This window comes from Patagioenas fasciata, chromosome 4, assembly GCF_037038585.1.
Source record: "Patagioenas fasciata isolate bPatFas1 chromosome 4, bPatFas1.hap1, whole genome shotgun sequence".
Taxonomy (NCBI): Eukaryota; Metazoa; Chordata; class Aves; order Columbiformes; family Columbidae; genus Patagioenas; species Patagioenas fasciata.
The window spans coordinates 21,920,477-21,992,565 of record NC_092523.1 but is presented as its reverse complement, the minus strand read 5'-3'; positions in this window follow the sequence as shown (position 1 = coordinate 21,992,565).

Sequence of the window (72,089 nt, the reverse complement as noted above, 5' to 3'; positions counted from 1 at the left end):
CACAACCCGTGTGCAGGACCCTGTACTTTGCCTTGTCGAACTTCATGAGGTTTGCATGGGCCCACTTCTCAAGCCTGTCAAGGTCCTTCTGAATGGCTGTTACCTGAAAGTAAAGTGCAGAGTCAGAGTCCTGTTTGGACATCTGTCTATAGATTTTCTATTCCTTTCAAAATACTGACAGTATTGAGAAAATGATGCCTTTGTTTCTTACCACAAGTACAGTAGTAGATGGAGCACTGGTGAGAAATACATGGGTTTGAATTTTCTTAGTTCAAGGAAAGCCTCAAATACTCTTAATGGAGTTTTCCAATAACTGTTTTATCAAATAAATAGCAATAACAGTGTCACCAAAGCACTAGTTAGGTTCCTCAAGTAACAGGAAACCCACTTCACATAATTTGTAGTTTGATATTGAAGTTCTTTCTGAATCACACTCTGTGTAAATGAATCCCTAATTTCTTTTATGTATCTAGGTCAATTTTTCAAAAATGCAATACTGATTACAGCATGTATACCCACATTTCTTTGCTAAGTTTTACACACTCTTTGGGCACACTCTTAAATCATGTAATATGAACATTTATAAAATTTTAAAAATATATATTTCAATAAAGAATATGCAATTATGTGATGCATTTGATTTTAGTGTGTAACACACTGTGCACTTCTACTTCTTACAATCAATTATACTGCTAAGAGTATTTTTCATAAATTATATTTATTAAATTATATGGTCAATACATGTTACAGTCTCCCTGTTTTGTATTTAAAATTCATATAAATTATACCAGCTACAGCAAACATCTTCAAATAACAGCTGAACGACTGATACTAAGTTTTTGTATATGAACTGATCATCAGTTGCATAGATTCTTTACTCATGAGAGAGAGGGCTAGTTAATTTGTAAGACTAATTCTTCTGTCTTTGGACTGGGAGAGTTAATCTCTTCACTGAACCTTCAAATGTTGTTAACACTGTTATATGAAATAAAATTTAGCAATTAGTACATGGTGAGAGGTAAGAAGTCCATATCATTATATATTTCTATATGAGAAGAAACAGACAATGTCTCTGAATTAATCAAATGAGATAACAAATTACTATGGATAATTACAGGCATCAAGAGATGTGAGACTGCTAGCAACCAGACACTTGCAATACTAAGAGCATAATTACATCTTATGGTTTGCCTTGGAAAGAACTAAAAAATATTCTACAAACTGTAGCACTTCGAATTATTTTACTGCTTATTAATGATCATTTTGGGAGAAAGGGAAATGAAATGTTTCACTAGTCTTTCTAAAAGACTACAATTATTTTCTAACAAGGTATCACTTCATGAATATGAAAAAGAAATTAAACAATGAAATATAAAAGCAAAACTGGGCGTTCGTCATTAGCTGCAGCTTAAATACTAAACTGCCCATAGAGGGCTTGTAATAAAAAGGGATGGTCTAGAACCAAAATAGATTAAGAGACAATCATGTGATGTTGTATCTGGATAAACTGCCGATATAGTAAATTCCAGATTTGGTAACAGTGCTAGAAGGGTATCTATTTAACCAACCATTCTAGACTGATCAAGAAAATATTTTCTTTGAGCAATAGGTGGCTGGTGCCAACAACTGATTCTAGTTGTTCTGAATGAATCTGAGATCAAAGTTCTGACTCAATCATGAGGCTTGCCTACCCCATTCACAACTTCCTTACCTGCTTGTTTGGAGGGCCCTCATCATTCATAGTTCAAAGCTTCTTTGCCAGGTTGGCCAGTCTGTTGGCAAAAATACTTTTTCCCTGCTTAGTCAGGTGAATCCCATATCTTCCAAACAGCTGTTGACCTTCATAGAGAGTCCCATGGTCATCAAAATGGAAATTCTGCTGCCAATAACAGCTGTGCAACCAATTGTGGATATGTAGGATCCAAGGCCATCCTCAGGCCTTTCCTTCTCACCTGTAGAATGAAGGAGGATGAAAAGGAAGAAGAAGAGAAGGAAGTGCTGCAGGAACAAGTGAAGGTATTTGCTCTGCAGCCCATGGAGGACCTATAGCAGAGTAGAGGAAAAGTGTGAGAAGAAGCAACAGAGAGAAACCACTGTGTACTGACTGTAAGCCTTCCTTCTACTTTTGTGCTGTTCAGCCTTTGCAGGGCTGAAGGGACTGAGGCAACCTCTAGCAAAAACATGGAAAGGAGAGAGAGGAGTCTGGAATGAAGGAGTAAAGTTGAGCCTGGGGAAGTGGGGAGGAAAAGTGGTTTCCCCATCTGTTCTAATGTTTGTCTTTTTGCTTCCAAATACACAAATCAGCAATTAAGTCCCCACATATGTTTTAACTGGCAATAAATCAAGTTACTTTTCCCAAGTTCTGTCTCTTTTGCCAATGGCAGTAACTGATAAACAATCTCCTTGTCTTTATCTTGACCAATGAGCTTTCTTGATTCTGTTCTTCCTAGTTTTTCCTCTCATCTCATCGACTGGTGAAAATGAGTGAGCAGCTGGAAGGAAATTTGACTGTTAGCCAATGCTAACCCACCACATCAATAAAGGAGAAAGGCACCAAAAAGTGGTGTCTAAAACTACTGACTTCCTAGGGAGTCTTTCCCATCTTAGATGATTTTTAGACTATAGAATACGATGAGCCTGGTTTAATTCTCTTGTCTCAAAAATAATTTTGTGACTTTGAACAGTGAATGGAAAGATGTGCCACCCTACTCTTTGAACAATGACTTTTTTTTTTTCATTTGTCTTCTCATTTTATATGTAATAAATCAGGCAGTTTCTAAACAGCATATACGAATGCTGTTCTCCAAAGAAACCGTACATCAAAACTGACTGCCTAACTCAGAGCAAAGGATTGTACCAGGTAATGGTGCATGGAAGAGTCAAACACCGCAATGTTTCATTCCTTTACCCATTCATGTCCTTTGGAGCATTACTATAATGCCCTCTGTGAAGTCAATGTGTGCTGACATATTAAGGCAATCGATGGTGCAGATGTTCCTTTGTTTAAATCCTCTGAATGGCTCAGTGCAGGACATATTCTTATACATGTCTGATATCAGAAGGAATTAACTGGAAAAGTATACTTGTGACTATTATCTGCAAAAATATACTTTAAGAGACTATTTTATAATCTAGTTCTCTGAAACTGCCTTATTACATAGTAGCCGGATAGACAGAAAACTGTCTCAGAATATGCTAGTGTCAGAGCACTGACCTTTCAGAGAGATTCAGAGATTCAGAAATCCAGATTCACTTTCATCCCCAATTTAATGCTTTAATCAATAGTCCGTAGTCTGGGACAATTCTGAAAAGAAAGAAGGGAGAGAAATATGAAAAGGAGGGTTCTGTCTATCCCTCCTGTTTAATCTGTCATTATATAGTTAACAATACAAAATTCATGGCAAAAGAATGAGAGGGTGAGATAAAGTGAGAAAAAGAGAAAACAGAAGTAAGGAAGTATGATTGTATAAACTAGTGGCTGTAACTTTTTGGTAATAGGGAGACCTAGGTTTTTCTCGCTGTTGCTAGGATCCTTTCAGAATTTTATTTAATGACATCTATAAAAAAATTAGGAAAAAAAATTTGCACTAAATTCTGAGTTAAATACTTAAGTTTTGGAATCAACTGGAGTTCCATTTACCTTTTTCTACATAACATGGATGGCTTCATATGCTGCCTTCACATTAATGTGAGACACCTCTATCTGTGAGCAATTTGGACACTTTTTTCTAAATCAACATATTTTGAATCAACATGTTTTCCTGAATGCTATTTGCAGAATTTTACACAGTATTCAAAATGTAGGAGAATATTGGATTTGTACAGTGGAAAAAAAAAGACATTTTCCATTATTTTTTTTACTAACTTCTAATATCCTGATTTGGTTTTATGACCACTACTGAATACTGAGCTAATGCTTTTTATGATACCTGGTTTTGTAGCCCAAAACCATGCTGCTGAGGGGTTGATTGTCAGCTCAGAACTGATCATTTTTTTAATAAGAAGTTAGAATGGTTTATTAGATTTCTTATTAGAATTATAAAGACAACTATTATTGTCTTTAATCTTATGTTTATGCATATGGAACTTAATTTGTCATTTTAGTACTTAGTTTCTGTGAGATCCTCCTGCAACTAATCACAATCAACCTTGATCCTCACTATCTGGAATAAACTTCTGTCACCAGCAAACTTTGTCACTTTGCTTCTTGCTGATTTGCTAAGCCTTATATGAATATTTTCACGCGTCATGTCAGTGTAACTCATCACCACCAGCTAAGTGCAGGCCACCAGTAGCTGACCTCTCCTTCTTATGAGAACTGACTTTTCCTACCTTCATTTCCTGTATTTTGTAAATAACCTTGCAAAGGTCTTTCATGTCATTGCTGCTCAGTTACTTTAAAAGCATTTGGCAAGAAACTTTTCAAAGCCTTTGGAAACCCAAGAAAAGTTTATTCATTAGATTGCCTTTATCTTAAAGGATCTTTGAACAAGCAATTTTATTTTCATTGAAGTTCATCAAAAGCCACAAGGTACTCATTAAATTTTCTGATAGAAAATTGAAAGTTATCATCAATACAGAAGAAGTTCAGAATATCTGCTATGAAGAATTAGATGACCTTATGTCACAGATGGGTGCACCTTAAAGATGTGATGAAATATAGGTCATCATCCATTTATGTATTAATGAAAATAATTTATGTTATAAACTCAGATTTATTTTACTCAGAAATATCCAAAGTGGAGGAAATGAACATTCTAAGCAATTACAGAATTACTAGTTTCCAAGATGGAAAGGGGACAGATAGGACACATCAGAGACTCTATCAAAAAAGTTATTTCCATTATAGAAAAGGAAGTAGTAATGACATTTTACAAGGCATTGATAACATCCTATGTAGAATCTTTTGCACAGTTCTGGACATCTTTTTTAAAATCAGGTGTGCAGAAATGTTATTAAGATGACCAGAAGGATGGAAATTTTATTTTATGGAAGGAAACTCAATGAGCATAGTCCATTTGATAAAGCGAAGCTTGGGAAAGAATATATTTGCTTTCTAGAAATAAATACTAGAGAAAAGGATGACTTAAGCTAAAAGACAATGTTTGTACAAGAACAAACAGGTATAAACTGTCTGTGAATACTCCCCCTTTTTTTTTCTTTGTCATAAAGTTTTGCTTATATTTGCTTAGGGTTTTACTTTTGGTTATGTGAAGCACAGTCAATGATAAAGAAACCTGGGGTGGTCAATATTGTGATTCACCTTTGGATTATGTTCTAGAACTAGAAAACACAGTTACTGAGATGCCCTAATGTGGCAAGAGAAAATGAGGAAGAAAGAAGCTTGGCAGACAAACAACATGTGAAGGTAACTATCTAGCAATGGAGAACCTCCTATATTATGTGATAATTCATTCTCAATAATATTATGAACAAATTTTGAATTAGGCTATGGAAAAAATAGAAAACTGAAACACTAAAGAAACAGGAAATACAAATGTATGCATAAACAGAAAGAGAATATAAACCACCAGGAATAGCCTAAGTAAAGCTTATTTAAAATGAGGAAGTCAGAATATTGTTGATCAGAAACAAGTCTTTTCTTTCAGTTGCTCAAATGAATTTAGACATAGTGTAATTGAAGAAGAATTTTGACTTAGGGATAGGTTGTATAACAGTTGCCAGTTATAATATAGTCACTAGAACATCAAAATCTTGAACTTTTTCCAAATAACACTTTACTTCAGCCTTTGCATTCAGCTTACTGTATTTGTTCACTTATGTTGCTTTTTACACATTACTGAGGATAACACTTAGCTGTCATTCAGAGCAAACATTTAATTCAAACTTGTGGTTTGTGTGGACAAAGAGGCTAAGTGGCATTTTGCTACTTATGAAGAATACAGAGGACAAAAGGAAGGTTAATCACATGAAGAAACAACAAGGGAAGAGCCTTTGATCTTGTACCCTCTGCCGTAAGTGGAGAAAAGAAAATACGTGAGTTGAAGAATTACTTTTCTCATCATTGCCCTTCACATCATCTCTTTCTTGTAAACTTTCTTTTTTTAACATTTTTCCAAGGAGATTGTGTTGCAGGGACTTTCCAGAACTTTACGGTCAACAGCAGAAACCTAAATAAAAAGCCGAATCTTTTTCCAGCTACTTCCTCTACTAGCTTGAAGGCTGTTAGTCGTGCTCTGCCTTTCAATGAGGAGCATCATGCAGAACAAAAATGTAATGATGTACTCTGACTGCCTCTGTTCAACATGCTGTGCTGAGCATTCTTAGCCATTTTAATGTATGTCCTCCATTTTTTGTTAGAATGTTTACATTTTTAATTAGAAAAGTACTTATATCCATTTTTCCACACTAAGATTTTCATTTCAAGGATGTGTTGCTTATGGGTATCCAACAGATGTATAATGTTCCTAAAATCCTTTAAAATTACTGAAACATTAAGTAACACCACTGAACTTGAGAAAATATTTTACACAGAATGATGATTGCTAAAGCAGTAAAGGAAATAAATAATTTAATAAAATTTAAAAAAGAAGGTGAAAGACAAGTATCCATGACCCTGCCTTTTCTTAGCTGATGCATACAATTACAAGATTCAGGACACACCTACCTTTTATTAATCTTAGAAAGGATTTGCAAAGAAGGGGAGAGGTGAATGCTACTACACATAAGAGAAGTGTTGCCTGAGATCCAGCTAAGGGTGAATTCTTGCTATAGTACGCATATTAATACTTATGGTAACATCATAAAAAGATGCCAGCTATGTAAGAAAGATATAGTATAAACAGAGGGAAAAATCAGTCCCAGATTGGAACCTATAAATAAGATACAAAAAAAATGGGGTTTTCTATAGGGTACCAGATAAAGGGAAAACATTCAAAGATGTGCATAGTCTAATTAAAGGGGTCATAATTTGAATCAGAAATAACAAAATTTTAAACTAAGTATCAGAAAGGAAAATATCCTAAATGTGAGATATAGCAACATAGTACTCCTCAGTTAGAACGCATACAAAGGTAACTATTATAGAAATGGAAATTACTTTGCATAGTAGGAAACCTATGACCATCCTGCATAGATGAAGCAGTGAAGATGGCAAACCTTTCTCATGCGCCAGTGTTGCTGCAGTATGCAATGAGAAGAAACTACAGTGACTGCACAGATCAGTTAGAAGTCACAGTTACTCTACTCCTGCCCCCAATGAACAGTCTGTGTGCCTGCAAACTTCATGCACCTTCTGCAAGACATCACCATTGTTCTGAAAATTATCATTATCAGGCCCACAATAAACACATTGTGTTTGGAAATTCCACCTCAGACTTTATTCTTCACATCTCTATTTAAATATTGGTTGCTTTTCCAATATGTGTGTTTTTTGGGTGGTTGTCCTGGAAATAACTCCTTAGCAGCTGGAAGTTATACCGTTTTACACCAGCAGAAAGAACTAAGCAACTTTTACAACTTTGTTAGGTATCCAGTTCGGATGAGTCTTCTTCCCTGCTTTCTCAGCTATAGAAATGTTTTGTTCAGTAAAAACATATTTTAAATAAATTGATTGTGGAGTTATTCTAACATTTAAAAATAGGTTTATCTTAAAAGGGAGGAAAACAGTGGTGTTGCACTCTCTTTCTCTTTAATTTGTTCCTATTATTTCCTATATTAGAGACTGGACTTGATTGTATGGCATTTTTAAGGTGTTTTTAGCAAGATTGTCCCTTTGTAGTTTATGCAACTGGACTGCAGTATGTTTCCTATTACAGTAAGTTGCATTAGGAAATACTAAGAACATTTGTAGTCAATTTCATTTCCAGATAGAAACCAACCTGTTACACAGCCCACAAATCTTTACTAGCTCAGCAAAGGTCTAAGTATTTTCACTAGTTGTTACGTAGCTGTGGGGACAATATTTGAATACTGAGCACATATATAGTCTAATTCAATCAACTGTCTTGCTTTCTTGCGACATAATTGACAGAGGGCTGTGAGGAGGAAAATTTTTGTATGAACGTTGTTACAACTTAATGAACCTTGTGAGTTTGTGCTGAAGCTGAAAAAGGGTATAGTTGAATGTGAAGAAATTGGAAATAAAGTATGAGGTTTTGAGATTTTCTGAGCTGTCTCGGCAAAAGGTAACAGTGTGCCATGAAATAAGTGTTTCTTCAGGCAAATGGTGAAGGGGGCTATCTCAAGCCTAAGTGGAAAAAAAAATCTCTTTTCTCCAGTCTTTTATTTTTGTGGAGTATTTTTGTGAGACAAAGACTATGGTGGACCCTTTCTAAGTGTTCAAGTTCCTATACTTGCTTCATTGAAAAATAGTTCATTCTACAGAAAAGGCTTCTGTGACTTATTTCTTGTCCATATTGTTGTCTGACAAACTCTGATCAACCTGATGCCCATATATGACAAGGTAACCTTAGTGCATGACAGGAAGTCTGTGGATGTTGTATACCTAGACTTGTCAGAGTTAGGTTAATGATTGGACTTCATGATCTTGAGGATCTCTTCCAATCAAAATGATTCTATGATTCTATGATATTTTTAAGGGAAATTGGCCTGTTTCACGTCTATTTCTTGTCTACTGCTTTGGAAAATAATAATAGAAATATCAAATAGTATGTTTCATGTAGGGATTGAAATACAAGAACTGTAATCCATATTTATAACAACACTTGTATCAAAATGACAGTTCATTCCAAGAAGATAGGTTCCTTTTATTGCAACTCTGACAAAATGAACAGCTTCAAACATCCACCAGCCCTTACTTCCTAAGCTACCAACAAAGACTACCGAGGAGATCAGCAAAGTAGCTAGGTAATATGGGCTCCTAGATGCAGAAAAAATGATCATTTTACCATGATATTTGTGTGTGCCTATCCTCTTTCAATGCTGCTTATGTTCATTTGTAGGGTAGGATGCTCTCTTCTACAGCCAGTGGGGTTTAGAAAATTCAGTCACAAATCTTTTCCTGATCCCTGGAGCTCATGGCACACAGAAGGAGTAATCTGAAAATCTTATTCCAACCAAAATTCATTTAAGTGAAAAATACTCAACAGCTTGTGGGATCATGACTTTTATATAATGTATTGTCAACAGTAGCTTGAATGGGGATGTAGCACATTTTCACATCTAATTTCTGTCTTTTCCTCTTCCTTTTCTGGATAATCGGCATCACACAGAGGAAAAATATTGTTTCCTTGAGAGGTAGGTGGTTGCAATTCCTGCTGAGTTTACAACTAATAGGTGTTGCAAGCTATAGACTTGGAGCATGATGGTGCTGATTAGAAATAACTTGCCTCTGAGAAGAGGAAGGACTCCCACATTCCATTGACTTTCAAACCCAGCAGGTACATAGAATCAGCAACAAAGGTTTCTTTCATGTTTACCTCTGTCTTTGTCCTCATTTAATAACACTTTCATTCCACATAGAGAACACCCCTTCTAGGATTTCTGAGCTATTTCCATAAAGATTGCAGAAAATCCTAGGAAGAATTTGAGAAAAAAAATACATAGAAACCTCAAAGATAATGAATTATGAAAACTTTCAGCTATTAAAGTGAAAATTAAATACAATCAGGAATGACCTAGTATTGGAAAGACAGGACGAAGTGGCATCAGTAGAAGGTACTGGTCAAGAGGAAGTGGCTGGTCACAAGTGATTTGTCACAAGGAAACAGTACTTATGAAAGGGGCCTCTGTGTCTTCCCCAGTCCCTGTGTTTTGCCTGTTGCCCTCTTCCAGCAACACGAACACTCTTGTAGCTTTGCAGTGAGATGATTAAGTGAACTGACGTAGCTAAAAAATAATATTTTGTTATTGTGTTAGTGTAACAATCAAAATGTAAACCTTAACTCATAGAAATCTGATAAAGTCCATTTAAAAAAAATATTTCTGTTCAGCAATGAGACCTCAGTTGTAGCCCTTCAATCAGTAGGGAATGTAACAGTTCAAAATTAACAGTAGAAACTGAATATAGTTCAGAGAAGGGAAAGATGATGAAAAGTTCAGCTAATTGAACCTGGAAAGTATGGTTAAAACAGAACTGTTTTTGTTTGGCCTGAAGAAAACAATGTTAAGGAGAGATGTAATAAGTATCTATGCAAATGTAAAGGAACATAATAAGGGCAAAGTGATCAATTATTTTCAATAACTACAAGTACAGAATAAGCAGAAATGGTTCTTAAGCAGCAGGAACAAAAAATTGTATGAAGTTAATATTGTCAATGGCTTTTAAAGATGAAGATGCTGAGGTAAAAATGTTTGTTGACTCTCCCTAGTTCAATTAATGAAAAGCCTAGCCTTATACAAGAAAAAGGTTTGTATCTGTTTTCATGATGGATGTATCAGTAGGTTCTCACGATGGAATCCAAAAACGGACTTACCATTCCTGAATGCTGACTTAAACACCTAGGCTTCATTTTATACTGAAAGGAAATGACAACCACCTCAGTGGATTCCTCAAAAAAGAAAACAAAAAGCCCACTCTCTAGAAAAGAAGACTGCCTGGAGTTATAGTCCATATAAATGATATTAAAACCAAGGCTCTTCTTGAATTTAATCTCTCTTAAGGACTTAGTAGCTTTAGTAGGGCTGCTCAGAGATACTATTTTAGGGTGATAACACAGAGTCTTTTCCTTATGGCAAATTCTTTGAAATTTGAGCCTTAAGGGCTTAAGACCTTCCATTTGTATTTATTCTTCAAAGGATGCACAACTCTTCAGAAAAAACAAAACAAAACAAAACAATCAGGTTTTTGTGAAGACTTGCATTCAGAAAAAAAAAGAAAATACTTAGGGACGTGCATATTATGGGATATATATGCCCATACTTAAAGATATTTAATATTTGTTCTGAAAGTTTGTCTCAAAAAAGGTCAAAATCTTCCTATTGTCTTCAAAGGTATTAGGAGTTAATCTTCATGTTTTATGTTATTGTCTTAATCAGTCTACATAATGCCACTACAACCATCTACAAGAAGGGCTGGAAGGAGGATCTGGGGAACTACAGGCCTGTCAGTCTGACTTTGGTGCCAGGAAAGATCATGGAACAGATGACCCTAAGTGCCATCATGCACAACATACAAGATAATCACACAATCAGGCCCAGTTAGCATGGGTTTATGAAAGACAGTATAGTCAGTGGCCAGTCACAAGTGGTGTTCCCCAGGGCTCAATATTGGGGCCAGTTCTCTTTTATATCTTTATCAACAATCTGGACAAGGGAATTGAGAGCAGATGACACCAAGTTGGGTGGGAATGTTGATCTGCTTGAGGGTAGGAAGGCTCTGCAGATGGATCTGGGTAAGCTGGATTGATGGACCAATGCCAATTGTGTGAGGTTCAACAGGACCAAGTGCTGGGTCCTGCACTTGGGTCACAACAACCCCAGGCAGTGCTACAGGCTCAAGGAAGAGTGGCTGGAAAGCTGCCTGAGGGAAAAGGATCTGGGGGTGTTGATTGACAGTCGGCTGAACATGAGCCAGCAGTGTGCCCAGGTGGCCAAAAAGGCCCTGATGTATATCAAGAACAGCATGGCCAGCAGGACTAGGGAAATGGTCATTCCCTTGTACTTGGTGCTGGTGAGGCTGCAACTTGAATACTGTGTTCAGTTTTGGGCCCCTCACTTACAGAAAAGATATCAATGTACTAGAAAGAGTTCAGAGAAGGGCAACAAAGCTGCTGAAGAGTGTTATAAGGAATGTGTAAGAGAACTGGGGCTGTTTATCCTGGAGAAAAGGAGGCTGAGGGGAGAATTTATCACTTTCTCCAACTACCTGAAAGGAGGTTGTAGCATGGAGATTGTTGGTCTCTTCTCTCAAGTAGCAAGGGGTAGGACGAGAGGAAATGGTCTCAAGTTGCACCAGGGAAGGTTCAGATTGGGTATTAGGAAACATTTCTTCATGGAGAGGGTTATGAAGCACTGGAACAGGCTGCTCAGGGAAGTGGTTGAGTCACCATCCCTGGAGGTGTTTAAAAGATGTATAGTTGAGGTTCTTAGGGACATAGTTCAGTGATAGAATTAGGTTAATGGTTGGACTCAATGATCTTGAAGGTCTATTCCAACCAAAATGATTCTATGATTCCATGATTGTGTAGTGTCCACAGATGTTAGATATTTTACAGTCATGCAAGAAGGTAAATTGCTAGTCTTAAGTACTTTCAGTTTAATTAGACAATTTGCATAAAGAAGGGAAAGGGGGAAAAAGGGACAGAACAGAATTATTTTCCTTTTTTCCCCTTTTTAAATATTTGACTCTCACTTGTTTACTTTCACTTATCTGCCTTAGAATGATATAATATTGGAGGGCATTTTTTCTTTGGTTGATAACAAATAACAATATATTCTGACCCCATCTCATTGCAAGGTTTCAGGAGTCTTAAAGACCATTAAAGTTTCTGTATCTTCAGTTGATTATCATTCTCTCTACATTATTATTTCCCCAATCTATGATCCTTACCTCAGCTTGCTTCCATTTAAATGTGCTCTCATTATATCTGTCAGTATGCCTTGTCAGGAACTGTTCTGTCAGGGCACCTGATTAGGATTTTTATAGATCAGACCACAGAGAGGTTCCATTTTTAAACCACTTGATGAAGAAATTGAGATTTTTCTCACATCTGCATCCCCTGGATGGAATACCAGTGCATTAAGTGAGAATTAGGATATTGTGAAAAAAGACCAGCCTAATTGCCCCTACTCTTTAAGTCTCTGTAAATTCTAGTAGTACTTTTCACCGTAATATCCATCCTTATGCCAAGAAACTGCCTGAATTCTTGCAGCATAGGTTTCCTAAGACGTTTAAGCAACAGCTTAAAGAGACCTGCAGACAATGGGATTTGCCCAGGTTGTCAGTTCTAACTCCGTTAAAAAAAAATGAAAAGGATTTAGTATTTTTAGTTCTTAATAAACAATTGGAAGTCAAATTTGCTAGAAGAAAAAAAAAAAGAGATTTTAACTACATAAATACATCTCTGATGGGAACTGTTTGAAACTTTTTATTTCACAGAGGGTACTCAGAGACTCAATGTAGTCACATTCATATACCTGAGATTCCTATATTATTATATATTTTATTTTCTTAACTATTTAGCACCAAAGCATTGGTCCTGTAGGTTTAGCCAGTATAGTTTGAGTATTGAACATGAATTCTGGAGAACCTGCTGTGGAAAGACATTTTCCTAGATGACCTGTAAAAATATGGTAAATGACTGAAATTCTGGTCAGTTAAATATTTACAAAGATATGCTCAGGAAATTTTCAGTTGTATGGCTTTAATTCCACAAAATGGGAAGTCACAGCTAAAGACCATCTGCTGTGGCAGATAACAATGTACTGATGCTGTAAAATCTCATGAGCAAAACAGGATTGCTACCCTGTAGCATTCTGAAGAAAAGCACATGCAGTGAATCTATCTGTGGTGTTTATAACCCCTCGACTACTGAAAAGAATTGAACTAATTTATCTCTTTAGAAGTCACAAAAGTTGAATCCTCCAATGTCAAATCACCAAACGACACCATTGTCATGATGTTGTCTGGCTAGCATGGTCTCTTCATTCAAGAAACCTGCTATAAGCAAGCTAAGGTGACACTACTAATGCTTATTAAAAACACCTCTTCCTGAATCCCTCTTCTGCATTCCTTTTCCCAGTTGTAGACTTGTTTGTACAGTGTTCACTAATCAAGTCAAATTATTTGCAAACTGCAATTCAAGCGTTATTGATATTATCAAGAAATCCTTGTTTACAGGAAGGATGGCTCCTATTCACCCTGGCAAAGCGTATTCTTATCTCTTTCGTACTGTGATAAACATCTGGAAGGGTTTGGCCATAGCAGCACTACCACTAATTCTTTATCATTTAAAACCTTCATAGAGAACAATTTGTAAAGCTTGTCTTTTCCATTTTTTTCCAGTGAGGTATAATTGTTGGACTGTAGCAGTTTTGCTTCTGTATTGTAGTAGATTCAGGTTCCAAGTACTCCAAATAAAATGAAAATAAAAAATAAAAAAAAATTAAAAAAAATTAAAAGATAGCCTTCTATCATAGTGAAATATAACTCTTTTTCCAAAACAATGAAGACTGGCAAGATTTCTCTTATCTACTCTAATAAGTGTAAAAATTCCACATGAACAAACACATGAACTGTGAAGTTTATTAAAAATATTTTAAGAATCAATATTTACTGAGAAGGAAAAATAATCAACTGGAGTACAAAGGAACAACTTTGTGAGAAAAACAGCAGTATTTTCCTTTTCTTGGAAATTTCCTTTCATATTTTACTTACTTGGCTTTGTTTTGGAACTAAGTTCTGTGGTCCTAAAAGGTTAGTTACTTAGCAACTAATGGAATAAATTTAGCACTGAAAGGCTGCAACAGAACTGAAGCTACCACCACACCATTTTGTATTTTATCACAGTTTAGCACACTTTCTTTTTCTGTTCCCCTTAGAAATGCCAAAAATTATCATAAGGAGAAGTTAGGAAATCATATATTGAGAAGTTCTTCACTAGCTTCTCCAGCTCTTTGTTTAGATTTGTTAAATTGAACAGTGGAACAAAGATGGCTTTCATTAATAAATAATTTTTCAGAAGACTGAACTCACTAAAAGAAGCATATATAATGTGCTTAACCTTATCTGCTTTTTCACTGTTTTTTGTTGATCATTATCAGTTATGGTGAATCATTTTTGATTATTTGGACTATCTCTGTGCTTCAGGAATTTATTTTTGAATAGTGTCAGTCTTGTGAAAGATGCCAGTCTATTTATGAACTGCTGTGAAACATGTGACATCTAGAATCCTGAAATCTAAAATTGTGAAATTCTCTCCAGACCCAGAGGAACATATAATGCTGGGATAAAGCACTAGGCCCTTCTCATGAGGAGGTCTGACCAGAATGTATCCCTTGAAATTAAATTTTCCAGAAAAATCTTAGGTAAATTAGATTTCTGTCACATAATAATAAACCAAATGTTCATATTAAACAGATCTATAGTTATATTGAATAAAATATATGATTTTACAGGAAAAGGCCTCTTTTGCTCTTCTTTTTTGTATATTTTAATTAGTGTCATATTATTGCTTTTAGATTAACAATAATGATATAAATGGCAGAAAATGTACAACTGAAAATGGGGAAAAATGAATTAGAGACTCATTGAAGACAGCTGGCTGATGTTACTGTGTGGCTGCTGTTTATATATGAAAAATCATGGTGACAGGGGAAGATAGAGTTCCTGGCAACTAGAAAAGTTTTATGAACATATTTAAGACAACAACAAAGACCTAGAAAAAAAAAGACAGGTCTGTCTGACCTCAGTCCCTTTAAAGATCATGGAGAATTTCCCCCTGAAAACCATATCTGAGCATGTACAATAAAAGAAGATAACCAGGAGCAGTTGACACGATTTTAATAAGGCAAAACGTGGTAACTAACCTGACTGCTCTCAACAGGTCATTGAATGGCAGTAAGTAGAATGGGAGAGCAATTAATAAAATACACCTTGACTGCAGGAAGTTGTTTGACATTTTCTCTTGCAGCATGCTTATTTGAAAATACAGGAATTGTAGACTGAACAACTAACAACTAGATGGGTAGAGATTTGTATGGAGACCACAGGGGTCTAAAATAGTAATCAATGCCTTGATATCCATTTGGTGGCTGGTAATGAGTATCTCCATGTTTGATACTGTGTTCATATTATTCTATATCTTCACCAACAACCTTGATGAAAGGTCAAAATGCATCTTCAGCAAATTTGTGGGTGATACTAAAATGGCAGCAGCTAACTAACCAAACTCTGGATCTTCAATCCAAAAGGATCTTTACACACTTGAAAACAGATCTACAGAATCCTGCAGGGAAAGACTGAGGAAAACAGGCTTGTTTAGAATATGGAAGACTGAGGTGCAATCTAAATGGCAACCCACAACTTCTTGACAGAGAGTTAAAGATTACAATGGAAGTGGAAGGTGGTATAACAAAAGGTAACAGCTTGAAATTGTTGCATGGATTTCAGACTGGACATTAGAAAAAATATTTTCATTGAGAAGGTTGTATGACACTAGAACAGGTAACCCAAAAAGCTTGCTGAATATCCTTTCTTGGAATAGATTTGCAAATCAGCTTAGAAATCAAGCTTCTGACAGAAATGAACAGCAAATAAAAGAACCAAAATTTTAGTAGAAGACAAAGATAGAAACCATAACTAAAAGGGAGTGGAACTATGTGAGAAAATAGGTATATCTTAAGAAATCCAGCTTGATGCAGTTGAATGTGTTTGGGGAAATGCAAAGAAAAGATGAGGGAGTGATATCAAAACGATGAACAAATTTATCTTAGTGATTATGTGAACTAGATTTAGCTTAGCATGTCAAAGTCTGTGCGAGAGTTGGAAACAGCCTACGCATGTAAGACAAATAAAAGAAAGGAAGCAGAAGACAATCCCAAGCCTAGAGGTATGACAGAGATTATGGTGTTATCACCATATCCGATAAATGAATAAAACAGAAGCTTCTGGAGTGAGAGAAATGGCAAGCTCACTTTTGACATAAAAACATGTAGCCTTTTGATGCACTACAGCTGACTGAAAAAGATGGAAAAAAGATCACAGACCGTTTTAAAAAGAAAATATTTTTATGGTTGATATGTTGAAGTTCAGAAAAAGTATTTTTAGGGGTTCAGAGTTTGGCAGAAAAAAAAACCCACAACTTTTTGTTTATTTGTTTGGTTTTGAGTATACAGGAATACAGCAAATTTATTAAATACGGCATAATCTTAAATTCTTTGTCCTGCCAGTATGAGGCACTGCCACATGTACAGAGTAACTACAATCACTCTATAGACTTTCTTCCTCTTTGCATTAGCTTCAAAGACACAGAAGAAATTGAGGTTAAAGATAGCCACTTCTCATTATATATTCTAAGTGCATGGGTATACAGAATATTCTATTATCTAATAATATGAATTAACAGAAAGCTAAAAGGATATTTCTTGCTATCATTGTGCAATTCTAACAGGAGTGGGTTTTACAGGAAACAAACAAACAAACAAACAAAAAGAAACCCCAAAAAACACAACTGCATTGCAGTTTAGAGCTGTTTTTCATTTCTTTATTAATATCTCTATCAATATTTGTGCATCTTACCACATGCATTTTTTAATAAGCAAACTGGTGTCAGAACCTAAGGACAACATGCTTAATTATTTATTTTTTGTACTTTTCATTAATTTATTTTTTGCATAGCTAATCTAGGACAGACAACCTAGGCAATCCTACCTCTATACCTCAGATGGCAATCTCTATTCTGTGGTTCGTGTCCAGCAGAAAATTATAGAATCATAGAATCATTTAGGTTTGAAAAGACCTTTAAGTTCATAAAAAAAAAAAAAGTCTCTTAAGAGTCTGCACATTTATTTTCCATATTTGAGAAACAGAAGTAGCAGTTTTTATCCCTGTTTTATGATTGCGAGTAATTTGCAATGTAGAACTGGACAGTAGAACACTTTTAAGATGGGGCCTTGCAACTTAAAGGCATTACCATACAACAACCATACAACGGCTTGTTTTATCCAGCCCGGCACTTTGTTTCTCCTCGGCAGCACCGGCGGCAGCACCGAGCTCCTGTCCCCAGGCTCCTGCCAGCGCTGGTCCCCGTGCAGCGGGTGTGACAGGCGTTGCGCTGCCGGAGTGGAAAGGCCGGAGCTACAGGAGAGCGGTGGGAGTGACTGTCTTGGGGCTTTGAAAGACAAGACAGACAACAATTACACAGGGCGGGACGGGGGTACTGGGGAGACAGGGACGCTTAAAGGGGTACTCTCAACTGAGCAAACATTTAATTTAAAGTTTTAATAAATTAGACAGATACATGAACTTTAACAATTACATTTTATTTTTAAAAAGTACCTATAACAAGATATTTTTAACTAGCAGCCAGGGTCCCACTCATGAATTCTACATTGTTTTCCATGGATATGCCCAGCTCTGCCATGTGGGAAGGGGGTTTGAAGGAAAAGTGAGCCTGTGTGAGAGGGCCTGAGTATTATTTGACCTGGTCCTAAAGGACATCTTGGCCTTTGACTTAAGTGGTGCATCATTCCATCTTTGGTGGAACGATTTGAATGCCAAAATGTTCATTAAGAGAAAGATTGATGTAATAGACAGGCAATTTAATGATAGATGGGTAAGCGAATACATGTTTGTGTGTCAAGGAGAAAAAACAGTGTGTCTTTTGTGTTATGAGACAGTTTGGGGGATAAAGGAGTACAACACGTATAACTGAGTGGTAAACGCAAGACCCACAGGCCGAATCTTAAAATTACATTTTCAGCCCTTTGAAGGCAACCATAATTACATTCAGCCCTTTGAAAGCAACCGTAAGGCTGATGTGGGTCCTGGTGAAAATAAGTTTGACACCCCTGCCATACAATGTAATTTATGATAGCTAAGGAAATAAACCTGATGACCTATTGGGTCCTCAGTTACACTACTAACAACTTCAAGAAACCTACATATTTTTGATGAAAACTACAAAACCTAGAAAGTCTGATATAAACTTCAAATGTAAAGATAGCATAGTATGTTTACAAAGGCTTAGTTTTGCTCTGTCTTGATTACTGATGGTGTTCAGTTGTGAGAGATTCTTTCATTGGCACTCCAAACAATCTATTGTATGAGCCCTGTCAAATAGGAGTAGACAACAGATAGAGATATATATCTATCATGAAGGACCTTGGAGGTGTATTATGGTTTAGCAGCTGGCACAAGCACAAATTGGTCAGAAAGTAGCAAAGAGTATGGTGCAGTTTCAGCCACCAAGGAAACAACTTTTTCTTTGTAGTCTTCTGGAGTGAATACATTTTGAATATTGCATTTCATATTAGACACTGCATTCCAAAAAAAAAGATATAGACAAACTGAATGAAGTTCAAAGGACAGGAAAAAAAAAATGATCATGAAGATGGAGGGATTGATTTCTGAGGAAAGATAAAAAGAAGAAAGTATGTATAACCTGACTCAGCAGTGATAAAGGGCAGGGAGAATTAACAGGCTACAAATATCCAATGGATTTAAATATTAAGTCAGAGATAAATAATTTAGTGCAAGACACAATGATGTAGCTAGAATATTGGCATGAAATTGAGAAAAAGAAACTAAACTGAATGCCAAAGCAACCATTACAGAATAGATTTGTTGCCTTTTTTTGGATTGAAATTACAAAGCACTAACAGTCGTGACGCTCATTAGGTCGATCTTTGACCAGTCAAACTAAAACTATCATAGCGTTACAAGATGACACTGAATCAGAAACCAATATTCTTTTATTTTAGAATAAAATAAATTATCCTGAACTGTGTTAGGGGGAGTGTTGCCAGCAGGCTGAGGGAAGTTATCTTTCCCCTCTACGCTTTTTTTCGCAGGTTAGTTCCTTTGATTTCCTTAATAGAAAGGAAAACATCTGCATAATGTTTTCCCTAAGAATTTCTTTAATTTGTCAACTTTAAATATTAATTTCTATCAATTTCCTAAGTGCTTCCTAATATTGCTTGTTTAATTAGTTAGAATATCTACTAGATAGTGTAATTATTTTCATTTATATCCAATTTACACATTTGCTTATGGCATTATTCAAGCAATAATACTCATAAAGTTGTGTGTTGTGGGTTAAGTCCAGTAGGCAGCTAAGCCCTACATAGCCACCCACTCATTGCCCCACAGTGTGATGGGGGAGAGAAATGGAAAGTTAGAAGTAAGAAAACTCATGAGTTGAAATAAAGACAGTTTAATAGCTGAAGCAAAAGCTGTGCACACAAACCAACCAAAATAAAGAATTAATTCACTACTTTCCATTGACAGGCAGGTGTTCAGCCATTTCCAGGAAAGCAGGACTTCATCACATGTGATGTTTACTTGGGAAGACAAACACTGTAACTCTGAATGTCCTCCTTCCAGCTTTTATTGGTGAACATGATGCCATATGGTATGGAATATCCCTTTGGTCAGTTGAGGTCAAGCTGTCCTGGCTGTGTCACCTCACGACTTCTTGTGCAGTCACAGCCAACCCTCTGGCAGGGCAGTATGAGAAACAGAAAAGGTCTTGACAGTGTGTAAGCACTGTTCAGCAATAGCTAACACATTGGTGTGTTACCAACAGTTTTGGTCACAGCTGCAAAAGAGAGCACCATATGAGCTACTGTGAAGAGAATTAACTACCCCAGACAAAACCAGTATAATTGTGTCAACATTCTTGTCCCAGAAAGAGTCAGAAGAATGGACAATTCTTTTATGCAGCTTCTTAGCAGTTACAGCATTATCAAGAATGTGAAAGACTTGGTATTGATTGTATTTATTCCTGAAATAACAACCTCTCAGGGCAATGTTCAAATTGCCAGTTTATTCTGGATTGGATAGATTGATGAGTATCTAAGGTGTTCTTGTTAATGCTTTTGGAGGCAAGTGTAAGAGTGGATGAATAAAGCTATTCCCCAAGAGGACAGAAACTTCAGAATTAGCATGTTTGCAAGTGAAAGCTGTTTTTTAACCCATTAAAATAACTGGAGCATGAATCGGAACCTGAGTTATCCTTACTTCAGTGAGAACTCCAACAAGTAGGCTGAGCAATGTACTTGCATTATTTTCTCTACTAAGAAATCTATACTGTTATCATGAAACACTGCAAATAGGTGAATTTGAACTTTGTTGTTTCTGATGGGACCCTGAATTCTTCACTCCCCACTGCAGAATTGTTTAGCTTTGTAGTTTGCGTGACTTTCTTGAAGTTTTCACTGATCTCCCTAGGGAGCAGTGAAAACTGAACTGCTAAAACTCCTAGGCAGCCTTTCTGCTGCAGAATAAAAGACGTGGGAAAGAGGGACAGGATGAAGGTGATAAGGAAGGACAAGAGGACCTCACTTTTGGACATCTTTTCTTCTATTGTCTTTTAATGGGGAGAATACTCAAGTCTGAATCTCAAGCAGTTTCTACAGCATAATAGAAGTACTTTCTTACTCACTGTTCTGACCTCTGGGGATTTTGTTCTCAGATAGTTAACTTCTTCCAGATAATGACATGACTTACCTAATTCAAAACATTGATTTCTGTTTTATGATAGAGACATGAAAAGTTAGATTTCACAAATATAGTAACAGGTGAATATTTGTGATGTTAGCCCCTGAGTATTGGTCGTATTTATGAAACATTAAGACCTCAGAGCTTGCACTTGTTCTAATATAAAATAAGGCTTGCTTCCAACTACAAAATAGGGAACTACTTTTATGCCTGATTTCACTGTATATAAAATGGTCACAATGGACCTGCCTGCTTTAAGGTGTCATGAGGATAGACTGAAAGCACAACCATAAAGGGTAATGATAAAGCTTTAGCTTTAATATATCGAGAGAGAATAGAAGCTAAGTGAATAGATTATTTGTATGTAAAAGTAGAGGTTAATTTTGACAGGGTCCTGAGGACACTATCAGGCCTTTCTGGCCTTGCCCAGCCTCCCCTGGAGCCTTTCTGCACCCGTACCCCGGGCCCTGAACCCGTAACCAGCCCTCGGAGGCCTTCAGTCCCTGCCCCACTGACACGGCAGCAGGGTTGCTCTCCAGCTCCCCGCAGCCTGGCCCAGCCTGGCCATGGGCCCCACCAAGCCACACCCACCTGTGGGCCCATGTCCAGGCTCAGCCTCAGCCTGTTCGCATCCCCAGGGAGTTGCTCAGTGCCAGGGGCTGGGGCTGCCCCCAGCCACCCTGCTCCCTGGCTGGGACCCTGGCTACCCTGCCTAGCCTGGGGATCCCCTGTGGCTCCCAAATGCCAGGGAGTGGCTGGCTCACACTTCTCCATAGCAAAGAGTAGACTCAGAGAACAACTTCTGAGTGGGTTAGAAAGGTTTCTTCCAAATCAGTCATTTGCCTCAGGAAAAAAGAAAATACTGTCAGCTGTTAGCGGTCTCAGCCCCACAGACAGCTTTCTGTGTTTTTTTTTTTAAGATAGGTGATACATTGCGTGCTATTTTCCTCACACAAGTTGAAGTTTTCTGTGTTTTTTTTCAGACCAGCATGCTATTTTCTGTTAACATGATTTCTGTAATCTTACAAGGACTTATTGGAACTGCACTGCTAAAAAATAATGTTTTAATTCATACACATAAGTACATAGCTGTGAGATATATGTGCTTAGCAATAAGAGTATGTTAGCATTGCATTTACAATTGCAATGTCATTGTACAGACAGCCCTTGAAAAACAGTTTCCATTGCTCTGGTAATTCAAATAAGCCTTGAAATTTGCTATCAAATGTACAGAAACCTATCAGTGTTCTAATGCTTGAATTTTAAATGGCCAAGATTATTAAAAACAAGTAAATCGTGGTTTAACATTTTATTAGTTCTAAGTTTTTCCAGCTTTTTGAGAACTCTTGAATTTATTGCATTGAATCAGTGTCCTTTGAACGTGCCCTGATTATGTTGCCCTTGCAATTCCAGAAGTCATATTTCAAAAAGGTCAAAATGTTTATCTTTATCGCAGAAAAAGTCATAACTACTTATTGGTCTTGAAGTTGCTTCCCATTCTGTTCCCATGATGTTAATTTCAGTGCTCGGGCCTTCTCATTCTCTTTTTCTCATAAGCCTGAGATATGCACTTTTGATGTACATAATTCAAGACAAATAAAACCCAAACTGAATAGAAATGAGCCCAATTGCTTGCTAAATTAATCTCTTTCACTTACCTCTGTTTTTTAAAAGGACACTGCTGCTTTTGATTTACTGACAGAGGAGTTTACCCTTTTGATGCATACACTACTCTTCTGGAATTGTCTTTTTATTCTTCTGTTTTTCACCAAAGAAGTCAGAGTTTGGTCTTTTAAGTGTTGATAACCATAAAGGAATCACAAGTGTTCCTTTTATAATTGTTTTAACCTGTTCTTCCTTTTAATCCTGAGCATTTCTTTTGATAGCTCAAGGGAGAAATTTTTATCCCTGCAGAGCATGGTCCCATACACCATAGATGCTTGAACCCAACTTACAGGGATATGAATAAGTCAGTGAAAACAGTAAAACTATAAAGCCTCTTAAAGTGGCTTTGTGTCTAAAGGCGTTGAAACTTACAACTTCAGTGAAAGATCAACTATTAGAAATTCTTGGTCCCACTTCACATGCCTCACTAGTGCCAAATGCTGAACTGATTGGTGTCTGATCTTGCTGAAAGTGACATGACTGAGATTTTTCTGGGAAGGTGAGGATGCAAATATAATTATATATTTTTTTAATTAATTTCAGTTTGTGGTTTATGAAGCATAAGGGACAGCTTCTGACCATGTGAAAGTTTTGGGTAATTTTTGTGATTAAAGAAAGGTAGGTTCATGAGAAATTTGTCTTGTTGAAAGTAGGCATAACAGAAAAAAAATGTTTCCTTTAGCACAAAGAAAGCATCGGTTTTATTAATTAGGTTAAATTTAGAAATTCAATTTCTATTAATGAAAGAGAAGACACTTAATATTTGTAATGTGTTAATTTTGCTAAATTTGTGAATGTATTTTTTGAGATTTATCTATTTTTACAAATTATTAGTGAAGTTACTGTAACCCTAAAAGTTTTTATATGGTTATTTTGTGTTATAAACTTATCATTTTAGAACTGATGTAAATGTAAATAAATTGACATGTAGCTAATATAATGTGATTCTTGAAATATGTAGTGGAAATATGCATAAAGTTGTAAATGAAAATTATTGGTTTTGACATCTTTGTGTATCTTTCACATTTGATTTGTTGAGGCATTACGAAATTAATATCTTACCCTGAAGAAGTGCCCACTGAAATCCACCCAATGCTCTTGATAGTTCTCTTAGTGTCATCATCTGACTGCTAACATCGAGGTCTGCTTACTTCTAAACTCCAGTGATTTGATTGAGAAACTAATTTTCACAGTGTTTTGGACACCTTCTCTTGCTCTCTGCTACTTTACACCAAAATACTGTCTTCTAGACTGGGAATATTTCTTTTGTATGCAATGGACTGACTCATAGCTCAATGTGGCTGTACACATCAGATCAGAAACTCTACTACCAACATCTGTGCTATACCTGCAAGAGCTGAAGAAAATGACACAATGAACATTTTATGTGAATATACATGGGAGAAAACATTGCAACCTGCTTCTCTGGACAAGAGAAGTCAAGCTGTCCTGCTTTCACATGAAATTTCAATGTTCTCTATTGTTTTCACCTTTCTTCTCAATGACATCCTGCAGAATTAAAAAATGCTCCCAGTTACCAATAACTGAATATCATTATAGCTGAAAATGCGGTTATGCTTTGTTCTTCTCCCTTGTGTTTATCTTCTGTCAAGATTTGTGCTCTGTCAGCTTTTGAATGATCTGAGTAACAGATATTGGCTCCGATTTATATTTTAAAATATTATTTCTCAGGTCAACTTCTGCTTTTTAATTTATTTATTAGTTGCTGAATCTTCATTAAATAAAATGTGTTACAATTCAGAAGGACCTACATTCATGAAAACTAACACAAGAAATCTCTGTTATTGTCCTCCTAAAGGCAGTCAGAAGCCCTAAGGCTGTTTTGAAAGGCAGACAAATCTTCTTCAGATCCTTTAATGAGATTGTGAAAACCAGTTTGGGTGACTTGTGAAACACACATTCTTTCTGTTTGTTTGGTGTGGTGTGGTTTGGTTTTTGTTTGGTTGTTTTTTTGTTTGTTTCTTTTCTCTATCGAAGTTATGGTCCTAAACTACTTAAGCTGTACTTTTGCTCATGTGTAAACACTGTGTAATCAATAATGATTTAGTTAATCAATGAAATCTGAGGGAATTATTTGACATCTGCATTACAGATCTCTGCTGAGGTACAATATTACCCTATTTATTCTAACAACATAAGATTTAGAGTTCTAAAACCTAGTGTGACAGTCTTTAGAAATTTCAATATTCTGTGACAATTTCTATCAACTGAGGAAAATTTCAGTTCATATGTTTTTGTTATTTTTAAAACAGGCAAATTTCTATCTAACACAAGGATGTTGCGATGAAACTAAAAGTACAGGCTTGAAGAAATTGTTAAAAGCTCTTCCTGGGACACTCCTACCCCCTACTGTGAGATTAAATCTGCCAGCAATAGGTACAGTGTTGCTCTCCTAGAGGCTCCTGTCTAGCAGGGCAGGCTGCCAGCTGGAGAGAGATTGTGGGAAACCCCTGGTGAGCAAGTGCGGTATTTTGTAATATCCTTCCAGCTGGCAGCCTGCCTAGGATGTTATTTCTGAACACTCTTCAAAACACTTTAAGAAGTTTATTAAGATTGCAGACAACAACCATGGCAACTAGTAGGAGCTACATTTCTCAAACACACAAGGAAAACATACATACAAACAAATAAGAGTGTATTGTGGGAAGATACAGGCCAATCCAACAGTCTGTTGTAATTTTAATATATATTGAATAAGGTGGCACATGGGAGTCTGAGCACTACAGCCTAATCCAGGTGGGAAGGATGCTGGAACAAAGCCTTACCGTAATATTTTTGTACTTGTTCATCTCTATCTGTGACAACCTTGAAGCGCTCCCCCCATTCTTAGCAGAACAAAAGACCATGTCATGCCTTAGACGTCTGTTTTTATGTTACTTTGGGAGGAAACGATAGATGGCCGTGGAAGCAGAAGATAAAGGCAATTAACAGTGTTGCTGTGAAAGGCCTCATGGCCTAATTGGGATGACAGAGATGAACCATCTGGTAGACAACCAACTACCAGAAGAAACCACAAACCAACACCTCCCCATGATGGGCAAAACAACTCACTTCTGGTTAATACTGTGAACTTTTCCTACTTTGAAAACCCCAGACCCATTTCCAGAAGAATCTTCCAAACTAGCACGAAAAGCGAACAGAGAGAGGAGATGAACCACCCTCTCCTATCTCACATGTAAATGAACTGGGTTATAAAACGACCTCACGTGTAACATTAGTTGGTGGTGTGTAAATCTTCAACATATCTCCCTGCTCCAGAGGTCGTTGCAGGACCAATGTACCTGTGGAGTGGTGATATCCTGCTTTCTGTGTCTCTCTCTGATATCTTAGTTTTCCTTCTCTCGCTCTCTTTTCCTTTTCCTTGAGCATATAAAAGTAATATCATTGTAAGTTCTGCTGCTGAAGTCTTGTTAAGGTTTGCATTATAGTTACTAGTTGTTGCCAATCCACTATTTTTAGAAGGGCTTTTGCTGTCAATGTATTGATAAGTTTTGTGATATTATAACATACTTTTGCCAAGTCACTAATCACTGTAAATTGTGTTCCACCACATACTTTTAGTAAATGCATACTTGAATTGGACCCCTGGAGTAATTGTCTGTCATTCACATTACCATGCAGAAATACCCAGCTCTCACACACCTGATCTCACTTGTTGAGTCAGGGTGCATGTCGCATTCAGGGTTAACTCATCCCTCATCCCATCTGTTGGCAGAGGACAGTATCAGATGATGTATTTCTTGGTGCTGGAACACACTGTTATGTTCCTAGTCATACATGCGAACTATGTGAAGGTCGCTGTGGCAGAATGCAAACCGCCCTCTCTCCCCCTCCCTTTCTTCGATATGGAAGGTGTAGAAACATCTCTCTCTCTCTGCTACTTGAGGCTAACAGCTTCTTTTGTTTGACCCCAGAGGCCACTGGCCAGGGTCACTAAGAGAGAGGAGAAGGGAGCGCCGAGGCGCCAAGGAGCCGCTGGGTGCCTGCGGACAGTGTGGGGGATGTTCAGAAGCTTCAGGGGCACCCCACAGCCAGTGCGGGGCTGCAGGGAAGCTTCTGGAATGCCTACAGTCAGATCTGATCAGGCTATAAAAAAACTGGATTCTCGCCAAGGCTGCGCCCCTTGCGTGCGATCTCTTGGAGTGACGAGCTGAGCCGGTGCCATCAGGAGCCACGCTCAGCTGGGACAGAGACTCTGCTTGCCTTGCTGCCACGTGTGTGAGTAAAATTAACCCTTGTAGGATTGCGAGTGTATCTACTTTCCATGCACGTGCACATTTGCACATGTATTTATACTTTCCATGCACATTTGCACGTGTACTTTCCATGCTCAATACGAGCATGTGTATAAATTATTTCCTCGCATAATCGTGAGTATATTTTCCTCCCATGCTTCCACATAAGCACTTGTAATATTCCATGCACATTTGCACGCGTACTTTCCGTGCTCAATACGAGCACGTGTATAGATTATTTCCTCGCATAATTGCAAGTGTATTTTCCTCCCGTAATTCCACATAAGCATGTGTAATATTCCGTGCACATTTGCACGTATATCTCTCCTCGCAGGATTGTGAGTGTATTATAAATTTACTCTCGCAGGATTGCGAGTGTACACTTTCTGTACTCAATACAAGTATGTGTATTCCTTTAAAATAATCCCACACCATGTTCAGGTAAGTGTGTACTCTTCCCGGACTCAGGCATATCTCCAGTATTGTTTTTGGTGAAGCCACGTGCACGCACACTGTGGACCTTCTGTTTTATTAGTTGCTGCCCCTTAATAATTTTCCTCAACTGATATCCAAACCTGTATTCAAGTCACTTTTGGAGTGCTAAAACCCTGTTTCTCACCGGTTTAATAAAAGTTGTTTTGGACCCTGTTGTTCCTTAAACTAACCTCGGGGTGCCCCCGTGACAGTCACTTAACACTTAATGATGAACCTTGTCATAAAGGATTGCTTAATGAAGTACTATTAGCATGTGAATTATTTTCTGTTTTCAAAAAACTAACTAAGAGCTCAGATAAGCTGGGTCTGTTGATGGATCTTGTTATCTGCAGCCTGCTCTGTGTGTTGCAGTCAGATCCTGTAGGCCCTCATGAGAGCAGAGCCTGTGCTGTGGTCACCTTTGGCTCATGGCTCATCCTTCTCTGTGGAGCAACCCTGATCTTTCTGCTTCCTAACGCACCCAAAAAACATGCTAACAGTCTTAGGAAAAACTAAGCAGATGATAGCAAAAGCAAACCCAAATAATGACCAAAAGAATTGAAGTAAAAAGGGGAAAAGGAAAGTATAACCAAGCAAAAACAAATAAACAAACAAAAAGCTGTCCACAAAACAGGGATAAAGAATGGTAAGGACGTGTATGTTTATTATATTTTCTGTGACATTTATAGAAAACAAAATCTTTAGCAAAAGCCAAACCAAAAACCTCACCAAATATAAGAAAAGGAAATTGAAAGAAAAACCAGTTCATTTTAAGCATGTAAAAATAGAAAACAAAAATTTCTCATGTAAGTCACAACTTTTAAATCAGCATTTTCCACCCTTTTTCTACCAGTGATTTTAACTATCACAATTTTAAAAGCTAGTCTATTGGAAAAACATCTGTTTTGAATAGTAGCCTGGCCAATGTTGTTTATCTACAAACTTCTTCTGGATAAGCTAGAGAAAAAGGGAATGCGTTAATTTGAGGTCCCATTCTTAAAGATGATCCACTTCTTGAAGAAATAAGTTTTCATTTTTATGTTTTGCATGTCATTTGTAGTACCGTGTTGTACACTGGCAAATGTGTAGTCCTGATAAAAGCAGTGAAGAGTTTGTTCTAAGATTTTACCCTTCCCCTCACCACGTTTAGGAAAATTTGCTCATTTGCTTTATTGATGATCTACAGAAGAGACAAAATAAGGCAAAGAAATATAATTTTAAGTGCAGTCACATGTAATTAGACTGAGAAATTTTGTGGCTGCCAATATGTTAGTACAGAGCAAGATTAAGTACAAAATAACATTAGTGTTTTCTCTGATTAATTCACTGCCTTATACATCCTTGGAAAGTAAGGCACAATGCTCTACATCATAATCACACTGTAACTGTTTGGGCAAGACCAAATCTAAATATTTTATCCTGGTTGGAAAGGCCAAAGCTGAATATTTATGCTTTGTTCTCAAAAAGCTATTTCTGCCTATGCAGAATTATTGTGGGCTGTTTATATTCTGTAGACTGTCAGAGTAGGGAAAAAGATATCTCTGTATTGAGACTTAGGTTCCAAGTGTTGTATACCAGAAACACCAAATGCTTTACATCTATTTTAAACATCTTACAGCCATGAAAACAAATATTGCATTTTCCCCTTTAAGCAATCATAGTGCAGGAAAAACTGTTCTGGAACACTCATAGAATAAATAACTACTATATGATAGACGGCTCAGAATTGAAAATGTCATGGCTTTTGAGATTTCTTAAGTATGAAGTCTGCTACTTTTTAAATAATAATAATAATAATAATAATATAATAATAATAATAATAATAATAAATACAAAATATTTAGAAAACACCCAAGTGATGGCTATATTTGGAGTGTGGTTGGGAATATGTTTGTGCTTTAATTAATAAGAATTGTTTATAGTATGGAGTAAGATTGACAAAAGCTAGTGACATAAAAGCACATGAAATTAGCTCTATTAAAAAATCAACAAAAAACTAGTCAAGCAATAAAAGAGCAACTGAGTTTAACAAGTAAAATGTTTAACAGTAGCAAGCACTTCACATATGGCAATAGTTTCTAGCCTTTTCCTTGGACTGTTTGCTAAACCTCACAGACAACATTCTGTCCGTAGGTATGTCTGTGTAGCCCATTGGCTTCTGTCCCTGTGACTCCTACATGAGGTTTAGTTCCATCAGCACCACTTCTAATGTTCTTACAGTCCTGTTGCATCTGAAGCAAATACCATTTGGGGCTAGATTACTCATTTTTAACATTGCAAAATGCATTAAGCATGTTAAGTTTCTGACTTGTTGGACAATGAAGAAGTGGGTCTCTTACAGTTATTAGAATCAGAGGAGAGGAGGGAAAGGGAGAAAACTCATAAAATGTTCTACAGGTAAGCATTTCAGAAAACTATTTCTCCATTTTTATTTTTCTAGTAGGTTCTAACAAGTCATTAAGAAAATAACTTTACATCTACTTACAAGTTTTTGAATATTGATCAAGTTTTACAGAAGTTTTTCTAGCCTTAATATAATATCATTGAACTCCTGCTTGTAGCTGTGTGATAAAACAACTTTGAGCTTCTAAAATAAAGTAAGACTATCCACCCAGGCAGTAGGAACATATGTAGGGAGAACTAATTGTTGAAAAACATATCCTTTATAGTCTTGCATAAAAGTTTTATTTGATATCATATTTCTAGAATAAAGCTACACTTTGTTATGCCAAAAGGAGACACACTAACTAGAAGAAAAAAAAAAGGAATTGAAACTACCAACTTGGAGTTTTAATTAACACACTACAAAAAATGGTATACAAAGATATTTAGAAATCTTGAATACATGGGAATTATTTTAGCTTTGCTAGATTCCTCATCTGTGGAGAAATATTCTGTATCTTTAACAGATGGAGAGGATGAGGCATGAAGTAGCTGAGTTACTCATGCAAGTTCATGCAAGGAAAGTATGATTAAGCAAGAAAAGTATCCAGATTTTCTGTGATATAGGCAGTAAGCAATCTTCCTGCTTGCTGGAAATGAAGAAAGCTTCATCCAGAAATGTGTTGCTTCTTAAGACTTTTCTTTTTAAAAAGTTTCTCTTCCCCAACTAAACAGTTAGCCAACATTTGACATTAGTGTCCAATCCTTCTGGATATTTTTGTGATTATAGCCAACCCAATATTCAGTACTAAGGACTGGAATGTACCGTTATTAATACCTTTGCTTTGCTCAGAACATTCATCCTGAGTAATGTCTGATAACAGTTCTCTCATTCATTTTTTTTACATTTTTATGTTGTATGAATACACCTTAATAATACCAAATTATCTGTTCAGCAAACAAAATGTATACGGCTTGTAGTAGAATATCAGATCGTTATATACGCAGAGAAGACAAGCTGCCTTAAAGTTAAGTAAGTATCATTATAGCAGCGTGAAGTTGTCATTACTGGCAGCATCTTCCACCCTCCTTATGGTAATATTAATATTTTACATAATTTTAATATATTAAGGATCAGATGTAGTCACTGGTTCAAAGAGCAAGGATACCTTCAGGTATATCTTCAGTGCAAGAAATATTTCTGATTCTTGGCAGCATTTTACACAGCAAGCCACTGCAACAGCAGGGTTCCCTTTGTAGCTCCTGTGATCGTGCTGACTTGTTAGCAGCCAGCATTTGCTAGTAATGGACTCTTATATAGGCTTTGGAGGGAGATACAATCTTCTTTAACTAACCCTGTGCCTGAAGAAGCAAGTGATTGCTGAGGTACATCAGCCATGTACCTCTGATCATATGCTTGTTAATCATGAGGCTTTCTGTGAAGGCAGGTGCATGACACCTACAGATCCTCAGTGTTTCTCCCATTTTCCCCACTCTTTACAGAACAACCAAGCTAATATGTTAGAATCTACATTGGAATCACTTATTATATCAACAGAGGAGATAATTAACAAGCTTAGCTGAAGTAAAGAATGTATGTACTAAAGGAAAAAGCTTTATACAAAGGGCTACAGGGCAAGGTGCTAAAAAGCTGAAGCAAGAAAAACAAATGATGCGATTAATCTAGAGAAAAAAAATTTCCTTGTCTCAAATATGAAGAAATGTAACTGTAAAAAAATTCCTTACTTTTTGCTCTCTAGTCTGTGAAACAGTAAGCTGGCAAAATTCAGTGAACCAGTTAAAGCTGTGCTAGCAACAAGTCATTGAAAATGGTGTAAGAAACATGTCTAGCTCTCTACAGGACAAGAAAAACTGAAAAAAAAATAGATTGATGTCTGTGCCCTACTAGCACAGAAACCAGACAGAATGGCATTGAATCCATACATAGTTAATACAACTACACGAAGAACAGGGTTTCTGTCAGTGGAGCTGACACAAGGCCACGAACAGAGGGTAAACCAAAAAATCGTTCTCACTCATGCATAGCCTCGGGACTATTCCAGCACTCTGAATTCCCCTGCACTGACCAACCTGAGGTCCCTAGAGGCATAATTCTAAACTTTGGTCTGCTTTCCAAAGAATAATTTCTTCCTCCCAAACTACAATACAAACCCAGATCAGAAAATTCAAAAATGCCATGTCTACAAAACAATTAAAACTAGCCTGCTGAGTTCACAATTGATGTTTTATACTTTTGGAAATAAGTTATCCCCAGCTTTCTGATAGATATTATTATCCAGAAAAGCAGTACCATTTCACTTTAAAACATAACTTATAAAAATACATTAACATACATTAAGTACATTTATACTCATAATAGTCATGGCATATGGAGTAACATATATTTTGAAGTGTTTTTATGATTCTGCATAATATTTGAAAACTGTTTCTTTACTTCTAGACTGTGACAGGAAGTTGCATCAACATGCTTTGGTGAGCCATACAGACAGATAGAATTGCTAGTGAAGAATGTGATTTACAGTAAGAAAATGCCCTTTTTTTCAGAAGGATTTTCATATATGCAGACATATGTTCTTGAACACATATAATGTCTGGCTACATTCAATTACACAAATAATTCCTTCTAGCAAGTCTTACAACAGATTGCTGGTATTCTAAAACTGTAAAATGTACACAGCAACATGAAATTCAAGCCACATATTTTTTTTTTTTTTTTTTTACCCCTGCTCTACAATCACTCTTTCCTCTGTGTAGTTGTTAGAAGAAAAAAAAAAAATCAGTATACTTTCTAAGGAAATGATAGCAACCCAAACTTCAAACTTTATCTCTTCCTCTTCAGGAGTGTTAAACTCTTGAACATTTTTCCTAATATTTTTTGTACTATGATCTGTGATGAAAATAGAATTTGGCCAAGTTCATGTAAAAACTACTGGAAACAATACAGTGCAATGTGTTCTAACTAACTGCAATTATGTTACCTACATGAAAAATCCCATGCATTTTCAGATATATATTGTGATTCTTTTTCATTATAAGAATAGTCAAATGATCATTTGCTTCCTTTTAAAACCATAGTTGGGCTGTAGAAAACTATTATGTTGACAATTTGGAGACCATTAAGATTTTTTTGGGCCCAGATTTTATTTAGCTAGTATGCTAAAGGCAGTCATCAGAGCTGAGTATTTCCATCTGAATCTCTTAAAGACCTTTCTTCACACTGTGGCAGTTGCACTTCACCCCTCTGAGAACTGCTGTGGCAGTTGCACATCCCCCTCTGAGAGCTGGAGCCTTAAATGGGGCAGTTAATGGCTCTTTTGTGGGACCCGGAGTTGGTTGACAGGGTCGTTAGCACAGGAGGGGCCCAAAGAAGCTGAGAAGTTTCTGGAATGCCCACAGCCAGATCTGATCAGACTATAAAATGGGGTTCCCGTCCAAGATTCCCTTTGTGGAATCTTCTTGGAGCAGTGGGTCTGCTGAGCTGGAGCCATCCCCTTAGACTGGAATGCCGTCTAAGGAAACTTCCTGGGACTGGGAGCGCCTCACTTCCTTGCTGGGTGAGTGATAATTTACTGAATATATCCTTGCCTAACCCAGGCGAGTGATGGTTTACCCTGGAGTCACAGGGCTCTGGTGTGTTTCTTGTGAGTGTGTGCATGCACATTGTGGATCCTCATATTCTTATTTTTGCTGCACCCAAATAATCTCCTCAACTGATATCCAAACCTTTATCTTATGTTGTTAGAGTGCTAACTAATTGTATAAACTCTGTTTCTAGTCGGTTTATTGGCTGTACTTTTCCGGCCAGAATAAAGTCTGTTTTGGAACTTCTTGTCTGCCTAAAACTGACTTTGGGGTGCCTCTGTGACACACACCTATATGTAGAGAAGTATATTTTATTTAGTCCAATAAACTATACAAGACTTGTGGAAAGGAAGTTTTTTTAGAAGTTTTATGTTTGGTAATTCAGTCACTCCTGCAAAACTTTTTAATGTCTGAAGCACTCAGAAATCACAAGTTACCACTGTAGTCATTCTGCTATTATCTGTGTGTTTTTTTTTTAATTCTTTAATTCTTTAATTAATTAATTAAAAATTAATTTTTAATTTAGGGCAAAACTTCTCTCTTTCTGCTTCCTTTCTAATCCCCCCTCCTGTCTGCTCCCGTTTTTTGATGGAATAAGACCTATGACAGATTAGAAATGAAGCAGTCTGTAGCATCAGTACGATCATAAGCATGAAAGATTATGGTTTGCTAAAATCCAAAACGTTGCATAAAATGAATGGATCAATATTTTTAGGCCAATATTTAAAATCTAACCTGGCCAATTCACATGTATGATTCTGTATTGGTTTCCTACGTTTAACTGTAAAGTAACTATCAATGTTGATTATGAATAACTTAACAAATGAGCATTGGGCTCTTTGAATTTATGTATTTTTTATCTCAGTGGAAGGCGATTTGAGCTACAGTGATGAAATCTGCTGTTTACTACTATTTTTTCTTTGATTTGATGACCATCAGAGAATAGTACAAAATTGGATTATCCTTAATGAGTAAGGAAAGGAGCTGGAGATGATAAGAAGAAACAGGCTGTAGCTCACTTTACTGATTCAGAGTCCCTTCTGTTCCTGTGTGGTTGGAGGGATTTTTGTACATATTTATGAGTAATTGTTCAGTATCTCATGTACTAGGTAAGCATTTCTAGAAAAAGACATACGGAATACAATAAATACCAGGTTAGTAGCTGGGCCCCAACTATACTAGATGGGGAAATTCACCTAAAAGGAAAATTTACTGTATATTTTTCTGAACATCAAGCAACAACAGCTTATATTTTTTTTACATACATTACACTAAATGTTTAAATAAGAGGTTTTTTGTGATAATTAACTACTTTGAGTACTCATCAGCAAAACACTTCATCAGCTAATCCTTTAAGGTACCTCACTGGTGTCGGGATAAAAATAACAATGCTGAGAGTGACCTTTATTTTAATTAAAACTTTTTCCGGGAGCTTTATATACTCTGCAGTTACATATGTTACAGCATGAAGTGTTCTGATGCATTCAATACATTAAAACTTGGCATAGTTCAGAATTGCTTGGTGATGATGCATATACACCCTTTCAAAATTTTACCCAGGAGAAAAAAACAATTAAATTATACAAGCATTCCTTAAATTCTAGTTCATTTTAAATATTTAATTTAAAAAAGTACCAAAATGTTTAAAATAAAGGGATTCTTATAACTTTGGATTAAAATTCCAGTATTTTATTTATTGATGTTTAAAAATCCAGCTTTTTTCAATAACAATGGGAAATTGAGTCACCTCCTTTGGCAATTTTATTTTATTGCCACTTATTAGTTCTTGATTTTACTCTTCAGTTTATAGCCAGAACTTTTAAAAATTAAGTACTGTCTCACTTCTTCTAGAAGATCTTTGTAAGTGAAAGCAATTTGCCTACATTTTTTTTCCTATAAAACCAGTAAATGGTAATGTAAGTAGATGCCTACTGTTAGAGAATTTTTTTTTCTCCTTTAACTTGAAGTTTCCTTTGACATGTTTCAAACAACAGCAAACTTCTGTAATATGTGTTATAAAGTGACAATATATATACAAACCCAATATTATATATATAAAATCAAAATCAGTAAATGCTTACCACTAAACTGTTTCCAGTCATCCTTAGTAGAGTTTTACTTTTGTTTATGACTGCATAATGCACTGTATCTACATTGTAAGAGCACTGTCATATGCAGATGTTATCCAACTGTTTCTCTCTTACTTTTCAGACAGCATATCCTTTACTATTAGAATGACCTGATACCTGGACAGATAAAGAAAGTGACTCAAATGTAGCAAAAAACTAAAAAGTGATGAAGGGTAAAAAGGGGATTCATTTTAAGAAAGTTGTCAATACTGCCTAGCTATTGATCTAGAACATTTAATCACAGATCATTAAGTTAATGAAGCAGCTCAGGGTCACCCTTGTCTTGTTCTTCAACCCCACAATTTCCTGTTTTATTAAGGAATTTAAAAGGGACATATGAAAGGCTAATAGAGCAAGGCAACAGATAACTGGATTAATCAGAGCAGAAACTGTGAAGGTCTGAGAAGCTGAGGAAATTATGAGATCTATGAGGCATTAGCAGATGACAGCAAGCCAGGACTTTTCTCACTCGGAAGTCTGGAGATTAACACGGGACCAGTATACTTAGACTTCGCCTTTTCCAGATGTGTTTGCTAGTTTGGGTGGATTTGATGGTGAGGATGAATCATACTGGTTTTTAACAAATATAAGAGATCTTACTTGACAGAAATCTTTAGTGAAGCAGCAGTTAAGTTGGACAACAGGAGAAAATGCTGAATTTTCTAAAGACTAGATGTGGTCCTCTCTTCTTGGAGTCTATTTTCAACTTTCCAGAAAAATGCTGTGACGCAGAAATTCTATTGCAGATAAGAAGCAGGAGTTTTCTAATTTGGTATACAGATGGTGATAACACAAGCTCTCCAGATTGTTATTACATGCTGTTTAAGATTCATGTTCTCTGAGAAAATATGGATTTCACCCATTTATACTGGAAAATAGACAAATAAATCCTGACATCACACAAAAATATCCCAGAGAAAAATGGCTAGGACACATTAAATAGGCCAAAAAGTGTAAAAAATGCTCAGATTATTTGTGTCTGCTCTGGAAAGTGGTTTTCTGTTTATCATTAACTACTTTTACTAAACTGTATACTTACACCCAAAGTCTAATTTGCAAAGATCTGGTTTTTTTTTCCTCTCCTTCTTGTCAAAGACATTACAGTAACCTGAATATTTCATAATCAGTAAAAATATTCATTTTCTAAGATGATGCAGTTGACATTTTATATTTTTCTGGAGTTTTAGACTCTTTTACTTTAAGAATTGATTGAACCAGGGTAATTTCTGCTGAAACACTGAGGCAGGGAAGTGGAAAAATCAAAGATAAACTTTTAAAATCTCTTATCCAAAAGGATGGATAGACCTTTTAGACAAGCACCAAAAAGAGAGCCACACATTTCTTAGATTACTGGGTTGTTTGATGATCAATATACAGTATTTCTAGAAAACACAGATTTTACCTTAAAGAAGGCTATCTTCTTGTGGGAAGTGGGGCATGTCAGGGTTCTACTATGGCCTCTTTCATCTCAGAAACTGTTAAGTTTCTGAGTAAAACTTTCAGTCGTAAAATACTAACATCATGAAGTGTAAGGGTGATATAAGCCTATTTGGTATGAGAATAAGGTGTAGACCAAGTGGTCTGTGGTATTATAGTTTCATGTTTCAATGAAAAAACGAGTTCACAGGCAATTTGAGGCTCTTACAGGCTGCTTAATTGCTACGAAGAAAACACAAGGAAGTCCAGCAGAAATAAATTTATGTTTCTGTCAATATTCTTGTGGGAATGACAGTTACACTGTGTCCATCACCATAGGGCTTAACGTCTAGAGGACAGAGTGAGCTGGAGTGAGATAGAAATACTAATCAAAGACTCCTCGTCTCTCTGAGCTTTCACTTGAGTGAACATCAGGTATAATGTAGAAGGTAATAAAATAATTTCAAATTTAAACATAAAGCATAAACAAAACAGAAGCAAAAGGTGGTACCAGAAAGAAACAGTGTTTGCTGAGACAATTTCAAAGTCCTAGCAGTCTTTGTTGAACTAACAAGGCCAGGGCAGATTCAGTGAATTAAGAGCTTGCACAAACATGGAAGGAGCTGTGCTAAACTGGAACATGGGATGTGGTTTCTGGATTTCTGTCATCTGGGCCTAGAAATGAAGCAACCTGCATCTTCATCAGATTTATGACACCTCTGAAGCTGGTAGTATGAGGTAAGATTCCATTTTTTGGCAGGGTACACAAGTCATTAGGTTTCATCATCAGGCACAACAGTTAGGACAGGATTCTGATGTAGGACTCAACAACCTGAAGTAGTATTGGAGAAAGATGCAAAGGCAGAATGTTTTAGGGGCCAAAACAAGAATGTAAAAAGAATCTAACACCTGAGGCAAGTTATGAAATTGCTTTTTTCAGTGCTATGTCAATGAAAGGTGGTGTGTACCTGGACTCCCAAATCACACCTGGCTATCAAATATCTTGCTATGAAATATTAAATGGGATGGTTTAAGTACTCATATAAGAAATCTTCCTTAATAAACACTGAAGTGAAATCACTCAAGCCATTCTTTACCTGTGGGAGGAACAGAAACATGGATAGATTTGTTTCTGATGAATGACTGTGGTCACACATGAGTTGCACAATTGTCAACTGAGGAGGCTGAAAATGTTGCCTTCATGGATTATTTATGCGTACTTTTTGCAAAAAAGTATGTGATTTGTAGGATAGCAAAGACATAATAAAGAGATTTTCTGTTTGTTTGTTTTTGCTGAAAGTAGTTCTTGTAAAACTTCACTAAAAAATTAACGACAATTTGCTTTTCTAAAGTTTTTCGCCGTATAACATCTAATTGTTGTTACATAGCTGAATGATGGTAAAGCTCTCTCAAGTTCCCAACATTTTTACTACACTTATTTCCTTTAAAACTGCATATGCAGTAACCTTTCATTGGTCTTGCAATATGACCTGACTTGTGAATCAGTATTCATACAATATGAGACTGTTTATGTGATCCTTTTCTCTCAAAAAAGTAATCTCATTAGTGGTTAAGGCAAATTTCAGATACAGTATTAGTCCCAAAAGTATGCTTTCTGATAGCTTATTTTCAGGTAATATGGTATCCAACTGATTTATAGGATTCCATCATGTTTAAAAGCACCTTCTTTGCCAAGGTCTTCTGAATGATGTATTTTTAGTTCACCAGTGCTTTCCTTGCAAAACTCTTGCATGTAAGAGATTTTGAGTTTTTAATTATTTATTTTAGATTACTTGATATTTCAACCATTTTTGCATACCAAGAGCTCAATATCCTTAATAAATATTAGCATCAGCTCATTTCAAGATATTCTTCACTGTATGAATAACACTGTCAATCAAATAAATAATCTTTCTTTTCTTTTAAAACTTGATGAACTATTGGAGCAAAGTTGATAAGCAAAACGTGAGATAAGAAGAATCAAAGCAGAGAATGCTAATTTTGAATGTGCTGTTTGCTTCCGTGTGTGTATTTCTTTATATTATTCTTAAAAATTATATTATTTTATCATGACAAAGATTTTCTGTGAACAATTTAGTATGATGATAAAACTTTAATGAATAATTAGCCATCTGAAAAGATTATACTGATGACATAGGTAAAATGAAATATCAAATTTTGGTTACAATGAAACCTAAAGTTAATAGAACAAAAATGTTCAGCAGAGGTACATCAACTAAGGTGTAGAAATTGATGGAACTAAATCAATTAACTCTAATAATCAGGTTGTCTTTATATAACTATGAATGGAATTAAATGCATGCATTGTAATAAGTTTGATCTTAATCTTTTTGTGATAATTTTTGTTTCCCATGTTTCCTTCTAACCAAAGTTATCTTAATGGCAATGATTTCTATCATTGGTGTAAATACTTTGTTAGGCCAAAACTGAACACTTATGATAAGTTTTACACTAACATACTAAATTACCATGCGAACATGTATATTGAAGGACAAATGCGATTTTATATTACGATTTCATTTAGATATTTTTGTTTGCTCACACATTACTATTTCTTAAGTACCTGATACACAGTTACCAGTAGTTAAATATTTATGGTTCTTTCTAATCTATTTTGTTTTAGAATTGAGTCTACTGAATATAAAAATGACACTTTCTTAAAAGGCAGATGTTTCACTAAATGCTGAAACTTCTGATTTTCCTCTTAAAAGCATATTTAAGCCTTAAATATATTAAACATTTTCTTGAAATTGTGTGTGGAAGAGACAGAATGAATAAAGACTAATCAAGCTGTCATATTTATTAAATGTTTGACAGTAGTTGCTGAGTGCCTACATTTTAATTAACTGCATGTTAAAAAAAAAAAAGAAAAAAAAACTTTTCTATGTTTTTTTCTTACTTAAGAGCTATTCTGTGATAGAATAGGGTAGGTCATTTGTAATATCTAATTGAGAAACACACAATTCAAGCTGTGTGGAGGTGATACATGAATTTTTCACCCCTGCTGACAACCCCATTGCCTTCTGTGTAATTCTTTCAACTGATTCAATCAAACTCATGCTGTTTATGCTTTTAATTGATTGAATTAAACATCATTTTAAACACTTAATCATTCCATTAAGCAGGATTGTGTTTGGCTATTCTGTGCTCAGTCCAGCACAAAATAAGCACAGAATTCTTATCCACAAGGGATGAGAAAACTGGTGCCTCAGTCTCTTGGTCTTAGTCTTGCTTGTTTGGCAGCCTTATGTAAGCATGTTGGGAATGAGCTGACTAATAAGATTTATACACTGCTGCTTCCTGAATAAACCCATAACATGAAGTTCCATTCCTTTGGGTTTCCTTGCAAAAGCCTTTAGAAGAGTGCTGTCAGCCTGGATGACATTTTCACAATATGTCTTCTTTAAATTTTTTCTTTACTTAAAGGAGTAAGAAGTACATACAGTCACATTCTTACCTCAATAATTCTTTGAGCATGCTGACTTTTAAGTCCTGAAGTCTACAAGCCTTGGTAGTAACCATAACATTTTTGAAAACGTTAGCAACATGAAATGTCTAAACTACCATTTGAAAGCTGTTGAGCAAGAAAGTTCTCTGACAAATTTAAACTACCTTTACAACTCCTGACTAGATTTCATAGTAAACTAGGATTTATCAGCCTGTGCTTACTGATTAGATTTACTAGTAGTAATATATTTACTAACAATGGAGAAAAAGTAGACTGCTCGCTCTCTCCTTCTATTTTCACTTTCAGTCTTTACTTTCATGCAACTTAAATGCTTTTATCTGTGGCTCCTTCAAAAAGCTGAGGTTTTGCTATCATATTTTAACAACCTGATTATGGTTTTATAATGCAACTTTCTATATATTATATCATCCATAAATATTTTAATTTTTCTAAGATGGTTCCATAAACATATTTTAAAATACTGATTATGTGATGGTGATAAAAATCTTTCGAGAGTTGCAGAGACATATGACAAAAATAATTTTGTGGAAGGCAATGTGAATATGTCACATGCATGGTTCACCCATATATTTTCCCTTAATCCCTCATCAATGCTGCATATATTCCAACTTCTCAGAAGCTTAAAATATTATCCACACACAAATAGGACTATTTAATATAAAATTATTCTGATTTTACTCCAAATATGGGCACTATTTGTCTGAATGTAATTTTCATTGGCTTAGGAGATGCAATATTTTGTTCTGAGATGGTAAGGAGTATAGCATATACCTTTGCTCTGAAGAGTCAATGTCTCAAGTTGTATGTTTGATACCTCTCAATGATATCAAGTATGCATATTTACAATATTATTATATTTATTTCTAATTTCAGTCCTGAAATCACAACCTGAGCTGTCAGGCTCAAGCTATGTTCTTCTCTCTGTATCTGTCATCACTGCTAATAAGGACTTACATGCCAAATTAGGCCATTGGTTGCAGGTGAAATTCCATTATTTTCAAATTATGTCCTTAGTGATAACTCCATAATTTCATAACCTTCATTTTGGTGGTACACCTGTAACTAAATAGATTTTATGCCTGATCCAAAGTTTATTGAAAAGAATGAGTGTCTTTATAATGACTTCAATTGGCTTTAAATAAGGCCTTTATTTAGCAACTCTGGTAATAAAGTGCAAGGTTTAATGAGAGGGGCTCATTCTCTGTTAACTGTTTTGGCCAGTAACAACAATAAAAAGTATTACTGATTCTTTTTTAAGAAGGCAAATTTTAAACAACTATCTGAAGCAATACATTAAAATAACAGCATCTTATAAATTTACCTTTCAGACTAACGTAGCAGAGAGGTACACAGAAGGGTCACTGTTTTGCAAAAAAGCGCTGGTTTTGAGTAATCTCAGTGTCTGTTTGCTGTGGTTTAAATCCAGTGGGCAACTAAGCACCATGCAGCCACACCAGTGGGTTGAGGGAGACAATCAGAAAAGTTAAAGTGAGAAAACTCATGGGTTGGGATAAAGCCGGTTTAACAAGTAAATCAAAAGCTGTGCATGCAAGTAAACCAAAACAAGGAATTCATTCACTACTTCCCATGGGCAGGCAGGTGCTCAGCCATCTTGAGGAAAACAGGGATCTGTCATAGATAGTGATTACCTGGGAAGACAAACACTATCACTACCAAATGTTCTTCCCCCCTTCCTTCTTCTATCCCAGCTTTCCATGCTGAGCGTGATGTCATACGGTATGGAATATCCCTTTGGTCAGTTGGAGTCAGCTGCCCCAGCCATGTCCACTCCCACCTTTTTGTGCACTCCCAACCTACTCACTAGTGGGGGTGGTGTGAGAAGCAGAAAAGGCCTTGACTCTGTGAGCACTGCTCAGCAGTAATGAAAACATCCCTGTTTTATCAACACTGTTTTCAGCACGAATCTGAAACATAGCCCTATACTAGCTGCTATGAAGAAAATTTATATCCCAGACAAAACTAGCACAGTAGCAAAATTAGATTATACTTTCAATAGGACTTAATTCTGTGGAGAGTTACTGGCTGTGTGCTGTGAACAAGCCAGGGCTTGATGCGGCTGTGCTACACGGAAGGATTTCCCTGAGACACCAGAGACAAAAGGAAAGTAAACAGAAGCCGCTCTGCTCTCGACCCGGGCTGCAGGAGGGGCGTTGCCGCTGCGCATGAACAGTCTGTGAACAGTGCCCTGCAGCCAATCACCATAGTGGGGGGGGATGAGTGACTGTGAGTGTAACCAATTGTAGCCTGCACTTGCCGCATGGCCTTTTGGTAGAGAGTATATAAGGCTTGGAAAAACGTGGTCTCGGGGACATTGATATTCAGTGTTGTTTAAGAGTTCATTAAAGAGTACGGATGGTAAATTCACATTGAATTAGACTCCTTACTCTCGCCCGGCCCGCCCGTTCGATCAAAGAGCTTATGCCGGCGTCTGGATTCGTCGAATTTGCTACCGCCACATTTGGTAGCAGAGGATGGTTCGTTAGCAAAGCACAACGCTTCGGATCTACATATGGTAGCAGATGGATGGATCGTTAGCAAAGCATAATCGCTCCGGATCGAAATTACTGCGGTGAGCAGCGTTCATAAAAACGGAGCCAAGCCGGGGTGTGGGATAGTGTGCTTAGTCCGGTATCAAAAGACGGGCACCAGTCGAGCTGGCCACTCGCATCCTACGTTAAGACCGCGCTGATAAGATAATGGATATTGAAACAGCCGCGGCACTGCTGACGACTATTCTCTCTAAGAGAGGTATTGAATCGTCACAGGAAAAGCTAATCACATTGATTTTTTTAGCTCAGAAGTGGGGACACTTTGGGGAAGTTCCACTTTTGTTTTCCCCAACGGAATGGAGATCAGTGGGGGACACTATGTGGGACAAAACTATCAGAGGGGAAGAAGAGAAAGAAATTAAAGCTGTGAGAGAATTGTGGAAAACCGTATTAGAATCATTAGAAGTTTTGAAATCGGAACAACGTGCCGCCCTAAGAGCCGCGGAGGCGCTTGTCCCAGAACAAACCTGGACTGATAAAACTTGTCCAAAAGAAAAGAGGGGCCTGTGGGCTACTCTGTGGGGTCTGCCTGCCGTTCGGGGTGGTCGCGGGGTCCCGGCTCAGCCAATACTTTCACAATCCGATCTGCAACGCGGATTAGAAACCGCGCGGCTCGTAAACAAAGAACCGGAAGTTTCCCCCTCCGAGTCTCTGGGGCAATGCGCCAAGAAGGCGGAAGTGCAACTAGTCGACTGTCCGGATGTGGGAGGCCCTGAGTGCCGCCCTCCTCCTACCGCTCCGCCTCTGCCCTGCCCCGAGCCGGACGCCCCCCCTGCCTCCGAGAAAAGCGTGGAGGCCGGGCCGGCGCAGCCGCCGGGGCCGGGGCCGCCTCAAACTTTGCCTCCGCAAGCACCCGCGGAAGTTTTTTGTGAGCCTCCTCCTACATCATTGGGCTCACCCCAAGCAGTAGAGCAGTTACTGCAAGTCATTACCAACAAGCTTGAACAACTTAACTTAAGAGTGTCAAATGTAGAGAAAAATAAGGAACAAATTGAGTTTCAAAAACCAGCTTGCCCTTCACAAACAATGCAATCAAAGTTGCCTATAGATTCTACTGACCAGCCGCAGCCCCGACATGGCAGATGGTCAGGGGTCATCAAAGATGCCATCCTAGAAGGTGATTGGTCTCCAGCAAAATTAGCCCTACCGGTAATTCAAAATATGAACACTCAGACAGCGGTATGGGAACCACACGATTGGAAAATTTTGCAACAAGCAAAACAAATAATCACAAACTATGGTGTACGTTCAGCAGCTACCGGACACAAAGAACATCTCCGAACCTGTATCACAATCAGCGACCAACCGTGAACCAGGCTTCTTTCACCTCAACAAGCCAAGCACCGCAGGAAGCCTCGGAGTTGATGTGGAGACAGCAGTAGATACAACATTGACCAATACTGCAATTCATAGAATACCAACTAATGCTAAAGGACCTTTATTTAGACAAGATAGTCTCATTGGAGGCCTATTGATTGGCCGTTCTTCTGCTAGTATCAAAGGTCTTATAGTAATACCAGGTATAATTGATGCAGATTTCACAGGAACTGTTCAAATCCTGGCCTACACTCTGCATCCGCCAATTTTTATTCCTTCTGGGAGCAGAATAGCTCAGGTAGTAGCACTGGAAAACTGCCTACCAATGCTTCCAGGAGTCCCTCCAGCATCCTCAACAGAAAGGCGTGATAAAGGATTTGGATCGACAGGTCCTGCAGTTTGCTTCACCTCATCAATGACTCAGCGTCCCATGTTACGTGTGCAACTATTTCAATCTGATTCTACTGTTGTTGTAGAGGTAAATGCAATGCTTGATACTGGAGCTGATGTCTCCATCATTAGTCAATTCAAATGGCCACGAAATTGGAAACTTCAAAAATCAATCTCTTCCACTGTAGCTGGAGTAGGAGGTCAAACTACTCCAAATATAAGTGTTGATCCCATTTCGATTAGTTTCCCTGAAGGTCAATGTGTTACCCTTAGGGTGTATGTGATGGAATTGCCAAGCAGCCTTGAGGCGCTTATTGGCCGTGATGTCTTGGGGCAACTTGGTGCCGTGTTAACTACTTCACCTTTTCCTTAGTGGTCACTGGAAAGCAGTTGCCCAACCCTCCATTGACCTGGTTAACAGATAGCCCAGTTTGGGTTGACCAGTGGCCATTAACAGAAGAGCGACTGCAAAAGGCACGTGAATTAGTAGAAGAGCAATTAGTTGCAGGCCATATCAAGCCTTCTACTAGTCCATGGAATACCCCAATTTTTGTAATACCAAAAAAGAGTGGAAAGTGGCGATTATTACATGACTTGCGAAAGGTAAATGATCAAATGCAAGCCATGGGTGCTTTACTGCCTGGATTACCATCACCTGTAATGTTACCAGAAAATTGGCATATTCTAATTATAGATTTAAAGGATTGTTTCTTTACCATTCCTTTACATGAACAAGATACACAGCGTTTTGCATTTACACTGCCTTCAGTAAACAAAGCGGAACCAGCTAAAAGGTATGAGTGGGTAGTGCTACCGCAAGGTATGAAAAATTCTCCTACACTGTGCCAAATGTATGTTGCATGGGCACTTCAACCTATTCGTGCATCATGGAAACAAACAATTATTTATCATTATATGGATGATATTCTGTTCTGTCAACAAGCTGAGTTCACAGAAAGTTCCATAGTCCAAATTACAATCAAACTCAAAGAAAAGGGGTTGGTCATAGCTCCAGAGAAAGTTCAAAAGTCTGCACCTTGGAAATACCTTGGTTGGTCCATTTGTGATGCACAGATTCGTCCACAAAAAATTGAATTACATACTGATTTACAGACATTAAATGATGTCCAAAAATTGTTAGGGGACATACAATGGATTAGAAATTGCGTAGGCATTACTAACAATGATATAGCACCGCTTACTTCACTTCTAAAAGGAGGTGATCCAGCTAAGAAAATAAGCTTAGAGTCCGTGCATCTCAAATGTCTTTCTGATATTATACAAAAAGTACAGACAAATTGGTCTAGCCGAAGACTTTCTGATCGACCAATTTCCCTCCTTATTAGCAATCTAGAACATCCGTGTGCAATCATCTGCCAGTGGCAAAACAAAAACGGGGAATTCCCCATAGATGTTGCTACAGATTCTTCCTTTTGTGCCACTGTCAGATTGAAAACAGAAAATGATTTACGATTATTAGAGTGGATTTTTCTCAGTGTCCAACCAAAATTCAGTATTCAAACGAGACCAGAAGCAATTGGAGAATTGATTCGAAAAGGAAGATCTCGAATATTAGAAATTAGCGGTCAGGAACCAGATGACATCAGTATTCCGATAAATGGAGCCGATTTAGAATGGTGGCTGAGACATTCGATGCCTATTCAGAATGCATTATTAGGATTTATAGGCAAGGTACATTCACGACAACCAAAAGGTAAACTATGGCAATTCCTTAGAACAAATCAGTGGTTAGAGAGAAGCAAAGTAAAAGCAAAACCTGTTGAAGGCCTTACAGTATATACAGATGCAGGAAAACGAAGACACCAGGCAGCATGTGTCTGGCAAGAGAATAGTCAATGGAAACAGCATTTAATTGAAGGTTCAAAAGAGGATTCATTGCAGACTTTAGGGCTCACGGCAGTAATATGGGCCTTAAATAATTGGCTGAAATATGCTTTAAATGTTGTCACAGATTCTTTGTATGTAGCAGGTGTAATACCCAGAATGGAAAATGCCCTGTTAAGACAATCGAATAATCCTCGATTAGGAAAATTGTTTGTACAATTGAGAGCTATTTTAAATCAAAGAAAAGAACCCTGCTGTGTGATTCACATCCGCAGTCATCAATGGAATCTTGGTCTAGGTGAAGGAAATCAAATTGCAGATAGTTTAGTAAGTTCAGTACAGCACATGCCTCCAACAGATAAATTCCAACTAGCAAGACAAAGTCATGAGAGCTTTCATCAAAATGCCAGAGGTCTCCAAAGACAATTCGATTTAACTTTAAATGAAGCAAGAAGTATTGTACAGGCATGTCCTCAGTGTGGAAGCCAGATGTTAGGTATAGGAATCGGTGTCAATCCTCGAGGTTTAAAAGCCTTAGAATTATGGCAAATGGATGTGACACATGTGCCAGAATTTGGAAGACTTAAATATGTGCATGTCACAATTGATACTTTTTCAAAAATGATATGGGCTACTGCTTTACCAGGGGAAAAAGCACTACATGTATGTAAACATCTTACAGCTTGTTTTGCTGTAATGGGTGTCCCAGAAAAGATTAAGACAGACAATGGCCCTGCCTATGTTAGCCAGAAAGTTAGAACTTTTCTAATGAAATGGGGAGTGAAACACGTTACAGGTATACCTCATTCCCCAACAGGCCAAGGAATCATCGAGAGAGCACATCAAATGATTAAAGGGTATTTGAGCAAACAGAAGCAGGAAGAATTAGATTGTCAACAGCGTTTAGCAAAGGTGTTGTTTACCTTGAATTATTTATGTCTAACTGGAGATCATGAGGAGCCTCCTGTGATCATTCATCATTATCAGATCAGACTAGGAAGGAAAAACACTTTACCGGAATTCATGGTGAGATATCGTGATCCCACCACTGGATTGTGGAAGGGACCAGTACCTGTTATTTTTAATGGTAGAGGGTATATGTGTCTCTCCACAGATCAAGGTCCATTATGGGTTCCAAGCCGAGCAGTAAAGCCGGAGTTGAAACAAACTCAACCAAATCAACTCCCTGCAGCAGAACCTTCGGAGGTCACAGAGTGAGGTGTAACCTTTGCATTGATTTAGCTGTGACATGTATGTGTACTATAGTTATATAAGTAGATCTTTAAACACCACTACCTCTTGAGTAAGTTTATCAACACCCAGCACATCGTTTGTTATAAGTTGAGTATCTTTAAACCAAAGTTCTTGGAATTTGTTTAATCAATCCATTGCGATATTTAAATGGCAATGGAATACCTCAGGTTTATTGCAAAGTGCACTGTTTATGTTGATTGTTATTGTTATTTATATGTTATGTATAAGTTGTTTTTTATCACATATCAAAGAAGGATTAGAACACACAGCTAATCAATCCTGGCTTGTCCAAAAAGAAAAAAAAAGGAGGAATTGTGGAGAGTTACTGGCTGTGTGCTGTGAACAAGCCAGGGCTTGATGCGGCTGTGCTACACGGAAGGATTTCCCTGAGACACCAGAGACAAAAGGAAAGTAAACAGAAGCCGCTCTGCTCTCGACCCGGGCTGCAGGAGGGGCGTTGCCGCTGCGCATGAACAGTCTGTGAACAGTGCCCTGCAGCCAATCACCATAGTGGGGGGGGATGAGTGACTGTGAGTGTAACCAATTGTAGCCTGCACTTGCCGCATGGCCTTTTGGTAGAGAGTATATAAGGCTTGGAAAAACGTGGTCTCGGGGACATTGATATTCAGTGTTGTTTAAGAGTTCATTAAAGAGTACGGATGGTAAATTCACATTGAATTAGACTCCTTACTCTCGCCCGGCCCGCCCGTTCGATCAAAGAGCTTATGCCGGCGTCTGGATTCGTCGAATTTGCTACCGCCACAAATTCTTCAGTGTAGGAATTGATGTCTTTCACACTAAAAAGAGAGTAAAATTTCATTAGCTTGTATTTTTGAAATGGAAAAAAATGGAGAAAAATACCAATCTGATAAATATAGGATGTACATGAATGTTTGAAAACAACTCTAAAATAGATATTTATTATGGTGCACTAAGGTGAATCTTAAATAAATTGAAAGTGGTTTTTGTTATCAGCATTTGTAATACCCTGCAATAGGAACATGTTTTCTGGAAATTCAGGAGAGGGTAATATAAATTTTAAAGTGCTCTTAAGTTGGTTAGTAGCCTGTATATACATAAAATGCTTTGGGATACTTCAGCATATTCCTAATTCAGATTTTATTTGACTTTGGATAAACACATTTGCTTTATTAAAATAAGTTTTTTCTAAAAGTGTGTTTTTCTAAAGCTTAAGGTCAGGAGGAACAACAATTCTCTATGAACTGCTTTTATTCTAAAAAATACTGTTGCTATGACTACTTGAATAGCTTTTAAGGTGATGTCCTTTTTATTTAAAGTATTTTTAGAACTTTAGTTACCCTAACAACGGGATACACTTAAAACGGCAACTTGTAATAAGTTAGTTCTTGTTTGCAAAGAAAATCTTTTGTCGTTCTTTTCCTTTCCCGATGAAGAACTTCTAGTCATTAAATGATGGAAAGGATAAAAGAATTGAAGTTTCAAAGACAAGTTTCACATATTTATCTCCCCTCAGCAGCTTTAGTCTAAGCAGAAGTAGGTAATTATGTTGAAAATTTCACTAGATTTTTACTGTGTGAAGATCAGATGATCGAGATGGAAGAGTATGACAAATATTTTTGGCTGCAATACCACAGTGATTTTTTATTGTATTTCAGTAGATAAATGTTTTTAGAAAAGGCTGTATTTCCTATGTTAGCTGCCTTACTTCAGTTAATAATAGGGAGTAATACATTACCAGGCTTCATTCCTACAAGAGAAAATGTTTACTTTTTCTTAATCAAATGAAAGTCTTTATAAGATGTGAATAGCATGGAGTGCTAGAACAGGCATCCATCTCTCTTACCATTTAATGGTTGATAGCACGTGTCCATGGAAGAACTGGATTGGTGTCGCGTCCCACCCAGAGGTATGGGTGGGGGGAGAGATAACTCAGGTTCATGTGTCCCCTTGGTTGGAAAACAGTATACATGATACTTAAGGTCCATAACCTTTTATTTTGCAGCTTGACCCAACTGGCAAATGATTTGGTGGGCGAAGGAATTACAATATTTAGGCTTAATTGGTAAACATAAAAAGTTTGTGGCATATATGGGGCTATAAGTCTTACATCACTGTTTTACTTATAAAAAGGAAAGCAAAATAATAGAAGTATAGGAAAGAAAGAAAATAAAGGAGAAATAAAGATTTCATCATTCTAATGGATCCGTCTTGTATATGATGGGCTTCATAGTCTCGGATCCAGTGATGTGGAGCATCCTCCAGTGTCTTGTTCAGTTCCTGAGGTGAGATTGGTGGGTGGAGTGGTCCTCAGGATGGTGGATGCGTGTCTGTGCTTGTGCAGGTGGGTTTCTTATAGTCCTCTGGATTGCCTGCTTTTGTAATCTTTGGTCTTTTCCGTAGGTGTCACTGGGGAGGTGGTGGCAAAACATGGAAAAGTCTCAAAGGGTCTCAGGGCACCTTGAAGGGGCTTGAGTGGTCTGGGGTCTTTTCCCTTAGTGCCATCCTGGGCCTATCAGGACACGGAGCTACATGCTCTCCAACATGTCCCCCACCTCCTGTATCAGCCAGCTGGCCTTCTGTGGCTTGTTAGTTTGTTGTTCATATGTAAATTGCAATTCACCTTATCCGAATTGTCCCATCTCCTGTGTCTGGATGTTGCAGAGCTGGTTTTGCCACAATGTTTGAGACATTGCCCTTTCAGTCTCAGACACTTGGTCATTCTTTTCTGCTATACTTTTCCACTGTACAGCACTATGTATTCTGTTGGTGCAAAAGTAATTGCAGTGAATTTGGTGGATAAGGCAAAACTTGTAGCCAAATTTGTGCAACTTCTGAAGCATTGGTTGTGTGACGTGCAGCTGAGCATTGTTGTGGAGAAGAATCAGGCCCTTTCTGTTGACCAATGCTGGCTGTAGGCACTGCAGTTTTTGGAGCATCTCATCGATTTGCTAAGCATACTTCTCAGATGTGATGGTTTCACCAGGATTCCGAGAGCTGTAGTGGATCAGAGTAGCAGCAGACCACCAAACAGTGACAGTGATCTGTTTTTGTTGCAAGAAAAAGGTGGTGGAATCAAAGGCCCAACTGAAGTGCATCTTATATGAATGCACGTTGCATGGGCAACAAACAGGAGGAGCTGGAAGCCCTTGTGAGGCAGAAAAACTATGATATAATTGCCATCACAGAAACATGACTCTCATAACCAGCATACTGTATTAGATGGCTATAAACTATTCAAAAGGGATAAGCAAGGAAGGAGAGGAGCTGAGGTAGCCCTGTGTGTTAGATAGTGTTGCATTTTACATCGATTCAAAGAACAATACTGCATACTTTTATTCTGCCCTTGTATTTTCTGAGGATGAGATATTGAAACAGATACCATTATCTGTTGCATTATTGTTTGGACTACAAACTTACTGAACATTGACTGAAAAATTGTTTTATTAATCATTTGGAAAGACAGCCATCAAAAATAACCAACTTAAAAAAATATCCCAGACTGTCAGGAGGCTTAAGTACAGGCTTTCTCTCCAGTCCACATATGGTTCTTCTAACACAATACTTAAGCACAGGGCTCATTTTAGTCATACAGAAGATGTGATCAGCTTGAGTGCTTAAGACTCATGCCAAAACAATATAGTGGTTTCTGTAGAACCCCTGAAACAATCCAGGGATCAGTCTTAAAGCTACTGATTGAGAGGGCATATAGGGCAATATTGACTGTTGTCACTACTAGTGTAATACTAGTGTCCCAAGCTGATGATTGGGGTAATGTGTAAAATCTAAAGAGGTATGGTCTTTGTCCTGAAAATTTTAAAATTTGTGTGTGAGTTGAGACATAACTGGAGCTAATGCTGTTCATGCATGTTAATGGAGAATGTTGCTTAAGGGGAAAAAAAAATCCTTTTTGTCTTTAATTAACTGTTGGTTTTGTTAACTTCTAGTGTATTCTTATGAAATATCATGTGCTGTTATCAAGTACATCACTTAATTTATTTACCTCACTTTTTAGTGCTGATTTTTTCTAATATTTTAATCCATCTCAACCTATATATTAATAAATGATCAAATATCAGTATGTAATACTTGTTATTGAAGCATTAGTTAATATTCCACTAGCTCATTTTAATAGTTACTAGCCTAATGAAAAAAAATACAAAATTAAATATCTGAAAGGATGACATTTTTAATGTATGCTTCACTTTGCTAAAAACACTGAAGGAAATCAGTTGATAAGCAATTTGCAAACCAACAGTTTGCTAAATCTGACCTGACCTGTGGATTGATGTCCTGGCCTGGCCTTCGCACATCCCTGTCGCCATGGAGGTGCCCAATGCCCAGGGCCAGGGCTGTCTTTGGCTGTCCCCAGCCTGCTATGCTTCCTGGCTGGGATGTTTGGTTTCTCTTACTGATGAGTCCCTCTCCTGCCACCCCCATGGGGAGCCTCTGCAGATCCACATCCCCTGGGGGGTAGCCAGTTCCCACTGTACCTTATATTTTAAAGAAGTTTTTGTATAAATCATAACTATGTTATATTTACTAGTTTCCTATGACAATGAACTGTAGTCAAATGTGTACTATATGGAAGCAAATAACTGAGTGTAGGAGCTGATGACAGGTCATTTACAGAATTCTAAGCAAAAAAGAATGTGAGTCGCATAGGACCCTGGAAACTAAGGTACACAGGCTGTGATAACATATCTTGAAGCTTCACAATTTATTTTCTGAAAATTATGTAACTAGAAAATCAGTTTACCACTTGATCACAAACCCCTAAATTCCCAATTTGTCATACATTTGCCCAGATCAAGAGTTTTAACACATCAGTAAACAGAGTATCAGTAGAATTTCCATGATCATAGTAACATAGCTTACCACAAAGTATTTGTCAAATCTAATACAGCACATCATGCTGAATAACCAAGCCAGAAAACCAATGACATGTCAGTCACTCTATTTCCATTTGTGGACAGGTGAAAAGAATGGGTATATACAAGAAGAGGACCTGAGCAAAAGTCAGCTGCAATATCTCAAAACAGGTATGTTTTCATGGAAGGAAAAGAAAGAAAACGAAACAAAAACTACAACCAGAGATAAAGTTGAAGTGATTTGTAAAAAAAGTCATTGGGACATAACAAATTTATATATAAAGATGCTTTCCATATCACTGAAAGCACAACTGTTCAAGACATTTCAGTCTTAAAGGAATATTAAATGTGACAAAACAAGGGAATCCTAAAACTTATGGTGACAAATTGGAAAATCTACTTTTGGAAAGCTAAGTGCAAAGTAGGGTAAAGAATTGAGACACTGAAAAAGTAACATATTAAAAATGAAACCATATATGTCCATAAATCAATATTTTGAGCTAAATTATGATATTCTGTGGCTGTGTTGTAACTAACTTAAACACTTCCTGTGAATATTATCAGGCAATAGAATGTGGTCATCTATAGCAGTAAATTGTTAGAACAGGTCTTGAGTTTGTCATATGCCAACTAGTCTTTTTCCCAATAATTACTGGACAGAGTTCAACACATAGGGACATCCAGTACTTCTCTTCAGCAGGCATTTTGAATGAAACCATTCTATTTTTGGGAGCTGAGAGAGCTTATGAGCATATGATGAGATTCCTCTGTGTCAGCTGTCTTCATCACCACAGAACATTTTCAAAATGTTTAATGTACTGTTGGAGCTAAGCTATAATGTTAATGTGCAGTCCACCATCTATATACAATAAAAAAGGCCTCCTAACACTGAGTAACCATATCTCTGACAAGATATGAAGACATCTTGAAAGTTAAAGATTTACAAACAAATTTTAATAGTGTGTAGATACAGAATGCTTTAAAATTAAAGTTTGAAATCTATGGGTTCCAGTCTATTCTCCATTATTTTCTTTATAGGGAAAAAACAGTTTAATACGTAGTCAAACAGATGGCTCAGGCATTGCCTTAAAGAGAGAGGGAACTCGGACAGTTTAAGCTAATGATTTGCAAACACTTAAAAAAAAAGTGTTTCGCTTTTTTTTTATGAAAATGAAAATTATGATAATCATCAATGGAGGGAGCTAACACACACAAATACAAAAGCAAGAAACCTTAACTTTCCTGCTTTCGTTGTCTCATTTAATATATTGAATCTCTGCTTCTAATGCTTCCTTTTCTTTCTTCCTTTGCAGGTGTCTAATTTTATTGTGCATTTATAGAGATTCAACTTTGTATCCTTCTTGTCCTCAAGATTAGTTTCTATTCCTCTGTTTTTTTATCTTATCAAAAATAAATTTTCCAGAATATCATGTATTAATGAATAGTGGAGAACTAGATGGCACAACTTACTCAGACACTTTTCAGATACTTCTGACAAAATCTTCACAAATAGCTATTATGAGGTTGTTATTGCTATGTAAAAGACAAGTGTTATCATAAATCAAAAACTTACTAAAAAAAAGGAAAAAAAACAAAACATGAGAATAGTTATTTTGTTCTAAATGAGAAGAGGATGACTTTGGCATAGAGCAAGAAAGAGTGTTACATAGTGTGGTATATGCTGGTGAATGGGTGGAAGAAGTGATACTGGAAAATCAAATAATTTTAAACGGTTATTGAGAAGAGATACAACTGAGGAGTTTCAGGGAGACCTAATAGAGATTAATGAGTAGGAATCGTGGAGAAAAATCAGAGCTAACAGAGGAAAAATAATACAAAAGGTATTATTTGAATACTTGTGGATCAATAATTTAGTTGTATCAGCTCAGTATGTAGATGTGTTGGCATTATACTGAACATGTCAAGCCCAATAGCTAATATAAGAGCAAAAAGAAAGAAGTGAAAAACTAAATCAAAGAAGAATATGGAAAAGTTGTATGCTCATATGCTCTCATCTGAATTCATGTTCATTTTGGCCCCTTTTGTAAGCAAATTTTAGAGGGCATTCAGTGTTAAGGTACAAGAATGATTAAAACTGAAAAAGCTGTTCATTTCAATAAACTGAAATGATTGTCAGTGTGTGACCCACTGTTTCACTTAGAGTGAACTAAGGTGATTTGTGAGGAAAATACATAGGCTGGACCCTCTGCTCTTTCCATGGCTTTCACATTACTTTTTTCTCTCTTTCCTCCTCATCATATTGATATTACTAATGCACTTTCATATTTGCCAGGATGGTGAGAGTTTTCTAAACATTCGTGATCAAATTTTATATCGGGCTGCACAAAGTGCTCTCTTTCGGCCTGTGTAATGGAATGAGGATATTAACTTCATTTATAATCATAGAATCATGTAATGTCCTGAGTTGGAAGAGACCCACAAGGATCATCGAGTCCAACTCCTGTCCCTGCATATGACAACACCACAGTTCACACCATGTGTCTGAGGGCGTTGTCCAGTCTCTTCTTGAACACTGTCAGGCTTGGAACTGTGACACCTCCCTGGGGAGCCTGTTCCAGTGCTCCACCACCCTCTGGGTGAAGAACCTTTTTCTAACGTCCAACCTAAACCTCCCCTGGCACATCTTTCTGCCATTCCCTCAGGTTCTGTCATTGGTCACTAAAGAGAAGAGTTTCGTGCCTGTCCCTCCTCCTCCCCTTGTTAGGAAGCTGTAGACCATGATGAGGTTTCCTCTCAGTCTCCTCCAGGCTGAACAAACCAAGAATAAAAATGAAGAATAAAGTTTTCGAGAGATCATGGACAAGCTTATATAACGGAGATTATGCAGAAGCAGATCGAAGTATTTTGTCTGAAAGTCTAATTCTATCTCCTTTCCTTGTAATGAACTTTGATTAAAAATAATGGCAATCAGCAGTGAAAGCCCCCAAAAGTGGAACAAAGGCTAGATACATGTGTAAACATTGTATACATGTAATCTTTGTTAAGTGCATGTTGATAAACGACTCTATTTAATCATTGTCAAAATGACTATAGCTAAACATTTATATATAAAGTGCTTGTACAGGCATATGAACTCAAAGGTAAGTGCAGAAATCAGAAACACATAGTAATATCATTAAATTCAGCAGTTCTAGCAGGAAATTTTGTCCTCCAATATTTCTATAACAGTCTTGTAATTACATAATCTGGCTATATTTATCTGATATAGTTTAGCTAAGAATAGCATTAATGATACCACATCTAATATTTTGCCAAATTGCAGATGGATTAGATCTAATATGTTTCCTTTGACTAAAATAAAAACAATATTGTTAAAAAAGGAAATGTTTCTAGCATTATCTACTTTTTGTAAGCTCATCTTACATTTCATTCAGTTTCCCCTTGAGACATGTATTTGGCATGTTTCATTATTTTGAGTGGTATTCTTCAATATACTTGCAACCATTTTTATTTTTTTTTCCACTTAGCTGTTGACATAATGACACTTACATGTTTATTTGCAAAACCCTTAAACATCTGTGGGATTTTTCATCACTAAACTGTGGCCCATAGTCTGTTCTGACTTGAAGTCCATGATCCGGAACAATTCTGAGGATGGTTTAGCCCTAATTATGATCTATTTTTTTTCTGTAAAGTGTCATATGCAGCTGTCTATTATCAGCAAATATTAATTTCCATTCCAGTGACATGGACTGTTTGTTCAGTTTTGCTGTAATTTCTCTGGTGTCTCTGGTGTGAAATTTTGCTGGGGCCCCTGTGAAACTTGCAGCTTTTACACTTTTATACAGCTTCCCCTCTCAGGGTTTAGAACTTTTTTTCTTCCTATTCTATGTCAGAATATCAATTTCCATTCCTGCTGTTAACATTTTCCTATTCATAAGCATAATTTCTGAATTTGATATCCAATTCCCTATTCCATGGCCTGTGGTACTACTGTTTTCTTTCTGTGGTACGTGAAAATATGCATTTCACAGAACTCATCTTTGGATTGAGTGTGGCCGTGTTCAAGTCACCACCTCCTACTTTTCTACAAGCTATCCTCATCTTCCTTACAGGTTGTAATATTTCATTTTTCATATTTCTGCTGTTGATTTTATAATTTTGCTTTACTCAGAGATAGACACTCTGCCTTTGGTCCAGTAAATTAATGTTTGTCTTTTCCCTTCATGTTACTATTTTGTAACCCCAAATCTTCTTTTTATCTGAAATGCCCCCCCCCCCCGCCCTGATTTTGACCATAAATGCATTTTCTTGTTTTTCATGGTTTGCATTTGTATTCCCGTAGTTTCAGGAGATGCCATTTATTTCTTTATGCTATGAAACCCAGTGTTTACTGAATTTATATCTTCTCAGCTTCCATATTTATTCTCAGAATAATAATTATTATATATGTTATTTGTGAGGTACTGTCAGATAAATAAGAAAAAATTTGTTACCCAAATAACAAAATATGTTGCTGCCTCCCTTATTCTGTTTACTAATGTCCTCCCAACTTAGTATAATTCCAAATACTACCCTGTTTAGAATTATAATTTCACCATGGTCAGATAACTGTGTGTAAGACAGGGTGCAATTACAGTTTTTGAAATAGATAGATACATGAAAAATCAAAGATTTTAAAATAAGAAGAGAAAGAGAATAAGGAGGCACAGGAATATGACTAAATTAATTTGGCAGACCACAATTTTTTTTTTTTTTTTTGTAGGTTATATGTGATTCACAGCCATCATCTACTTTATATTTTTTATTTGGCATGTTTCTAAGTGCTGCTGGCACCTGATAAAGCCCACTCCTTTTACAAGGAGGGAATTGACAAAAAAAAAAAAGAGAAAGAAAATTAATGGACCAGAGGATAAGATTAAATTATCAGAATATTAAGATGTAGACTCTGGAGTGTAAGAGAAGAACAGAGATGAAAATATGAGAATGACTGATATTTTCCAAAATAATCTACATCACATGGATTACAGAGGGATCTTCTGAGTTCAGGATTCTGGGAAGGCTTCTGTCTAAATCCACAGGCTTTATGAAAACATACAAATATGACAACATACATAAACTAGAGGAGGTAATATTAAAATAATTCTAAAAATCGTTGGTATTTAAAAATTACTATGTTATCAAGCCTGCTGTGCCTACTTGATGTGCTTATACTAAAAAGAAATACATAGTTTATATGGATACATATGTTTATAAGTATATTTCCTACTAAGTATTTTCAAGAGAAAGGAGAATCATTGAGAATTTTTTTTGTAGGAAATCTGTTTGCATGTTTTGTTTCCAGCTGAGAAAAAAACAAACACATACCATGGTCACTAATTTAATCTTCACTGCAGGTACTGAGAAACATCAACTGTCACTTCAGAGAGGTTTTGTATGCATAATATTTTGTTTTCCAGTAGGCAAATAAAAAGTCTGCTCTCAGTAAGACCAACTTCATTGCTGCTTAACACTAGGGTGGCCTTCACAAATATGTCAGTAGAAGGATTTACGAATGTCCTTTGGTCCATTAAGCAGGTGTTAGATACAGAGAGGCATTGCTATCCAGCAGTGCTGCAGAGTCTCTAATGTCTTTGTACTGATCAGTCATTTAGCAAAGATAGCTATCAGCATGCTATCTCATATGAGAGTTATTGCAGGGACACAATAGAACAGAAAGTTATCTGCAGTAGAAGAGATTTTGGTCATGTAATAATGAAGGACAAAGTTTACATGAACCTACATTGTCTCAAAGGTTCTAAAAAATGTTCATTGGTATGCCAGCAGCTATGAGAATTGAAACAATTTGCAGAAGATGAGTAGTATGCTCATCTTCTTCTAAAATAAGGATCCATGTCACAATTAAAATGAGAAATAATAACTTACCAAAGTCAGGAGACTCAAAGATGCACTTACATGTTGTTGGCTTTACCACATTAATGATGTGTTCAAATCTAAATTTGCAATTTAAGCCTTATCAATCTACTTGACATTAAAAAAAATAATTCTAGTCAGTTGTGCATGCCTCTGATAGCAACTTGAAGTCTTCAGAAAAAAGGATAGGAATGACTCACACACACAAGATGCCTTTTCCCTTGAAATACTTCCATAACTTCTGGCAATCATAGTAGTTTGCAGAGCTGAATGTTTTCATCAAGACCTTCTGATTTAAAGTCATTTATAGAGGAGACCCCCACAGTATCCTAAACTCCATGATGCAAGCAGCTAGCATGTGAAAATGTATTTTTCATTGTTTCATTTTAACCCACTGTTCAATTGTTATGTTCATTGCTGTCTACTTCTTGAGTTACAAGGAGTAAGTTAGTATTTTCCAATTCAGCTTTTTCATATCATGTAAGATATTTTTAGACCCCTACTACAGCTTTTTTGGCTATATCTTTTGCAAATTGATATGCATGGTTTATTTAGTATCCCCTAACATGCCATTATTTTCCTTTTTTCAGTTCACTTTCAGGGAATCCCAGAAATATTTCCTCTTCAGTGATCATTTTTTCTCTGTTTTCTGTATCTCTTCTAGTTCATTTGGAAACAAGGACACTAGACTTACAGGTCCAGGCTCATCAAAAATTAATATAACGGTCTAATTATGTTGGATTTTGCTTCCAGTTCCTTTCTCACATTCTACTACCACTTCCAGCTGTCACTGGAAATTTCAGAGAATGATCAGAGGTCTTTCTAAGGTTTGTTTCCTGACTTTTAATGACTGATTTAAGATACATCTCTATGCATGCATAATTAGTGTTGCTTTTTAAAATATGTTTTATGTTGCTTTTATCAATATTGAATTTCCCCTGCTATTCCATTATCCAGTTGCCTTTTAAAGTCAGCATTACACAGATGAACTTGAATAATTTGGTAACAGCATCAAACTTTGTCAATAATTTTCCCATTTCTTTTGTGAGATCATAATATCTTCACATCAGGGTCCTTAGAACAGATGTATGCTGTTGATCATCTTCCATTAGAACAATGAAATGCTTACTCCTGTCTTTGCTTCTTACCTTCAAAATATACTAACCATGAAAAGGCCATGCCTCTTTAACTTTTGTTTCTATCAAAGTCTTTGGTGAATGGCAGTGTTCAACATTTTTTAAAAATCTTTGTGCACAATTTCAGCATAACCGTCTTCACCTGAAGACTCTTTGGCAATTCCAAAGAACTGTGGAGGGTTTATATGATGCATTATTTCCTCTATTTCCTGCATCAGCACTACCTCAGTATTTAGTATATGTGTATAGGATACACCTACATTAGTATCTTAGTTCAGATCAGGATGTACATCTTCTGTTTATCCCTGATTAGAATCGGAGTTGTTAAGATGGGAAGGGACCTAAGGAAGTTACTTATCCAACCTCCTGCTCAAAGCAGATTTTGCTATTGGATTAGACCAGGTTTCTCAGCACTTGATACAGTCTGATCTTGAAAACCTTCAAGGATGGAGACTGCATCATGTCTTTGGACAACTTCTTCCAGTTCTTGATGGTGAAAAAGTTTCCTTTAACTTCAGATGGAGCCTCTCCTTTTTCAATTAATGACTATAGTGTCCGATTCTCCTGTCATGCACCAATGTGAGAACTCTGAATCCATCTTCTTAAATACTCTGCATTGGTATTTGAAGACCCCTTGAAGGTGAAGAGATTGCTCTCTCTTCATTTGTAGATCTGGACATTTCATCAGAGAAGGTAATTAGGTCAATCGGGCACAGCTTCACCCATTCTCCTTGTTTTCAAGAACTTTTTCTCCGTATTTGCAAATCAAGGCTTGGGGTCCTGGTGTTGTAGGGTTTTTATGAAGACTCTGAAGGGATGGAGTCTTCCCATGTTCTTGCTGCACCTTCTTTACCTCATGACTCAATGCTGCAGCCAGAGCACACCTATGACAGGAAAGGATACTGCTGTCCGCAGCTCCAGGAAGAGTCATCAGGCACTGCACAGTGGTATCTTCCCTCAGGATTTTGGCCTGGGTCAAAGCCTATGAACAGCACTCTGGGTAAAAAAATGGCTGTATGGCTGAGCCCAAAAGGTTGTGGTGAATGGAGTTAAATCTAGTCAGTGACCAGTCACAAGTGGTGTTCCCCAGGGCTCAGTGTTAGGACCAGTTCTGTTTAATATCTTTATCAAGGATCTGGATGAAGAGATGGAGTGCACTCTCAGTAAGTTTGCAGATAAGAAGTTGAGTGAGAGTGTTGATCTGCTTGATGGTAGAAAGTCTCTTCAGAGGGATCTGGACCAGCTGGATTGATGAACTGAGACCAGTTGTATGAGATTCAACAAGGTCAAGTGCCATGTCCTGTGCTTGAGTCACAGCTACCCCATGCAATGCTACAGGCTCGGAAAAGAGTGGCTTGAAAGCTGCCCAGTAGGAAAGGACCTGAGGATGTTGGTCAACAGGTGGCTGCATGTTAGCCAGCAGTGTGCCCAGGTGGCCAAAAAGGCCAATATCCTCCTGACGTGTATCAAGAACAGTGTGACGAGCAGGACTAGGGAAGAGACCATTGCCTTGTACTCAGCACTGGTGAGGCTGCACCTCAAATACTGTATTCAGTTTTGGGCCCCTCACTACAAGAAAGACCTTTTGGTGCTGGAGGGTGTCCAAGGAAGACCAGCAAAGCTGGTGAAAGACCTAGAGCACATATCTTGCAAGGAGCAGCTGAGGGAACTGGGGCTGTTTAGCCTGTAGAAAAGGAGGCTGAGAGGAGACATTGCTCTCTACGACTACCTGAGAAGAAGTTGTAGTAAGGTGGATGTCTTTTTCTTTTCCCAGGTAACAAGTGATTTAATGGCCTGAAGTTGAGCCAGGGGATGTTTAGACTGGATATTAGGAAAAATTTCTCCATCAAAAGGGCTACCAACTATTGAAACAGGCTGCCCAGGGAAATGATTGGTTCACCATCCCTGGACATATTTAAATTGCCTGTAGATGTGGTGCTTAGGAACATGGTTTAGTGGTGGATTTGGCAGTGTTTGGTTTACAGTTGGACTCAAATGATCTTAAAGGTCTTTTCCAACCTAAACAATTCCATGATTCTATGATTTTAACACATTGTTACTTCCACGGAGATTCTGGGCCCATTTGTGCCCTGCTGTGACAACTGCTGCCATAGTGTTAGCTGACCAGAAGCTGCACTCTGGTATCTACTTTGATTCATACCTTAAAATACTCTTAGAGGACATGAACTAGATTCCTTTTGGATAAACTAAACCATAAAACTTACTCTAGTATGCTCCTTATGTACTACAAATGCTAAGTGATGTTCTATTTATAGGACCAGGCTATCATCAGTCCAAAGTAAAAACCTCCTGAAAACTTAAAATTTTGATTCAGATATGTGGGATGAACTGCTTAGTCTACAAATCCACCGCTGTTGTGCTGTTCAACTCACTAATCTAAATGCAGTGCATGTACCTAGGTGATGTATCATTCATTATATACTCCATAAGTTACTTGGCAGAAAAATAAAACTTACGAAGCTGTGGTTCCCTAGATCACCTTTATACATATTTTGAAAAACTGAAATTCTATTGGCCACCTACTCTCCTCTCAATACTAAGGCTAATTCAAGCAATACATCATATACTGCAGTTATTAGTTCAGCAGTTCTGTGTATGAACTCCTTTAGAGCTCCTGGATGAAAACCGTCTGATCTTTGCATTGTACTATTCTTCGATTTTGTTCATCCACTTTAGAATATCTTCTACTGACACATTTGTTTCAGAAAATTCCTCAGATGTATCTGCTGTAGAAAGTCTCTGATTTCACTGTGTTGTGTCCCCTCAATGGCGGTCATTGAGACAAAGAATTATATTTCTCCTGTGTCATAGTTTTGACTTTTTGGAGTGATCCTTCTACATCTTTACCATTGTCAGCCTCATTGACTCTTGGAAGGCAATCCTGCTACTGTTGGGAATGAAAAGTTTTTACCATTGTTTTCTATGTCCTTATCAAGTTGCTCTTCAAAGTAATTTTTTGGCCTGTCTTTTTGTGGTTTGACACATAAAATAAGTTATCTTCATTTATATATATATATTTTTTTTTAATTTGGGTACAATCTCCAGTTTTTGAAATATACCCTTTTTATTTTGAGTCATTAACTACTGAACCACAGTGTGACTTTTTGGTTTTGTTTTGTTTCCATGTAATTATAGAAACTTCTCTAGAAAAGTAGTTTATACTTTGAGTTTTAAATGTTACAACTTGAAATAATTGCTATGCAGCACATGAACTTCCTACCCTGTTAGTTACATCAAGTGCCAGATACAGGTCAGTACTGAAGCAGGAACTAATTCAGTTGTTTCTCAGTCTAGTTGCTGCAAGCGAGAACACTTACAGCATGCAAATAACTTCCTCTCTGCATTACCTTCTGCAAATTTAGTATCCAGAAACTGTCCAAATGATATGTGGGTTCTTCTACTGTTTTTTTCTTTGGTTAGTTGGTTGGTTATGTGTTTTTTTTTGTTGTTCTGTCTTTTGGGTTTTGTCTTGTTTTGTTTGTGGTTTCTCTAATCTCCTATAAAAGGTCTCTGTTACTAACACCATTTTGGTGTAACACTGACAGCTGTCCCAGGAATGTTCTCTTCCTACAGAGGAAATAAACTTAAATCCTTAAGTACTCTGTGTTAACATTTTAAGCAAGTTAATTTCTGTTAGCATACCCTCTTAACATTTTGATTCCCCTTCATCTGCAGAAATTGACTTTGTCCTTGAAATATATGATTTATTGATATTTTATTAGCTTGTGTCAATAACCTACACTTCCAAAATCTAAAATCCTGTAATATCTCCCTTTAAATCAAGCTATTCTCAGTATCTTTCATAGTTTTAGTCTTGGTAAGTATGAATCATCTGATGTCAGTGTGAAGAATATTTCTCCCATTTCATTTTTGTTTATTATGTTTTCTATTTCTTTTCTCTTCACTCTTGAAAAGCAATTAATTGCTCAAAGCCAAATTATTTTAACCAATCTTTTATTTAACTTTTTATTATATTTAAATGTAAGAATGCCAAGCTCCTATCTTTCATGCATTTAAAAAAAAAAAATCTTGCTTTTATGTTACTACCGTCAAAAAGTATCTACTATTATCCTATTGTTGAATTAAAGATAACTAATCTGCCAATGAATTTTATAGAAGAAAAATTGAAACTGTTATTGTTAAGAAATAAATTATTTATTCTTTTCAAACTTTAAAGGTGGGAATAGAGCAGCTTACACCTCTTAGGACGTTAACAAACTTTATTTTAAAATATTTCACAACAAATCATTTAATGTTATGTTTTCAGTATTACTATAAAGGACAAGAGTTTACCAACTTAAAATGTTTATAGCGTTTAGAGAAGTAACCATAATTTTTAATTTTAGTCTTGCAAATATTGATTGCACTAGTACAGCTCAAACAGAACAGTATATCAATCCTTTTACTTTTTTTTACGTTTTTTTTTGTTTGTTTGTTTGTTTGTTTGTTTTTTTTTTTGACGAACAGATGTTAGCTATTGTCCTGTCAAAGTAATGATGTTAGTTGTGGATTTCCTGGAAAAGCATTTTAAAGGTTTTTGATAAGTTGACACGACAGGTGTGTTCCTTAAAGCCAAGTGAAAAGAACCAGGTTTATCTAATGAATCTCGTGAGAAGTCAATCTTGACAATGGCCCTTGAACAGAAACTGCAGAGTGGCTGCTGAAGAGTTTGGTTTTTAAAGATGCTGGCAGAGAATGGAGTTGAAGCTAGGTTTTGAACATGTAGGGGAGGAGAAACAGTAATCGAAGAGAGAAATGGAAGACGTTAAATAAAATAATACAGAAGGCACAATGGTAGAATGACAGCACACGTAAGTCCATTGAGATTTAATTCGCAATAGTGTAGTGAACTTCGGCAGCTCTAAAACTGACGTGGCATATATAAATATACATACAAGACATCAAATCAGAAACATTTAAAGACATTTTAACAAAAAAATACATCATTTAGCAGCTGAAATAAAGTTTTTTGTACAGATAGACAAGACTGATGAATAGAACAGAGATTAAAGCAAAGTCTGGGCTGTCTCCCCTAAGCAGTTGAAGCAGATTTTTAGAGAAAGAGTAGACTCATTGTATGCTGCCTTTAAAATGCAATACTATGAAGATCTATGCAATATGTCCTGTACTGCTGCAGGTTGAATTTTAATGGAAGCCTACGGTACACTAAGAGCTGTAAATATTTTTTTCTCATTTAAGGCATTATTTCTACCTGCATCTGTTGTACGTGTCATCTTAGGGGAATGAGTTATTCAAAGAGAAATTTTTGCTGCTTATGGTTTGATGCAAACATGCAGTATCACATTATGCTCCAGATAAAATTGAGTTAAAAGATGTAAATTTATGCTTACATTTGTGCACAGCTTTCCAGTTTCCACATACTGTTACAGTAACTCCTCAACATGCTTTTAATACAAATGACTATTGAGTCATTTATAAGCATACCATTTCATAAAAGATTTGACCTTATTTGGAGAGAAACAATAATTTATTAAGAATTATTATGTATTGACCAATATTCTCTCATTTAAGCAGTTCTCTGGAAAATAGTGCATTAATTAACCAGATTACATTTTTTTTTTCTCTCATCTTTAAATAACACATTTAGTCTAAACCTTTACTCAGCAAAGCACACATTATTTCATAAGTGTGCTGAGTGCATGTGTGTCTACTCATCTCCATTAAAAAGAGCACTGTCATTCACAACCTATTCATCACAGTAATTAATGTCGTGTATACAGAGAGTGCATTAGTACAAGGCTTTTGCAGATTTGCACTTAGAGTGCTTTTTTAAAAATTTTCTTTATTTTGAGGGTGGAGAAGGTGAAGTTGATACAACTTTATTATTCTGTGGAGAGTCTTTTTAGTATCTGCTTCCTCATGTCTTGAAATGATGCATTCTCAAAAATTTACCTGTTTATTTTTCTCTCTCAAATTTCCATCTGTCAGTTTACAGTGGACTCAAATGTTATAAGAGAGAATTTACAAAATACATTGTGTTAGATTCCTAAAACTGAAAAGGAAAATGGTGAGAGGAGGAAAAAGCTTACACTGAACCAAAACTGTCTTTCCAAGTTTTTCTTAGTCAGATGGGGATAAAATAAAAACCTTTATTTAATATGTTTTGTTTCTTGGGTCACTTATTTTTAAAAAATTGTATCTAAAATAAATTAATATTTAAATTAAAATACTTCTCTAAAGTAGTTTATTTTGAAAATATTCTAATAAAATAATTGAGCATTTCCCAAGTGAAACATTTTAATTACACTTCACTCTTTATTAACCAATATTTACATATATTTTTTCTTTTGCAAAGTGATCATTCATATTTGATCCTAATTCACAAAAACAATTAACCTAGTGAATTTCAAGTTTTCAGTGAATTTACCTTCTTATCTTTGTTTGATCTTGGCTTATTGGGTATATGCAATTCTTATTGCTGGGAGGTAACACACTTTTAGATCAATGTATGATTTCTGTATACCACATCTCTGATTAACAGACATCAACTGTCTTTTGCCTATTGATGTTCTTTAACCAGCATTGGAAACTCCAAACAGACTTACCTTTATGCTACATAACAAACATGGTTCAAGAGTGATGTAGTTCATAAATCTGCAGGTTAGAATTTATTATTCAATTGCTATGCCAAAATAAATAAATAAATAAATAAATATGTATGTATATATATACATATGTGTATATATATTCTGGTGAGTGCTAATTTAAGCAAGATAATCAAAGATGACTCTTGCCAGTCTGGTGTATATAAACTTGGACCATTTTATCAGTTATTTATATGAAGAGGATCACAGAACAGAAGTGATATATGCAAGTCAGATGTACCAGGAAATCCTTTCACATGTCAAAATGATAAAGAACCAGTAGGGTAAGACAGAACATAGCAAACTTTACATCCAGGCTGTAGCTCACTCATAGGAATATACAGAACCTAAAGAAATTACTGTGAGAGGCAGGTCAGGAATTTCCAGATAGTATTTCCACTCCTTGTAATGTCTTCAGTAATATTTTCTGTATAAATGTTACCTGTGAACATCAGCTAAATGTTCATAATACATTTTTAAAGAGAGTAAATGTCATTAATACTGCTGAGATTCAAATACCAGAAAGGACCCAAACTTGATTTGAAAAGTCAGCTCTCCTAGTATGTCTCATCTAACTATGTCTGTTTTAAAGATGCAATCTCAAGCCAATCTCGGTTTGCAAAATGATGCAAAGTGTCAAGTTCAGTCAATGACAGAAGTGGGAGTAAGACTGAAGTATCAGATCTCAATCCTATCGTGCATGTGTTGCTGTTGTTACCATCTCTTTATTGTACCCCACCTTCTCTGGGCCATGAGATTCCTTTGGAATTTTAGATTACTTTCTATACTGCAGATTGTGGCTTTTTGTAAGAAGTTGTATATAATGGCTGTTTCGTTGAACGCAAAGTGACTGCTGAGCATTAGCTGGAGTAACATTATTGTTTGCACACAAATGCAAGGATGCACAAGTAAGTTAGTTACATTGCATTTCAAAGCTCACTGACAGATTATTTTACGAAATATTAACAAAATTATTGTTGACATCAGAAGCTGAGTGTAGAAATGTATGTCCTGTTATCAGGTAAGACCTTAACAGACAAAGTCAGATTTTTTTTTTTTTGACTTTGATTAGGGACACTTAGGCAGAGCTGGATGTTACTTTATTTTGCTTTTCTTGATCTGTGATTTTTCTTTCTGTTGTCAAAGTTGCTGAAGTCTAATAATGCACTATTGTTGGAAAATCCTCGTTCAAATTGTTCTTTAATAGCAAAACATAACTAACAGATTTTTTTTTTTAGTTGACTGCTGGTGTCAAATTAAAGAGTACTCTTTTTTTTTTTTTCCCTCTGACCAATAAAGAAATCAAACATTTGTTTATCAGTATGTTTATACGTATAAATTTGTTTACACAAAAATTTCAGGACAATGGAAACATTAGTTTAGTCCAACTGGGAATTTTCATTTTAGTTTGATACCCCTATCATCCTTAGTCTAAATTCTTTATATACAAACTGAAATCTATTTTCACACTGTAACTTGAAACTTTTCATCTAAAACTATACTAAGTTTTAAGACAACTTTTGTACTGTCCCTCAGCTCTTCCACTGTCCCAGCTTTACAGTATTTGGCTTAAAATTTGGGAATAGATTTAGTCAAAAACAACAAAAAAGAAACATCTGATAAGAAGGATTGGCAAACATACATGAAAAACTCCTCAGAAAATGTACACAGATTATGCTGTCGTAAAAAACAGCTAAGGAAGCCTTCCACACAAGATAATGAGTTTTGACATCTGCAGGATATATCTTTTCTCAACTGTGTGTCTTAAACACACAACCATTCTCATTTCATTTGGTGATTTTGGTAAATTTTGAGCAATTAAAAATAAACTGACACTTTTCATCATCAAATTTGAAATAAGAGAAGTTACATTTTATGTTTTAAAATATGAAAATAATACAAATACACTCCTCAAAAAAAAAAAAAATCATTAGAATGCTAGAAAGAGATTTCATTGGTATTTCGTAATTTTTTTATCCTGAAAAGTGAAGTCAATGAAAACTTTTCATTAATTCACTGTGAGGATGACCATGACTGGATTGAAACTGCATGCATTAAATGCTTTATTACAACTGAAGGAAAATGCAAAAATTTTCTTTACAGTAAATAATACTGTAGAAGCAATTCCAAGTATCAGAGCAAAAATAATTTTTCTCTTCACAGTCTCAGTATAGAATGAATGTGCTGTTTGACTATGGAAATAGAATGTCAGTTCCTCAAGTCCCATGTAATTATAATGTGTTCTGAAAGACTAGCTTGCTTAAGCTCCTTGAACTCTTATGTGGGAATGTTTGAGGTGTAGGCTAAATTCTTAAAGCTATCTACATGACTTTAGGCAAACCCAAGTAATGTATTTAGGCATTTAGGAAGGTCAAGGTATGTAGATCTCATAAAACACTCTAAAGAACCTATTTTCTAGAGCCACTTAAACTTTCAGAGTCTAAAATGAATGGTGGTCTCCAGTATGAACTACTTGCCTAAATTTGAGTGCCTGCACATTTGCAGAAACACATCTAAACCTAGTCAAAATTATCTGAAATTACAGCATGCTTGGAGAATATCGTACATCAAAAGCATTGAATTGTACTCTACTTGGCTGAGTGCAGGAAAGTAGATCAGCAACTCCAACCATTTCCATTCACTGAAAATAACTGCATAGGTCTAGTTGAAATATTCTGTGAAAAGCAGAAGAGCTTATTTCACAAGATTTAAGCACGTGATTTTTTTTTTTTCCCGTGGAAAGATCCCTGTCATCAGGCTACAAATACACTCTTCTTCCCTCAACCTGAATACAGATCATAGCACACACATAGAGATATTTCTGTACAAGAAGCCACCTGAGCCTCTGGTACACCTGGCCAACACAGATTTCAAGTCACTTAAGTCAGTTTTCTCCGGAGAAGAGAGGCTAAAGTCACAGTTGTTCTGTTTTAAGGAGAAGTCAGAAAGGTGACCTACTAATTTTTTACTCCAAAGTAATAATTCCTGCTAAGGAGGTGGAATAAGTAGGTTTAGTACACTTCACCAAGACTGCTTCTGCTTTGCTGTGTGTGCACCCTCATTAAGTTTGCAGATAACACCAATTTAGGTGGGAATGTTGCTCTGTCTGAGGGTAGGAAGGCTCCCCAGAGGGATCTGGACCAGCTGGCTTGATGGGCTGAGGCCAATTGTATGACATTCAACAAAGCCAAGTGCCAGGTCCTGCGCTTGGGTCACAACAACCCCATACAGTGCTACTGGCTTGGGGTGGCTCGAAAGTTGGCCCAGTAGAAAAGGACCTGAGGGTGTTGGCTGATAGCTGGCTGAATGGGAGCCAGCAGTGTGCCCAGGTGGCCAAAAAGGCCAACAGCATTCTGGCTTGCATGGGAACAGTGTGGCCAGCAGAACTAGGGAAGTGATTGTCCCTTTGTACTCAACCCTGGTGAGGCCACACCTCTATTTTGGAAACCTCACTACAAGAAAGACATGGAGGTGCTGGAGAGAGTTCAGAGAAGGACAACAAAGCTGATGAAGGTTCTAGAGCGCAAGTCTTATGAGGAGCAGCTGAGGGAACTGGGGTTGTTCAGCCCGGAGAAAAGGGGAGGCGTTTTGCTCTCTACAACTACCTGAAAGGAAGGTGCAGTGAAGTGGGTGTTGGTCTCTCCTCCCAAATAACAAGTGATAGGATGAGAGGCAATGGCCTCAAGTTGTACCAGAGCAGGTTTCAATTGGATGTTAGGAAAAATTTCTTTATCGAAAAGTATTGTCAAGCTTTGGAACAGGCTACCCGAAGAAATTATTGAGTTACCATCGCTGGAGATGTTTAAAAGACGTATAGGCACTTTGGGACAAGGTTTGATGGTGGCCTTGGCAATGCTGGGTTAATGTTTGGACTTGATGATCAAAGGTCTTTTCCAACCAAAATTATTTTATTACTTTATGATTCTATGTCAAATATAAACTGATGTTACTGGGAATACTATCAAAAGGAGTCAACCTCTTTCTTTATAAAGCTTGGGCGTGATGTAGCGAGGTTTAGAAAAATAAATTTACCAGTTATGGGGAGGAAAAAGGGAGCACATCATTTGTGTATTTCCTTCCAGAACTTTCAGTGCATTTTGTAAATTCACTGACTAAAGCTGAAAAATTATATATGCAACAAAGGTAGAACTCAGCTACCTGCATACTCATATCATTGCTGTAATTATCAGTCTAGGGTACTGCTTGAGTGGACCAAGTTTAGGAACACCTTCTGTCACATCTAGAGATTTTTTTTTTAACATTATTAAACAAATAGGCAACAGAAAAATGATAAGTATACACTTCAAATAGAATGCAGCCTATCAAAAGTATACACAGATTCTATAATGCAAAATAAAATGCTAAATACACTTTCTTACAGTGTGCAAATCATCATAGAATCGAAAATTTTGTCCTGTATTTTATGGTCTTCATGTGCTGTGCAATGATTAATGGAATACAGAATAAATCAATGTTATGAGAAAATTATCACAATTTATACATATCTGAATAGTCTCAATACCACAACTCCCCTCTCTAGTAAACTATTGTTTCTGAGAAATATGCGGAGATTCTAGAAATAATGAGATGGATCTGAGCAAGAAACATTTGTATTGAAATAAACTGTTTTCTGTTGAAGTCCATTAAATTACCTAATAGATTCCTTTGGGAAAATTTTAACAACCTGAGTATTTTTATTCTTGAAATTAAAATGGCTATAACAGTTGAAACACACCTTATGTAGTAGCTCTAACAGACCATATGAACAATAAATTTAGTGGAACTCTTTTAATTTCAAATTCTATTAATATAAAATAATTTTCTATCAAGTAGTTAAAAGCAAAGTGCAAACATCACGAAAGTTTGTTGAATGAAGGGAATTTTGTCTCATTTTTGTCTAAACAGCATTTATGTATGTAGGCTATAAAGTTAGAAAAGGCAGGGAAAACTGAAGAAACATCAAGGAAGAGTGGGAAGAAATCTGTGTATTTTTATATGACAAATGGTTGTGGTTTACCACACAGTTTATATAAATGCATTTAACCATACTATTGAACCTTATAAGAATGGTTATTAGGCATTTCTGACCCCAGGTGTCATTTTACAGAAAAGTGGAGGGTCCCACACTAGACTTTTACAAGATAATTTGCACCCATATGAGCATTCATCCTGGTTTCTGCCATCTAGAGGAAGAAAAATACCTTGTTTAAAATCTAGATTTTCCATTATTTTGAAAAATGGAAGTATTTGTGATATCCACAGAACACTTACTGTTGAGGATGTGAGCAACTGACTCTCATTTCTGAAGTACATCTTTCAGAATAAGATGGTACCTGAGTGAGCTTTCCCTGTTATTGCTCAGTCCATCACTGTGTCTGATCAAAGTAGATGACTTACACCTCTGTTTCTCTGTGAACAGATCATTCTTACTTTAGCCTTTGAGGTACACTGCCTTGACCGCTAACTTTAAAGTTAGAAATAGTGTAATTTTCCTGGTGTCTTCAAGATTTTTCTTTGAAAGCCTTGGAAAGTAACAGCATTATGTAACTGAAGATCAGATACTTGAAAACAAAGTATGGTCTATTTTGCTAAAACTTTTGTAGCAGCTGGAGATGGTTTTAAAGGAAAAATACGCTTACTAACTGACTTGGCATTCCTCTCACTCCCTACATAGAAATAGTGTATATCGGTGTTTAAGGACCCGTATTGTAAACCTTGACTCTCAACCAG